Raw genomic sequence first — 72,089 nt, forward strand, 5'->3', positions numbered from 1 at the left:
GCGGTGTCTTCTGAGTTTGAAAAAGAAGATGAAGAAAAAAAAACCATTTCATTTTGTCAGAGAAATTATTAGAGCGCCTACGTGGTGATGAACGTCTTCAAAAGATCAAGTCAGATCAGCATTACATTTGTGCTACTATTCTGGATCCACGCTACAAAAAGGCGCTGGCAGGCGAAGCATTCTTTCCTTTTGCTGATGCAGATGTTCAAAAGTGCAAACATTGGTTATCCTGGTCAGCCAAGAGGTTTGAAAAAGAACGGCAGGTTATTGAAGGAGAAGCCAGTACATCAGCATCAGCATCAGCAGGCCATCCCCAGTCACAAGAATCCACTTCTGCACCTGTGGCTGGGGCACAAGTGACCTCTCAGCCGTTAAAGACACCGGCAACTGGATCATCTGCACCACACACAACAAAAACAGTGGCTGTTGTAGAGGATTGGCTAAGTTTGCTTGGGTATGGTTCTCGAAAAAATGTCACAGCCACAGCAAAAAGTAAGCAAAGTGGAGGAACCGTTGATGACCTTGAGTCGATGGTGCAGGACTATATGAATGACTCAACAGTGGTCTTTCTTAATGATGAGCCATTGCAGTATTGGCATGGCAAAAAACAATTGTGGCCACAGCTCTACAACCTGGCTATAAACTATTTGTCTTGCCCACTCGCAAGTGTGTCTTCTGAACGTGTTTTCAGTGCTGCTGGTGGCATTGTAACTCCCAAACGGAGCCGCCTCTCGCCCAAAAATGTGGAGCGGCTGACAATGATCAAGATGAATCAGCACCTCATACCACCAGATTACAAAGTACGAGAAAGCACGCCGCATGAAGACGAGGAGGACGGCAACGTAGATGAGGGGATTTTTTCTCTGTTCGGTGGCACTGACCTCATCCAGCCTGAATTCGCAGAGTATGATGACGAAATCTTGTTCTTATTCCCTGACACCGAGCCCTGAAAATTAGACAATCAATCAAGAACTTTCTTTTTCGTCCTTATTCACTTTTATTCCTGTGTGCTTTGTGTCTCTCTTTCTTTGTTTTGCACAGTTAATTTAATTCAAACTTTAATCACCTAATCCCAAAAACAAGACCATCATCAGAACTGTCTTCACTTGTTTGCTTATTGATTTGAAGGTGCCGCAGTCTACATTCCTCAGGTTCACAAGTTCTGAAGAACATGCTCCTCTATCCTCCTCCTCCAGACTGCGGTTTCCCTCCAAGCAGAGTGCTGGATTACGCCCAATGAAGAAAGACTCAGCACTTGTGGGGGTGTTGTACTTCTTTGCGGGTGAGTTGACGGATTTGGGCCCATTGCTGTGAAGCTCTAATAATGGACAAAAGTGTTTTGGACCAAATATGAGGTGGAAATTTCTTGCCGTTTTTGCTGACTTGCTTGCCTTTGAGGTGCTCTTTGGCGGGGTTCCGGGTGTTTGTGGGTAATTTTTGGTGTCTGTCGAAGCACTGCTGCGAGCCTGCGACAGTCTAATCTTGATTGCATTTGCTTTTCAGGAAATCCGTGGTGGAAAACAGGAGTTATGATGATTGATGATGATGATGACCTAGCTGCACAGCGCCGCGTTTGGACCGAAGGCCGAGAGACATTGTAAGTATGAGATTTAGCTTTTTCGCTGTTTGGGGGTGTTGTCGGGTGTTTTTTTGCGGGGGGGTTGGCGGGTCTTGCCTGGGGCATTCCTGGGAAGGTCTAATACCGGATAGAAGTGTTTTGGACAAAATCCATAAGGAACAGCCTTTTTTTTGCTATTTCTTCTGACATCTTGCTCAATGTAGCGTTTTGGGGGGCTTCCTGCTGTTCGTGGGTGGGTTGCGGCCGGGGTCTCTGTCGAAGCACTGCTGCGACAGTCTAATCTTGATTGCATTTGCTTTTCAGGAGATCCGTGGTGGAAAACAGGAGTTATGATGATTGATGATGATGATGATGATGATGACCTAGCTGCACAGCGCCGCGTTTGGACCGAAGGCCGAGAGACATTGTAAGTATGAGATTTAGCTTTTTCACTGTTTGGGGGTGTTGTCGGGTGTTTTTTTGCGGGGGGGTTGACTTGGCGGGTCTTGCCTGGGGCATTCCTGGGAAGGTCTAATACCGGATAGAAGTGTTTTGGACAAAATCCATAAGGAACAGCCTTTTTTTTTGCTATTTCTTCTGACATCTTGCTCAATGTAGCGTTTTGGGGGGCTTCCTGCTGTTCGTGGGTGGGTTGCGGCCGGGGTCTCTGTCGAAGCACTGCTGCGACAGTCTAATCTTGATTGCATTTGCTTTTCAGGAAATCCGTGGTGGAAAACAGGAGTTATGATGATTGATGATGATGATGATGATGATGACCTAGCTGCACAGCGCCGCGTTTGGACCGAAGGCCGAGAGACATTGTAAGTATGAGATTTAGCTTTTTCACTGTTTGGGGGTGTTGTCGGGTGTTTTTTTGCGGGTGGGTTGGTGGGTCTTGCCTGGGGCATTCCTGGGAAGGTCTAATACCGGCTAGAAGTTTGTTGGACAAAATCCATAAGGAAACACCAGTTTTGGCACTTTTTGTAAGTTAGGGTTCGTTAGGGTTAGCCCTAGCAGCAGGATTGCATGTGTTTCGGGGGGTTCTATTGCAACGCAGTTCTGTTGTTGTAGAGCACTGTTGGAGCGATGCTGGCTATGGATACTTTTGCTTGCTTGCAAGTGGTTTGAATACAATCCACGGTCTGTATTTGGGCCTACTGTTACTTTCAAAGTACGTTTTGTAACCATTTTTCCGCTAGGCATCGTTTTTGGAGATCTGATTGGGGTTCTTCTACATTTTTGCGACTGGCTTTAGTAAGGGTCTTGGTGGGAGCATTGCTGGGAAGGTCAAATTTTGTTCTAAAACACAGTAGTACACCTACCTTGAGGGGAAAGATCCGCTATAATATTTTGGCCATACTTATTGATCCTTAAAAAGGTGACTCAGACAGAGCACGCAATTTCAAAAATATTGTACTGTCTATTAGGGAAATCAAAGTGTCACTTTTTGAACCACACAACGTACATACCTTTTATTTATTTATCAGTGGTATTGTAATAGCACTTCCTGTTTTCCGTTCAATAATTACAGGCCGGGTTTCAGTCAACATCCGCCAGGCAGGCAGTGGACAGGGTGTCTTCTGTCAGTGGTCACCACATTGATGGACGAAGCGTCAGCTGGAATGGAGGAGTGCCGCCAATAAGAGGAATTGTTTGCTGCATGCAACTTACTTACCAAATTCAACAGGACAACTCCAACAACATACGCAATACAGATACAGTATCCATTGTTGTCTTTTATTCTATGAGTGTGACTGCATGTGCTTACCTTTAGTTTGTAACCAAAGATTGTCTGTATCTTCAATTATTGTTTGTCCATGCTCTGCTTTTTTTTTCTTCTCTCAACAAAACCTACCCAAAAAGAAACCCCCATTCCCATCCATTTTACAAACCCTAACCCTCTTCCCCCGGGCTGTGTTGTTTTGCTTGATGTCTGACTAAAATGACATCAATAATTCCACACACTTGCTGGGGAGGATAAGGTCATAGCAACAGGCTGGTGAAGGAATACGAGGATATCTTCTAGACTTACTCAGCTTCAGTACTATATCTTCTAGTAGTAGTAGCCAATGTCAAATAAATTCAACGCAAGTACTAGTTATACTTGCAAGCAAATACTTTACCATTTGTTAGGCTACATTATGGCACTGTTCTAGTGTACTGTCACCTGCTATTTTCTCGATCGTACCGTAACCGTTGTAATGCTACAGTAAGGAGGACAAACAAGGTTTTGTTTTCTTTTTTTCCATAGCAACTGCCACTGTGTCACACCACTAGTACCACCGCAATGAGGAAATGTCACCCGCCCAGGATTGACAACGTTAATCCCCATTTCACCTGGAGCCAGCCCTGGGCCTAGCCCTAATTTCTAACACAAATTACAGGTAAGATAAGCGTTTGGTGGGAGGTAGTATAATGGAGTATTATTTCGGAGTAGACAAGAGATTGACGGTTGTACTACTAAAGTCCTACGACTGTTCAGGAAAACAAAGTTACTGTTACACCCCCGCCCCCCACCCACCAGACTGAAAAGCAGTAAAAAACAGGTATGGTCAGATAAAGTTTAAAAATATATTTATTTAGCCCTAACAAAATAATCTCCCTCACCCACCCTAAACCCCAACGATTGTCTTTGAAACGTCCAAAAACGATCCCAACTCCCAAATCCCACCCCCCAAAAGTCTATAAAAAAAGGGCAAGGGACACTCCACTACTGGAGGGTGCTGGTGCTGGTGCATGATGCGGCATGGGCATCATACTCCTTGCGGAGGGTGGCAAGCTCGGAGCGGAGGCCCTTAACCAAGTTCTTATACTTCAGGACCTCCTGCTCCAGGTTGGACATGCGGACTCGTAGGCAGCGTTGGCGTTCCTTGCAGCTCCTGTGGGGGGCAGCTGGTATTTCGGTTGCTTGGCGGTGGCGGTCGTCTTTCTTAGCCCGGCTCGGTCCCGCTGGCTTAGTCACGGAGGAGGATGCAGTGGTCACAGTCGAGGATGTCGTTGTTGCCCCGCTCGACTGCGTGTCCTCCTCCTCCTCCAGGGCCACCAGCCGCCGATATTCGGCGACAGTGGCCTCCAGCCTCCGTTGCCGGGCCAATCTAGCCTGCTCCCTCCTTGTTGTTGATTTGGAAGGAGCAACTATATGAAGAAAGAAAGACATAGTCTGTAACCAATGCTCCTTATTAATAACACAAAGTGATTGAGCCGAAAGTTGGGTCACAGAGTACAAGTAGCAAATTGAAAGCACAGTACATAACTATTGAGGACAGTATCTATGTAACCTCCAGCTTCTGCATCCTTGCTCTAACATTAGTGGTAGTTTAATGAACAAATTCTACGACCACTATGGACTTCCATTACAGTCGACTATGACAGTACACCAGTCTTATTCTTCTTCTTCTCTCTTGTTTAGGGAAATTGGTACGTTATCTTATGCAAGCCGGCAGAATGACATGGACAGCACAGTGAACTTGCACCCGAGAAAAAAAGTTGCACACCATGATGAGTGAGACAGACTTGCGTTACTGTACCGGTCCAGTACATGCAGGTGGTGAAGCTATTACTTTTCTATTACGGGTGGCACTGAGAATACTCTGTTACAAGGGCTACTGCTTAATTAATTTACCTTTCACCCTACAGTGCAAATGAGTACTAGAAAAGGAAAATGAAGAAGCTAACTAATTTGATTATCTATCACTTCACATGAGACGTATTTAATGACAGATGAGATGACTTTAGGTGCTTTGCTTAATATTGAGTGAACAGTGATACACCCACACATGAATGACGTACTACAAGTAAACTAAAGTTATTAAGAGAGGTACGGAGTGTCCACCGTAATAACCAGATATATGCTGTGATTGCAAACGCAATACAAAGTACTGCTACTATTCATGGTAGTATTGGACACATTTACAATTTCTTTTCCTTGCCTTCCCTGCACTGGAATGGACGTGCGGGTGCGGTGGTACATGCTCTTCAAGGTAACACTTACTTCACCTGGCGACCATCTACTCTCTCTAGATACACATGTGCTATCTAAGAGTCAGAGAATACCATGCTCCAGGCATCCATTCAGTCAAAGTATACACACACATACAGTTTCTGTTTCACCCACCCAGGCTGCTGTCCTTCCACCCATCCTTGCTTCATCATTGACCCAGCCATGCACCATACCATATTCTTTCCTTCCCAGCCACCTCGGGGGCCAAGCAAACACATATCGTTCTTCTTTGCCAGCCATCATACAAGTTCACGTCCCACTTACTTACACCCTTCTTTCGCTTTTCGTTCATCCCATCCATCACGTTCGTCTAAGAACTTATTGGGATTCTTCTCACCAAAAACTTCACAGCTAAGTCGAAGTACATTTCAAGGAGGCTACTACCTGGTTGATTTGTAATTGTAATACACCCGTGCAGAAAGCACACTATGCAGTCTTCAATCTCAATAAGTAAGGAATATATAGCTTACCTGTTTCCGCCACCACCGTTTGATCCCCCACAGGACCGTCCGCCGGCTCTTGCACCGCCTCCTCCCCAGAGGCCTCCGAGTCCTCGCCCAACACAGCCACCTCCGCACTGGCCCCGTCACCAGATGTTACACCTACAAAGTACATTTAAGAATGTTATAATACACCACTCACTACTATATAATATTTGGTCTAGGAGAAATGTTAAAAAAACAGAATACAATGTAATAATTTGTGACTGTCTACTCCATAGTAAAAATGTCCCATTTTCCAGGGAAGGCTGTTGTCTTGCTGCACTTTTATGCACAACTGATGAATGCTTGCTTTTGATTTTTAACACGCACCACTTTTTCTCCTAACAGACAGAAGCTTGACTCCTAAGAACACGACCAGGATCAAGTTCAAACCAGGTGAGAGCTCGGCTCGACCACAAGAAATGTGTCCAATTAATCGTCAGCACTAACCACTTTTCCGTTTTCAGTTAAATAGTTTTATGACAAAGTAGATTTTAATAAATGTGTTTACTTTTAATAAAGCTTTTAAACTTAAATAGACTCTGTGGTTTTTGTTCCTCTAGACTAGAGTGGATAAGCTAAAGGTTTTGGAATTTTTGCAAGCATGAGTGCCTCTGACACTTCTTGACTGTGCTGTGACTCCGTACTACTCTCTTGTCCTGCGTACGATAATCTAGAGATCATTGGGGATCTATAATCGGTGACTTCGGGAGCTGAATGACTCTGCCACACTATCTAGTCAGTAAGGAGACAGTGCATAGAGGTATTGCTGAATATAATGGGAGTCCAATGGAATTGCCAAATGTCCAATCTTAGTTAGCTACACAGACAGACTAATAAGAATAGTCTAGTAATACCACAGGGAGTCATATTCGAGGCAGGATAAGAATTTATATCCAGTCTACAAGAAGATCAAAGACGATTTAGAAAAAATCGAATGAGGAACGCTAGGAAAAAATAGGTACTGTTTATTAAAATGTAAACTTACTGGGGCCAGCAAAGGAGCCCTCGCCTGCCCGATCCTGGCCTGCATCCTCAGCACCCTCCTCCTGTGTCCTCTTGCCCTTGGGGGGAGCTGATGTACAACATGAAAGAAAGAAAAACCAGAAAACATGGATGAGATTTTTCAACCAAATCAAACATTTCAAAAGAACAATAACAAAATATTTTGGAAAAATAGCAAATAGATAGACAACTATTCCACGGGATCTATCTCATGTGGTATACTACTACGTTATTCGTATTGCCTGATTTGCGGAACGTTGACTTAGAAAGTTCCTATGTAACTCAATAAACAGACTACTAAAGAGGTTTGCCTAGGCCTGGCACTGCAGGCAGCAGTGCGCAGCACGCGAAGTGACAGACAAAGTCCATCCTGCTTGCAGATCAGTGAATACTCAAACTATCAATCCACCCGCCACCACCGCCACTATTTCTTCTTATAGCCATGTGTCTAAAGGAAGGACTGGACTTCAGTCTGTTGGGGCTGATTTAGAAGTCCCTTGCGGAAGTTGCGGCTCATTTTCCTCCATTGTTGCGTGCCTTTTGTGACGCAGCGGCAGAACAAAAGACTCGCCATGGTGTTGGTGCGGCGTATATATTAAAAAAAAACACATATGGGCATATGGGCGATGCATCACGTTGTAAAGCCCTGCGCCATCAGGGGGCGTTCCGGCGCAAGGGAGGGCGTACCTGCGCAGGAACGAATCCTAAAAGTGGCCGAGGGAAATCTACAAGATGTCAATCAGTCACTTTCAGGACAATGATGCATGACTCAAACCCTGCGCGCTTGAAGCCGACGTACGGCTTGATGCAGCATTGGGGAGATAGGGTACCCCAGAGCATTGCTGGAGCTGCGCCATCGTTGGCACGCAACTCCAGCAATGCGCTGCCTTTACGGCACAGATGCGTAAGGCTTCTGTGACGTTTTGGGCCAATGGGTGGTGGTGGCATGGCACACAATTACTGCCGCATCCCTGCTACTTTGCCGGGATGCGCCGGTAATTGAAAATATGACCCTTACTGTCTAGCATTACGCAGTTCTTTTCTTTACACTACACTCATACATAATTTCTCAGGCCAATGAAATGCTTCTGAACACAACATACAAAACAAAGAAGCATAGTAGCAAGCAAGGCTACTGAGAAGGAGAGCAGTGCACCTGAAATGCATAGAAGATTTTGAAATATAATTTACCTCAATGTAATCGGCAGCATTATTGCTCTTGGTAAAGAACAAAGATTTGCAAATAACAGAGCAGGATAAAACAGAGTAGTAAATGTACTACTACTACTACTCACCAAGCCCGGGGACCTCTACGCCGAGCGCGTCCAGCAAGTCCCGCTCCCGGTCCATGACATCGGTCCAGCGGTGGGTGGCCTGGTTATATGTGCGCCGGACCCCAGAGATCTTGTACATGGCCCGGCACACCTTCTCCCACCGCTTGCGACGCTCCCGGATGCCATAGCCAGTCGCGATCTTGCCGCCTCCCAGGATCGTCTTGGGGAGGCGGCGCTGGACGTGGAAGATCAGTGCCGCCACTTCCTCCGCGCTGAAGATCTCCCTCGGGACCACTTGCTCCCCCCTTAAACGCCCGCACGGGAGCCGGGCACGGGGTGCGGGACCCTTCCCCTTCTCAGGGTGCTTCCCGGCTCCCTTTACCATGGTCTGGGCAGAAATAGAGTTAAATGATAAACAAGAAATAGAATAGTGAAGAAGAAAAGAAAAGAGTTTAAAAAAGTAGTTTAAAAGTAACTAAAAGCTGCAGAAAACACAAAAATATAGAGCTAGAAAAATAGAGGGATAGATAATAAGTAAAATTAGATCAAAAAAACTTCAAACAAGCAAAGGATGGCAGAGATTGAGAGAGGATAGAGAAAGCATGCCCAGAACCATAGCAATGAATGAGAAACAAGATGGCCGCGCCCGTTCACGACCGCGTGGGTAAGTTCGCGCGAGATTTTCCTTGCGAGTACGCGCGAAATTGTACTAGCGAGCAGCACACTTTGCGAGATTACACATAGCGGGCGGAAACGGAATTACGTCACGCCAACAAGATGGCCGCGCCCGTGTACGACCGAAAGGGTAACTTGGCAAACGTATAGCTAGAAGCGCCTCGCGAACACGCGCAAGATCACGCGAACATACACGTCGCAAAAAAAACAATTTTGTATTCGCACGTATTCGCGGCTTCCGAAATCGATCTCGCACGGATTCGCGCCCCAAAAAACGCGCGAAATTGCAGAAAAAAACGATTTTAGCTAAACTGAAAGCAATGAGCAGGTGCAAAAGTTCAAACTTAACATTAGTAACATTCAAGGTAGTGCTTCCTGATGGGCCCCTCCAGAGTTTGCAACTATTCTATGACCCTGCTATGACCCAAACAGCAGGCTCATAGAATAGCTACAAGTAGACCATAAAGGTCCTGTGAAAATTTTTTTTCACTGCAACAAAAAGCAAATTACAGTTAAGGAAGGAAGCAGGTGCCAGCCAGACTGGAACTTTCAAAATTACTGACACATTAATGAAACACAAATTAATTGATGGCAGTTGAAGAAGGGCAGGTGTGCTTGCTTTTTTCAACCACCATAATCTACAGTGATAAATAAACCTAATGGGTGGCAGTGAGGATGTACCAGAGGGTGGCATGGGTGTCCCAGAGGGTGGCAGTGGTGAAACAGAGGGTGCTGTGAACCTGTGATGATAAACCAGACGTAGAAACAACATAGTCGCGGCCGTTGCGAGCCGAAAAGTAAGTTCGCAATTGCGAACTTGTCCCAAAATCGGCGCGAACGCGCGCCAACACAAAAAACGGGAAAATCCGCAAATCCGCTAGAGTTCGCGGATCTTCGCGGATTGCGAATCCGTAAATCCGCAAGTTCGCGTACGCGAGATCCGCTAGATCCGCCCATGCTTACTCTCTACTTCTGCTGGCTTTCTTAGATTGTGCATGCTGTTATTCCACATAACCATTATGGTTGCTGGGAACTTAAGTTGTAAACTACAAAGAGTTCTGTCGAGTTAAACAATTCTTCACCAAGAATTGTAATCAATGATGACCATTTAATATTGATGAAAAAGGGTCACAAAATGATCCCTTTAACAGATAAGAATAAATTGTGTCTGAAATACGAAGATAAAAACCATAGTCACGACACAAGCAGCAGTTTGTAATTAAATATAATAATTATCTGAGGGACACAGGGAACCCCATTATATTTAATGTGAAAAGTGGCTCTGAGTTATCTTAGCTTTTGAATTAATTAACCCAACTCCCATTGCCATTCCTGATTGTTCCGTCAGACATCCAATCTTATCTGAAAGAATCAGTCGCCTACATGCAGTTTCCATCTCTTTAATGCTGCTGTCAAGATCTGTTTTTTAATGTAGTAGGTCTTAGTTTACTCTGATCTTTCTGGGGAATTTTTTATTTGGGTGTCAATGAAAAGGGTCCCAATGTGCTCTTTGGATATCGGAGTCCTAATCTTACAGTGAGTCCAGAGAGGGGATATACTTCCTAATATGATCTACCACAACTTTCCTCAGGTTGGCGCATCCTGCCCCCTCCAGAACATCTCCCAGCCTCAAATTATTTGTATAGTATTGTATTTTAGTGATTCCAGTTTTTTCTCAATTCTCCCTATCCCTCAAGCTCACTACCCAGATTTCTCCACTATTAGATTCAACCTTGCCCCTTAAATACACTAATGTATCTTCTGAGGCTTTTTTCTCTGCATACGCTTTTCTATCTTACCTTCCAGCATCATGCACGACCCTTGAATATTCTTTTGCTTATTCTCAGATATTTCAAATTTCCGTTTAACCTCCTTGCTAGAAAGTCATCCTTTTGCCCTGTTCAGTCCAATTTATTGCTGAATTATAATAGTGGTGACTGACTCTGACTGTACCCTGGGCTCTGCTAACCAGACCCGGGGCCAGTGCTATGTTAATAAAGGTACATGAAAAAGGGTACACTTACAATTTGCAATGACAAACCCACTAAGTCCCTAGTAGATAATAGTGACAGGGGATGCAATGTACCTATAAGTCCCCAGTATTTATTAGGGCATGGAGATTTAGAGTCCTTTCAGATTCCATGCACTTGTTTGTGTGTGCTGCTGTGTGCCTACTGTCCTTTGAAAGGCAGACCTGCCTTGCAGCCTGTCTTTAGAAATACATTCTCACAAGTGGTATTAACAGACCCTATAAGTCCCTAGTATATATTAGGGCTGGGGGGTTAAGCTACCTATAAGTCTCTAATATATAATAGGGCATGGAAGTTTAGAGGCCCAGCAGATTTCCTGCACTTGCAAGTGTGCACTGCTAAGTTCCTGCTGTCATTTTAAAACCAACCTGGCTTTGCAGGCTGTCTTTAAAAGTAAGTTGTTGATATGGGTACTTTAAAAGTGATAATCTACTTTCTTTTTTGCATCTTAGGCATCTCCGAGGTCTCCCCTAGTTGTCTCCCTATAAGCAGGGATCTCATAAATGATGAGTATTTAACTTTTAAGAAAGATTGATATTGATAAATTCAACAAATTGCCAATCTTGAATTTATCATAACAAGTTCGGAGGAGAAGTTATAGAACATTTCTTTCCGTAAGCCAAAATACACCCCTCTAGTGGTCTCTGCTGATTGGTCAGTCTTAACAGGCTTAGCCAGGCTGCTTTTATTAGTTGATAAGTGGCCTGGCCAGAGCAGAGGCTATCTGATAGAGCGAGCTCTGAAGCTGAGGAGGATGGGTCATGCAGGAATGCAAGGCCTGTCTACCCTCACATTCTGTTCCCCAGCCAGTTGGCAGGCTTAGGATAGGAATCTGCAGAGGTCAGGTGGAGGATAGTTAATGGAAATGAGCCACACTGTGGGATAGTTTAACCAACTTTGAATTCTCTGGAGAGAAATCATTCATGTTGGATTTGGAAGTGCAGTGCTTTGTGGAGCACGAAGATTAAAGGAGGTGTCATGCTTTTGGGCGGCACCTAGCATCTTATTGAACAGAGGTAACCTCTTCCTTGTCGCCCCAGGACTAGGGTTGGGCAAAATCTGTGAATTGATGCGGAGCAGAGTTTATTCTCTTGAGCGGCTCACCAATGTTAAGTTGGCGAGTGCTCGTAAGAGAAAATCATGCGCTAAACCTCCACCCAGCGAGATTTCTCAATTTGGGCAGTCGTGACCGTTCACATTGAGAAACCTGCCTCTCACATCGAGGAAGCTGCAACTCGAGTAGAAAGTATACTCGAGGGGCAGAAAGAAGCAGGGCCCTCTGGCGTGATGTACAGTGCCGTCCATGCTGATTTGACAGTGTGGGACAAACTACCGCTGCTAAAAATCAGTGGAGTATTGTGGAGTTTTTCTGGTCTTTCGCAGAGTTCCACAGAGTAAAACTCTGCAAACTCCACCCAGTCCTACCCGGAACACAATAAATATATGAGAGCTTCATAGTCTCCCAGATCTGATGTCTGCAACTACAAGGACTAAAATGACGCCCTGCTAGAATCTGGATCTCCATCCAAAGGCCTGCACTATGAATGACTGCAGCTGCTGTACCATTTGGTACCACAGCCCTGGGGACTGTGCCATGCTTCAAGAAAGGTAAAGGAGAGGACTCCCTCCAAACAAGTAACAGAGCCCACCTGCATCATCTTCACCAAAAGTCTACATCTTGGAGTGCGTACAGTGGACTTTTAGGGATTTGGCTAGGTGCATTGTGGGGATTGTAGTCCAGACATCCCAGAGACCATCTAGGAGATTCCAGACTTTGGATTGGTGTTTTGGACACTGTGAACCAACACGGAGACCTTCAGAAAGCACCTCCTGAAGTCTGGAGAACTTTTAAGAACAAACTCCATGAGGTGACCGACCCGATCTTAAGAATCATGCTCACTACCTTTAACTGTGACTCAGAAAAGATTTCAGGATCATCCCACCAAAAACTCTGGAGCTCCGGACTTCCAGGATTTGACAGGGGCCTTGCAGAAAATCTAGCTGGCAAAGCCTCACCAAATCTGGCCTGCTGTGGAGGGTCGAACGATGTTGGAAGAAAAAACTCCAGAAAACATTCTAAGTGTAAGGTAAAAGTTTGACCGAGGCCTTCAGCTTAGTGTATCCAACCAAGGCTTCATCGCAGTCGGTTTCAAACTTTGACTTATCCCAAAGTGGTGCTATATGATTTTAAGCACTATAAATTATTTAATATTTAGAAATTCTTATCTCTGGCTTCCTACATTGGATTTTTGTTGTTTTGGTGTCTATTTGTTCATACAAATATGACCTATTTTCATAAATTGGTGTGGGATTGTCATTGTGCGTTGTGACTTAGGTATTTGATGTATTGATGTTTTTAAATGGCTTACACTCCTGTTTCTGAAGTTAGGCCTGACTGCTCATTGTCAGCTACCATGGATTGAGCAACAAGTTAATTTAATAAGTTCCAGGTGCACACCAAAAAGGTAGCGGGCACCTGCTTCGGACTCTTACGGGGGCTGAGGCCTATCCTGGGGTTCTTCGATCCTGCCAACTAATCATCCAGGCGACTATTCTGTCGCGAATAGACTACGCCATCTCTTGGCAGCGAGTCCAAAATGCTGCCGCACGAGTCCTGCTCAAGCTCCCTAGAACTTGTTCTATGTCAGGCGCCATTAGACGCCTTCACTGGCTACCTGTTCCTAAAAGGATCGAATTTAAAGCACTTTGTCTTGCTTTTAAAATCCTCAAACTCTTGCCCCCCGAGATTCTATCCACTCTGTTCACCCATTATGTCCCCAAGCGTCAGTTACGTTCTGCTGATCATCTGTTGGCGGTGGACCCCCTTGTAAAACGGACTAGAGCTGGGGGCCGGTCTTTCCGCTATCTAGCTGCTAAGCTGTGGAATTCCCTCCCCGCTCAGACCCGCCGCTTGGATGGCCTATTTTCTTTCCGTAAGGCAATTAAAACCCATTTGTTCCCTGTGGGCTAGTCCTGCTGCCTTTTTGAGCCCGCTTTAAGTGCCGGGACGCCCCTTTGCTGGGACAGCTGCACGCTCTATAAAATTATATAACATAACATAAGACCTCTACTGGATCCTATACCGTGTTGATGATCTTATTACTAGTAGTAGGTGCATACTTACCCCTACCAATAAGCCACTTTCCAACACTCCTGCATCAGATTTGACACTAGACTTTTCACCTTGTTCTACATGACTCTGGGAGAGGGATCTTGGGTGCGGATGTTCCCACCATGTTTAGACATTAGATTTACTTTGCTCCCCTTCCCAGCCTCAAAATATCCTGACTAGGTCTCCTCCTGGATTTCCCCCGCTGAGGTCTCAGACAGCACTTTAAAATTGTTTATCTCATATATACTTTCAGCATCCTCCTCTCTCTCTCCTGGCCTTCAGAACCTCTCTCCTTGCTTCCATAACGTTCTCTACTGCCTGCCAATCTGCAGCTGCTCCAGAGATATGCTAGCTGCTAGAGGTAGCCCCTTTATGGATTGAATCCTCAAATACGATCTCTATGAGGGGGTAATTTTGCCTCTACCAGGGTTTATACCTGGGTTACCCGAGCCCAATGCAGGAGTGTAACTTATGCCCAACAAGTCGATTGCAGTGGGTGACACTAATGGCTTCTCAGGACAGGTGACGGTGTTTCTGGCATACTGTGATCCATTACACTGCCTACCAGAGAAGCTGTACCAATGCTTACTTTCTTCCTCCCCAAGTGCTTATAATGTTCCCCCTAGTCTGATACTGTTCTGCCACCTTTATTCAATACAGCTGTTCAATCTGCTTGCATCAGTCCATGTGCTCTCTGCTGAAGTCATTGACCTTTTCCCTGTGTTGCCTTCAAATAAAGCCACAGATCCTGCCAGCACCTTCCTACCTTTTCCACTTGACCTGCCTCTGGACTGCATGAGCCAGCTCTGCTACCACCTGCATACAATTAAGGGCAACACAGTTCTTAATCACGTTACCTTCCTGATTCCTTCACTCCTGAGATGCTGGAGACGGGATGGTTTGCTTGGTGCATTGTCACTTCAACTTGTTGAGTATTTTACTAACTTTGGCAGTGTTTTCGATAATACGTGTTCCACTGGCACCTCCTCATTGTTCAAATTAATGGTCTTTCAGCACACTATATCAGCATGGTCTGAGCTGTATCTTGAGGAGGCACAGTAGCTACCCAACTTGTATAATTGATCCAGCCTCAATTTAATACAGTGTATGAAATCTCTCTTCATCCTGTCGTGTTTTTTGTCTGTTCTATTTATCACTCATCATAACACTTTCAAGGTTGCCAGCATGTAAAATGTATGCATGCTATATGATTGGTATACAATGTTTGAGCTGACAATAGGATACAACACTGTTGTTCTTATGTTCCCCTGTTTTGTTTTGCTTTCATGTCGGCCCTTTAGGCAACTTTCAGAAGGTACAGCTGCATAGGGTATGTGGTGCTTGTATTACCGTATATTCCTTCTCAGGTTCCGAAAAGTATATCGATTAGAATCCTCCAGTCCTGATGAATTGCCCCTTGATCTTTATTGACTTATTTAGGGCAAGAAACATGTTGACCGTTTAAACTTTTCTGGCATCCAGAGATAGTTGTCTCTACTGGGAGCTTTCGCCTTTTTAATTGGACAAGCATTGTCTTATTAACATCCAATACAGAGAATTGCTTAGTCTATTTTAAATCACATTGTTTTTCATGCACACACACACTAAAATTCACCAGTATACACTCTGGGTCTTTCACTTCAGATACAGCATTAGTTTAAAAGATCTTATGGGTGCCTTGCAGGCATTGCAGTGCCAGCATGACAGCCATATAGGTGTGTGAGGGTCCTAGTTCCTAAAGGGACTGTCCCCCCACCCCTAGGTCTTCCTTCTCCAGCCTGACTATTTCACTCATTCTTTCCTTAAGGAACTGCATCTCCTGTATTGTTTGGTCTCTAATGATCCATCATAATATTCATACATTTTAAATGTGCCAAAATGTTCTTAACACATTCTCGTTCTGCGAATATGGAACTTCTTATGCTAACATCAAATAAGATAATGCTGATTGTATGTAACATTGACCTAACAAGTCTCTGCACATGGTTGCTTAATGGATATTTGTTATATTACTCTGATTATTTTCCTTTCTTCCCCCATTTTCTAAACAGCGACTCCTTTTGCCACCTTTTCTATACACTTCATGACTCTCCTACCTACACTAAGTTCACCGCCCCAGGCCTGTGCTTTGGGAAGGGTGAAACATGTGTTCTTGAAATCTGATTCAACGCTTGAAACAGTAAACCTTGTTCACTAATTAAGCAGTACAATTGAAATACTACAATGTTATTTGGATAAATAACTTTCTATTTAGAGTATAACCAAGGTTATTACAGAATCTGACTGGACCTCTAACTCCCTAAGTTTTACCTATTGTCCAGTGGGAAAGGAGATTCTCTCACTTACCAGTGACACCTGGAACAGTACCCATCGTCTCTCAATACATCCATCCTAGATTAGTAAATGTGCACTTCTCAAATTCTTCTACTGTCTTCAGTGTTGCTTATATTCGAGTGGAAACCATAAACATATGCCCTCAAAAGTCCAACACATTCCATACAGTGGTTTAGATTGCTGTGGGAATAGTAAATCAATTCAAATGTTTATTAAAGATTTGAAACTCATATGAGGTCCACTTAAAAGAGCATACAAATTGTTACAAAAAGGAATTAAACATAACACAACTCATTCCACATTTGGAGTTAACAGCAAACAGAATAAAGTGGCAAGGCATATCCTAAGAAATACAAAAATGTACGAGAAGCAATAGGTAGTAGCTAGTTCAGGTACTTGATAAAATCGAGAATTCATCCTCAGCAAAATGTTCAACTTTAGCAGCAAGAAAAGGGATCATAAAACATCGCCTAATATGTGCAAACAACAATTCAATAGCAGCAGTACATGTGCAAAACGCAATCCAGAAACACACTTTGGCTGAGTTTTTAACTTGACAGCAAAACAAAAGTGGGAAATTAATGCAGCATCTCCCTCTTGTGCAAATTGCAGCACAAAACAGCAATTAAAGTATATACAAATACTCCTTAAAGTAATTAAAAAGTTTTATACACACAGCTTCATATTTTGGACAAAGTAAAAAATCGCGGGCTGAAGCTACATTTTTAAGGCTATTGAGTAAGAACATTGGCCGAAGCTAACGACGGCGGCTCGAGGCCAATGCTGGACATGCAAATAAGACATGGTCCAAGGTCTGAGAACTAAGAGGCCTATTAGGATGGCAGACGGACCTGCGTCCGTCCGCCACCCCCGAGGTGGAGGGACCGTCCGCAGGGGCAGCGGCGGTCCCTCCATACCAATTAGGATGTGACTGCCACCCTGGCGGTCACATCCCGTATCTTTAACCGCAAGGTTAAAAATGCATGCTTTGCATTTACATGCACAAAGCGGCAGGCACTGCGCGGTTCCTGCCGCTTTGTGTATGTAAATGCAGGGGGGTACCATAGGTACCCCCCATGTGCCCCCCCTCACCCCCTCACCCCCTGACACCCGGGGGGCCCGCAACGGGCCCCCAAACGCAAAAGGCCACATGCTTTTCCACGGCGGAAAAGCCGCCGTGGAAAAGCATGTTTCAGCCTGCATCCTAATATGGCTGGCGGTGTCTTGCAGACACCGCCACCATCCACCGTGAATATCCACCTATCAAAGTTTAAAACTTTCCCCAATTTAGTCTTCATTGGAGTGGAAATAGTAAATGTACATCAATCAAAGTTCAACAAGTTCCTCAATATGGCTTCATTTGGAGGGGCAACAGTTAATATTCACTCTTCAAAGTAGAACACTGTCATGAATGCAGGTTAAATTGGGGTGGAAATACATAGTGAATATACTTTAGAATTCTTTTGTCTTTCTCTTGAATTTTATAGTTGTCTTTGTATAAAAAAGTATGCTAATAGTAGTTCAGTTTTAAATAATGACACATAGGTCTGCTACAATAATGTGTTTTTGCTCATTTTTTCAATCTTTTATTTTTTAGCTGTTATTTTAAATTTTGTAATACTTTTTTTTAATCATTCATTGACACCAATATTTGTGAACTATCACCTTACATTTGTTATACATATTTTCTATTTTGTAGATGTATCTTATTTTTTTCAACATATATTTTTATATTTTAAATATTGTAATATATTTTAAATCATTTGTTTATTATAAAATGTTGCTAAAGCAGAGCACATATTTTTAATGCATACATATTTTTGTTATGCGTTTTACAGTAATATACTCAAGTTATAAGTACCATATGTTTTAAGGTTTAATTGTCTTATGAACTTTTTAATATATTTTTCCAATTTTGAATAGGTACATTTTTAGAAAGGTAAAACTAAATTCTACAAATGTTTTCAAATTTTTGTAGGACAAAAGTATATTTAAACAATAAGTTGTTATTCTCTATTGTTGTCAATTAAGTTAAGGCCTTTTCTTTGTTCAATTAGCGCCCCCTTCATATACTGTTTTCTTAATTTATTAGTCTTTGTACCTCCTTTTAGGTACTTTGAGCTTGCATGTGGTTGCAGTTCCCCGTTCCTTCTCTTCAGGTCAGGTAAGAGTAATTACAAGTGCTTATTTGGAGCTTTTGTAATCAGGGGAATATATTTAGGGCTACTTTAGTTAGCATAGGGTAGTGTTTTATGATTGTTTATTAGTTAAATGGTAGGTTTCCATTTGTGGTAGTAAAGTGCAGTAGACTTTGTTTTATTATGTATGTTTTCATATAATATTTGCTCTAAAGTTATGATATATTTCATGCACAGTCCACCACAGTTTGTGGTTTTTGGATTGGTGTCGGTGAGCAAAAAAGTACAGTTTGTCAAGTATAATGAGAGTAGTCCATTAAGGACTTAATATGTGTTCATGTGTTTGATAGTAGGGGGATTCTATTAATCGATTATTTATACACTATAGGAAGGTGCTCCAGGAAAAAAAAAAAAATTCAATGTAGATTTTCAGAATTCTTCTTTATTAACCCCTTCAGCGCGGCGCAAATTTTTGCGCTGTGCTGAAGGTTCTAATGAGCCTATGGGCTCATGACGGAACGGTTCCATCATGAGCACAGCTCAACCGACGCTCATGACGGAACCGATCCGTCATGAGCATGGAAGGGGTTAATATACTTCAATATAAACATTAAAATCCAGCCAATGCATTTTGTTCCATGCACTCCTGGAACGTATTCAGCGCTAAACATTTTATATAGTGAAGTCCTTCTGGAAATTGTTAACCAAATCATGTATCCATAGTAACTTAGATGAAAAGTCCTCCGCATTAGTTATCCCAATTGTTTGATGTCATAGTTTACAGCGGGCATCTTCTGGCCCCATACCTGATACCATACTCAGTACCCTTGTCCAAACGTCATGCGGTCTGTTTACAGGAGTATTTTGAAAATTTACACTGGATGTGGAGTTTTTTCCTGGTGCACCTTCCCATAGTGTATAAGTATCTCGATCTGGACAACAGTGTCACCACTACACAGCAGCAAGCGAAGGAAGAACTGTGCACAGGACATTTAATTTACTAAAATCTGAGTTTGAGGTGCAGCCTTAAACAGTTTATTATAGTGTTTGGCAACTCCAATCATGGGAACTTATGCCAGGGCAATCAATTTTATTTTTTAATTTCATGTGTGAATTCAGTGTTTTTTGAATATTCAATACACTTTTGTTAAAATGGAATTAAACCACTCAATAGTTGTATGTGGGCATATTTTTAAGATGATAGAAACTAATGCTTGAACAAAGTGAATGATTATTCTTGGCAGATACTAATCATTAGTTTTGAATGTTGTTTTCTTGCTACACGAGTAGACTAATAGTATACTGGCATTGTGGTACTCTCCGTGAATAGTGATGATTTGAATGAGTAATAGAGGGCATGATATTACCATGCCATTGATCATCCAAATCTTGCTCTAACTTAATATTGGTTGTTGTTAGTTGCATGCATGATTATTCTCCTTGCATTTTTGGTGTTGTCATATAAAAGGAAATGTTCATTGGTGTTTGCTGCAATTATGATTTTTGAGAATATTCCTATTCTGGAACCTTTGAGGAGCAGCAGGGGTTTCTGTGGTTGCTTTTCTAGCTTTACCTAGTCCTTTTAATATATATATTGTCATGAGTAGGTCTGAAGTGTAATCAAGAAAATTTGGTAGTGGTTTTTTTAATTGCTGCTGTACGCTCTTTTGCGACTGTACTAGCTTCTCTGAGGTCTTGAAGCCCATTTTTCACTTTCATTTCTGTAATGTTTGTGGGATAAATGTTCTCTCTTCAATCATTTAATTGTTTGTTGTAGCCCCTACATAACTTAGAATATTACTTTGTGCATTTTTAGTGCTTTTTCTCACAGTTTGTACTTTTTGAGAATTGATTTATGTGGCTATTTCTAGGATTTTACCTGCAAATTTTAGAATGATAAAATATTTGATAAGTGGCCTGCTCCACTCCACTCCTTCACTGAAAGTTTCTGGGTGATTCCTGAAGTGGGGGCCGAGAAAAAAGGGGGTTCCCAAAACGTGTTATCCCCATGCAATTTTCGACAGGGTTCTTTAAGTGAGGCCACAGCCCGAACTGCTGAACGGAATTACACCAAATTTGGCAAAAAGGTAGAGTTCGGTTCGCAGATTACGCTTTGTGTTAAATGGTGTAAATCTGTTCAGTAGTTCCTGAGAAAATCAAAAGTAAAATCATAGATATATCTATAGACGAAGTACCGTACGCGTACGGTAAGCGAACCGTAAAACGCACGATTATGAGCACGAGCTGCATGCTGATTGGCTGTCAACTGTCTGTCAACACTCGAAACCAGGAAATGTTGGCAGCCATCTTGTTCCTCGGTAGAACCAAGGCATAAGAAAGCAGTGAAAGAACCGCAAAAAACATGCCAGGGGGCCGGGTAGAAACATCCTGACCCCCTACGGCTGCTCAGGGTGTCCCACATGGACAACATTGTTTTTTAAAAATCGTGAGAGCAGCATGTAAGCTGCTCTCTCTGACGAAAAGCAATGCCGGCTCCCGAAGGACACGGGGAGCCGGCTGGGACCGTGGGGGCATTGGGGCTCCCCCCACGGTCCCCAATGTTATATTTCAGCACCGGGGATGGGGTCCCCTGGGATTATAAAAAATTAGTAATAGAGGCTATTTTTTTCGCTGTAGATTTAGCGTACGTGTACCATGCACGTACGTACGACGTACGGTGCAAAGTCTGTAAGTCATCACGTAAGTGCACTTAAGCAAGAAAAAAAAAAATATTTTTCAGATATTTATGGAGTGTATGTGTTTACATGTTGGGTGGCTCTTAAAAGAGCCCTTGTGTTTATTGGGAGATTTTAATACCTACACAAGTAAGGACCGATGCAGAGTCTGAAAGTCATGAGGAAGACTCTGTTCCCTACTTCTGTAAAATGTACACCATCTCTTCTATAGATGTCTTGCATATTGAAACGCAGATTGTTGTTGTAAATGGACCCCATTCTGTAGTCTCAGAGAAAAGCAGAAACAGATGTATTCACATGTTTCGTAGCTTTTTCAATTTGTGAACAAAACTGATTGGACCAGTTGCAATACTGCCTTTGGCATATATTAGAATAGACAAAGGTAGTTTGGGGGAAAAGTGACATCAGTTCAGTAAAGGTGTCCTTCATAAACATTTCCAGACCTACCCCAGTCAAAGTGCGTAGGTCATTGCCACCACAGTGCACAAATATGAGGTCAGGGTGTTGGAGATGCAAAAAGGATTTCACCAATGGCATCAATTTGTGCCACTTTAACCCTCTTTGTCCAAACCATTTAATGTCTACATTTCGTAAACCTAGGTCTTTGTGAATTCCTTTCTGTTCTGTGTACCTTTGACTCCTGAAAATATAGCTGTGTACCACAATCCACACTCTAAGCATCTTGGAGAGAGGTCTTGATGCACTCAGATGGTCTCTGTAAATGAAAGGGCAGTTTGAAGTTTTTTTTTCTAAAATGGTGGATAAGTGGAGTTTTGGTTGTTTAAAAACTTTGTATATAGAAAACTAGGGTGCAATTTTCAGTTTTTTAAAAGGCTGTTATTTATTGGTTAAGAAAAAGTGATAGAAAAGAACATTACTTAAGATAAGCTGTTTTGATTTGCAAAAATGTATGATGAATTTTCCACCTGTGTGCTCAGTTAGGTGTTCTCTGAAGTGTTTCTATGGTAACTGGCAGAATGTGGAATGGGGTAGGGTTGAAAGATTTGTTAGTTGGAAAGGGTTCAAAAGTTGAAGTAATAGAAATGTGTGTTTCGTTTTGATTTAATTTGGGAATAAATGTGATTTGTTTTTTATTTGTATATGTGTGTAGATTGAGTGCGTAGATTGTCAGGAAAAGTTTTCTATTTTCTGTTTGACTTACTGACCCCCTAGGGTTGTTTAGGGGGTTTCAGAATGATCCCCAAGGTCAAATTTCTTTATTTTTTTTTAAATCACAGAATACGCGTATGGTACGCGTACGCTGTGGAAAACAAAAAAAAACAATGAAGCCTACTTTATTTTTAATTATCCCCCGGAGGGGCCGGATCCCGGGGGCTATTTTTTTTTTTAAAACTGCCCCGGGGACCGCCACCCCCGGGACCTTAACTATATGTATGCGTGGGGGCTCATGGCCCCCCCGCAGCCCCAGGGACCACCACCACCCGGGGCTTCTTTTTATTAAAACACCTGTGTGGGGGGGATCAGGCCCCCCCACACACCCCAGGGACCGTCACCTCCCCGGGGTCTAATATAGGAAATAGGGGGGTCTGTGACGGACACCCCAGCCCCGGGGACCACCACTCCCTGGCGCTTTTGAATTGCGCAGCCCCCCTCTTGGAGCCTTTGATGGCCCTGGGGACCGCCACCCCCCAGCGCCGGCTCCTACAGTGTCCCGTGGCTCCCACCCTACCATAGCAAACTGCTTCCCTATTTGAAAGAGAGAGCAGGTTAAGCTGCTCTCTCTTTCAAGTAGGAAAGCAAATTGCTTTTCGCCAGGGGGAGCAGCATGTAAGCTGCTCTCTCTGACAAAAAGTAAGGCCGGCTCCCGAAGGACGCGGGGAGCTGGGTGGGACCGTGGGGGCATTGGGGCTCCCCCCACGGCCCCCAACACTATTTTATTTCAGCCCCGGGGATGGGGTCCCCGGGGATTATGAAAAATTAGTGATAGAGGCTATTTTTTTTACGGTAGATTTAGCGTACACGTACCATGCAAGGAATTATACTTGCCTCTTTTTCCATATTTTCCCCCTTTCTACTCACAGTCTCCCTCTCTCTCCTTATACTGTCCCCTCTCTTGTGATATTCTCCCTCTTTCCTTATTCTCACTTCTCTCTCCTCATAGTGCTCCTTGTCTTCATACACCCCCATGTCCTCACATTCCCCTCTCTGTCCTGTTAGTCCTCCATTTCTACTCATATTCCCCACTGTCCTCATAGTCCCCCTGTCTGTGCTCAAACTCACCTCTTTTTCCATATTTTCCCCTCTCTCTCTTCACACTCGCTCTCTCTCTCCTCATACTCTTTCTTCTCTCCTCATACTCCCCCTTTTTCCTGTTACTCGACCCTCTCTCCTCATTTGTCCCCTTTTCCTCATACTCCATCCTCTCATTATACTCCCTCATATTTTCTTATATTTCTCCCTCTTTCCTCATAGACATCCCTGTCTACATATACACATCTGTGTGTTTTTATACTCCTCTCTATTTCTTCATTCTCACTCCTCTCTCTTCATATTTCTTCTCTGTTTATTTACTGTTCGTGTGACCTCATATGCTGAAGCACTTATAAATTCAGTCAGGCACTCTCCTTACAGAAGTGTAATCTTTTAGTCAGTACTCAAGTATTGATGCAGTGAAGTAGGGCTTAGCAGATTAACTGTTGATTTTTTTTATAATGTTATATATATGTTTTATAACAGATTCTATTTATCGACAGTAAAAGAAATTCATCATGCCTTTAAAAAGTGAAAAGAGGAAACAACGTAATAAAGCTTATTATTTAAAGAGAAATCATCCACAAGATTTACCTGAACAACAATGTGTGAACAAAAAGAAAAAAAGTTCTGGTAAGAGAACGAAGATTTTTATGAAGAACTTATCAAGTACTAGGAGTAGTGTGCACAATATCAAAAATACAAATTGTGTATCTGCAACTAAAAAGAAAAGCAAGAGAAAAGAGAACAACCATGGGAATTTATCTTGTAAAAAAACAGTGTATAGTAAAAGGAGGAAGAATCAATTTCAGGAAATTAGAACAGAATGTTTTATAATAGAGTTTTGTTGAATTTGATCAAGGAAGTGAAGAAATGTAAAAAAAACAGCATTTTATAAGAAGAAGAAACATATAGAAAATGTAGTTGAGAAAGCTTTCGAATTGAAAAAAAAATGTTGATTTTAGTAATCAATAAAATTCGATCACTAGATAAGCCAATCCATTTAATGAAGGCCAAAAGTAAGTGGAGAAGAGTAATTAACAGAAGTAATTTTTCAGAGTTTTTTTTGGGTGAATGGAAACATAGTTCAAGTTCTGAGCCTTTTTTTAATGAAGAGAGTTATTTTCAGAGTAATGATTTGTTGCATGCAGTTGACACTAGTGGTCGTTCTTATGAGGTTAGAAATGGTTGTCCTGTTGAGAAAGAGAAAATTGTTCCTAGAAATGCAGAAGAGGTGTTAGCTGATGAAGTTTTAGGGAGATGTCCTAAAGCTCCTGTGTACACTTGGAATTGTAGTAGTAATTGTAGTGTACGGCAGGAATCTATTGATTTTTTACGCAATTTCTTACGTAACTATACTAAGAAAAGTGTTAAACAAAAGATTAAGATGTTGCAAGGACTAGACCCTTGCAGAGTGAGAGAAAATACTGGTTTGCAAGGTCATTCTCTGGCTTGTCTTTCTAAAAAAGTATGTCGAAGCGTTTTTCACAATTTCATGATTTAAGCAGTACATCATACTCAAATGAGGAAATTAGTCAGAAGATTGTATTATGCAAAAAGTCCAGCAGTAATGTTAAAAAAGTTGATCTTTTGCGTGGATCTGTATCAGATGTAATGAACGTTTGTGATGAAATTCAGGATAGTTACTTTGGTCCAGAGGAAGACAGTGCAGAAATTGATACATTAATAGAAGGAAATGTGGAAGAGAATGTACAACATTGTAGTACAGAAAAGTTTGAGCAATAAATTATAAAGTTTAAGGTGATTTCAGGTGAAAGGCCAAATTATTCTTGTATTTTTTGTGGACGAACTCATTAAAAAAATCAGACCAGGACTGTTGATCTTTATTTAAAAAGTGAAAAGGAAAATAATAATGAGTGGATCGAATTTGCAACTTATTTGTTGGTAGAGAATTGTTTTGATTTGAGTACTGATCAGCGTATTTGTAAATATTGTTATAACAAATTAGGTGAGAAAAAAATGCCTGCTAGAGCTGTGCATAATAATCTCGAGTTGGCAAACTGATGGATTTAAATACCTATTAGACTATTCTTATTCAATGTGTGCATCCATTTCAGGCTATTGTTCGTATGGAGCCTAAGACAGGAAAATTGCCTCCTTCAGATTTACAGAGAGGATTAAAGGGAAGAGTTTTATATTTGCCTCTAGATTTAAAGAAAAATATTGAAACAATTGGTGTAGAAAATGTAGAAGATGAACCTTTAGTTATTCTTGTTAATGGCGTTCCTACTAAGAGTAAGAAAATCTGGCAAGAATTAGTGGATGTTAGGAAAGTGAGAAAGGCAACGTTGTATCTGGTAAAAAATAATCAATATTATAAAAATGTGTATGTGAGAGAAAAAGAAATAACTGTAGAAGAAGATAGTGACTCGCCATCTGGACAAATTGAAATAGTGGATGTGTCCAGAACTGAAGAAATCTACTAACATAACAGTGTTCATCACTTCATTCTAAAGAAGTGATGGGGTATACTATAGAGTTATTCCAAATGAAAAATTAAAAGGGAAGTCCATTAGTGTATGGGAAAAAAGCTTGGAAGCTCGTTGTTTCCCTCAGTTGTTTCCCACAGGAATAGGAGGACGATATGATGAACGACCTGAGCAGATTCCTGCATCTGAATACCGGACATCAAGATTGTATGCAGGAGATCCAAGATTTCGACAATATATTGAAAACAGGTGTACATCTGCAAAATGTTTCGGCAAAGGAATTTATGGATAAAGTACAGCAGAAAGTTAATGTTTTGGAGTCTCAGCTAATTAATCTCATGGCATGTCAGCGTGGTACTAATGGGTACTGGTACCATTGTCATGGAGAACTAAAATGTATGCTAAGGAACTTAGGAACTCCTACATGGTTCCTTACTCTGAGCTGTGCTGAATATGCTTGGGATGATTTACTTCAATTTCTTCAAGAGGCAAATCCAAATATACTACATATTGAATACAAGACACCTGGAGAATTGTGCTCTTTGGATCCAGGTAATGTATGCAGGTATTTCAATCATAGATTTGAAGCTATGATGTCTTTTATCACCAATAAAAAAAATCCTCCTCTTGGAGAGGTTCTGGATTTCTTTTGGAGAAATGAGTATCAAGCGGGAGGTGTTGTCTTTTATTGAAGAATATGCTACATGTGATATACCCAAAAGTACACAAGATAAGGACTTAAGACAACTAGTGATAAGATTCCACAGCCATCGTTGTGGGAAATACTGTCGTTGAAAGTACAAATCTAAGGAGAAACTTTACACCAAATGTCGTTTTGGATTTCCACGTCCTGTAATATCGAAAGAAAGAGTGAACAGTTTTGTCATCTTTGCGACATACTATCACAAGAAAGTCTCCAAAAAATACCTACAACTTAAGAAGAAATGAAGAGGCAAAATACATAAATGACTACAACCCAGTCATTTTGTCCATGTGGACTGCTAACATGGATATTCAATATGTTGTGGACAATTCTATTGCTGTTGCTTGATATGTATCATCCTACATCACAAAATCAGAAAAGACGGAATTGATGGAAATGTGGGAAGAGATTTCCCACGAGAAGAGTCTAAGTAAAAAATTATATAGTTACAGTTTGAAGATGTTATCTCATCGAGAAATTGGAGCATATGAATGCTCGGATAGCTTATCATCTGCAAGTCTATACTCCAAATCTAGAAGAATAATTTGGGTGAGTCTAGGTCTTGCTGCAACACGAAATCGAGTGCCTAAATCTGTACAAGAAATTGAATATTTAGCTGAAAATGAGCCAGAAAGTCCAGATATTGTGAAAACTAATATGTTGGATACATATTATCCAAATAGAAGTCATCATCTTGAGAACATTTGTCTCTATGAAGTGCTGCAAAACTATATTTTTGAACGGAATATTACAGAAAACATCAATAATGGTATATATTCCGTGATTGGTTCAGAAGGATGTTTAGTAAAACAAAGAAAAGGACATTTGATTAATCACCGTAAACTGAGTTGCAAAACACCTGACAAAAGGGCATTTTACTATTTAGCTATTTGGCAACTTTTCAAGCAATGGCGTTCAGAATTGGAATTACTTGGAGATTTTTAGAGCTATGAAGATTCCTTCAACGCAAGTAAAGATACTATAGAATGTCCTGTTTTTGCTAATTATGTGAAAATGTTGAATGATGAAATTGAGCAAGAGGCTACAATTGCAGCTGAGATTGCTACAGACAGTTCTCAAGACAGTCAAACTTCTGCTCCGTTGAGTCAGGATCCACTAGGAGAACCAATTGTTCAAAATGAAGCAGCAACTGCTATGGAAGAGGTGGAAACAGCAATGTATCAAGCTCAAGAAGATGTAACAAACTTAGGAAACTTGGAAGAACAACTAATGTTGAGCAGAAACAAATATATGAGCAAGTGAGAGCACAGATTAACCATGGATTACTTCATGAAAAGAAAGAGTGCTCTTGCTCATCATTTCAATCTATCTGAATGTACGTGAGTGGACAAGCTGGAACAGGAAAACGTTTTTTAATTAAAGTAATTACAACTTATCTACAGAAAAAAACTGAGTCGCATTTGTCTTGTGTTGTCACTGCTCCAGCTGGGTTGGCGGCGCACAATATTAAAGGAATTACTTTACATAGTTTTTTAATGCTATCAGTAGAGCATGAAAACAAATTGGAATACCACAAGCTATCTGGAGAAGCTTGTTGTGAAGTTTCAAGAATGTTGAAGAAAATGAAACTTCTCTTTATTGATGAGGTAAGCATGGTATCAAACCTAATGCTTGCCTTTGTGCATTTAAGAATGCAGCAAATTCTTAAAACCGAATGACGTATTATTTGGAGGAAAACATGTCATAGTTTTTGTAGATCTACTACAACTTACTCCTGTAAAAAGTCAAACAGTGTTTAAAACACTGGCGCATGAAGATACCAGAAAGTCTTAGGGGAGCATTGGAAATGTTAACATTTGGTCATTTTTTGAATATAAGGAACTTATTACAAATATGCGACAGGCAAATGATGCAGATTATGGAAGTATTCTTCAAGATATAAGAATTGGAAAAGTGACAGAACATGGCAAACAAGCTTTACAGAGACAATTACTTTCCAATTTGTTTCTAAATGAAAATATTGTTCCTGAGAAAATATTTTTGAGAATTGCAGAAAACAAATCTGTGATCTGCTTAATGCCAACACTGCGTGAACGGTCTATATTCAATGAAGAAATTTTAAAGTTGGAAAAAGAAGAAATTATTCAATTGGAAGCTATTGATAAAATAGAACATGAAGGAATCACTATTATTTTGACCGAAAAGTTGAAGAGGAAATTGGATTCTTTAGAGAAATAAATAAGTAAAAATGCTTGTTTAGAAAAGAATTTATATGCATATGTAAACTGTAGGGTAATTTTACGACATCATTTGAATGTTGAAAAAGGTTTAGCAAATGGAACAATGGGTAAAATTGTTGATTTCGTTAATTAAGTAAATAGAGATGGTATTGAATTTTAGAAAATCAAATTTTATGAAATTGAATTTAGTCATTGTTCAGCTCGGTTTTTGCTTGTAAAAGATTTGTATGTTTGCAGAAAACAGTTTGCTATTTCTTTGGCGTATGCGGTGACCATTTATAAATCTCAAGGTTTAAGTGTAGATAGTGCTTTAGTGAATATTGGAAGTACCATGTTTAAAGAAGGTATGGCATATGTTGCTTTGTCTCGAGTGAGAACTTTATCTGGATTGTACTTGATTGATTTTCATGAGACAAAAATTAGTGCAGATACGAATTGTGTGAAAGGGTATAATAGATTAAGAAGAGAATATGCACCCAATTTTGGTCAATATTCAGTATTTGAAAAGCGTGTGGTAGGTAGAAAAACAAGATTTGAGAATATCTGTAGTGAAGCTGTAGAGAAAGAAATAAAACAAGATGAAATTGTGATTGCAAGCAAAAATAAAAAGGACAGTGTTGAAGACAATGTTTGTTATCAGTATGAAAATAGTTCTGATGTCAACTGCTATGCTAATGTAGTTGTTCATGTTGTTTTTTTCTTGAAAGTTTGCAACAGCAAATTGTTGAAAATCGGGAAGAAAGATTCTGTTTGTTGTTGTATTCTGTTTATGAGAAATGTAGTAGTGACAAAAATAAAATACAAAGTGTTTCTGATATTCAAAATATTTTGGACATATGTTCTGGTTGTATTCAATTTATGCGGAATATTCAGCAAGATTGTCAGGAATTTCTAATGTATATGCTTGTTGTATTAGAAGATGAAGGTATAGATATTGAAAACCTTTTTGGCCTTTCTTATAAATGGCAACATGACTGTGAAAATTGTTTGTTTACATGTAGCACTAACATAGACAGTGAAAGATTTCTATATTTGAGTTTACCAGACTGTGAATCAGTGTCTTTTAACAATCTAGTTAGAGGAGCAAGTCAAAATCTTGTCTCAGTTACAAAGTTGTCTAATATGCCATGGATAATGATCACATTAGTGTCACAAGAAACTTACATGAAAATACATATACAAATAAATAACTAATTGCGTGTTTGTAAGTGCAGAGGCATGTGACTTACATTTTATTTATTTGTTTATGTATTGTTATATACTTTTCTCATTCCGCCACGTTTTTATGCTTCCACAGTGCACACCTCCACCCCTTTACAATGCGAATGTAAAGAGGCAGGCCATGTAGTTCCCATTTTCCTGGTAATCAACAAAGTTAAAACCATGGTCTGTGTCCTTTCCTTTTTTAGTAGGGTAACTGCATTCTACAGGCTTACGCTGTAGTATTGAATGTACTGAAATTCATGAAGTCCAAGGAAGAAACTACGGTGTGTGTTGGACTTATGTATTTACCGGAGCAATAAAAACCAGGCATGTTAGATTAATGTCACGTAAATGCTGATTGCTTATGCTTTCTATTTTAAGTCTTCCTTTGTTGTATGGTTGCCACTAGAAAATGTAGGACTACGTATTAGGACAACTGGACTTCAGAATGCAAGAACTAAGCCCATCTGCACCATCAAAAACTGATGGCCCATTTCATAGCTAGATCACAGTGCCTCACTCAAACTCCTAATCCTTCTGGGGTAACAAATGAATAGGGCAACCTAGAACATGATACTCTGATACCCAAGGGAATCGTGGAAACAGATCTTATACTTTTTATTAGTTACTCATGCAAGCCCTTGATAAAACACTGGAAGAATATGAATAGAGTTTTCAATGCATTTATTGAAACAATCATAGTCTTTCATAGAAACAATGTGCTGTAATTATTAGGCGGATAAAACAAAGAGAAGCAACCAGCATTGTGAACATGGAGAAAAGTATAAACAGACCCACCTAGCAGTTTGATTTCTATAATTCTATATATTTCCACCTAGCTCTGCCCTTATTCTGAGACCATAGTGGGTGTACCCTCTGCTCAATCTCTTAGAATAGCTTGAGACCCCATACCCACAGTGACTTGAGCCTGATTTAGATGGGTTACTCTGTCACAAGGGTGGTGGATATACTGTCCGCTGAAATATAAACACCATAGGTTATAATGGGATAAACATTTCGGTGGACGGGATCTCCATCACCGCTGTGATGGAGTAACCCATCTGCTTAGCTCTAAATCAGGCTCAAAGTCTGGAATTGGATTAGCAATACATTTATGCAGGATCAGCATGGGAAGATCAGCATTGGCCAAGATGCATGTCAAATGCAACAGGTGTCCTAGGACCATTATGTCTGCAGTGCACCCTCTGAACCACTGAGAGACAGTGCACAGTTTATATGATAAAACCACTGTGTTAGTGATACAGCTCTGATGCAAAGATACGTCTAGATTTTAGTAGCTGTCTCTGAGCGGACAGTCCCACTTTATGCCTGCATGTTGATTATATGATGCAGGTTTTCAGACTCTGATTGTGCTCTGGGCTCTGCTAACCAGTCCCAGGGCCTGTGCTAAATAGGTATAATTACAATTGATCCTGACAACCTACCTGTAAGTCCTCGTATATGGTACAGAATGTAGTTAAGAGGCCCAGCAGATTTAATGCTCTTGAGTGTGCACTGCTGTGTTGCCTGATGTTATTTTAAAAGTCAGCTTTTCTTTACAGGCTGCTTTTAAATCAAAATGATATGCAAATTTGACTTTGGAATTAAAGGCACTTCCAAATTCTCAAACTACCTTTTTGTTACATATACATCACACCTACAGTCTGCCCCAGGTGCCTCAAAGGTAGGCTGCAATGTTACAGGGAGCAGGGACATTATAAACAATGTGTTAACTGCCCTGGTGAAGGACATATTGCCAATTGAATTTTTCCCCATTGTAGTATGTTGTCTTTAATTAACCCCGGGCAGGAATCTCCGCTCTGCTTGCAGAGTTTGTCGAATTTGGGCACTCCATGTTCTGTGGAGGAACACGGAATTCCTGAATTCCATCATTGAGGTACAAAGCGGAGTTTCTTCCGTTTGCATGCTCGAGTTTTCTTTTGGAGCTCAATCACGAGCACCAACACTCTCAGGCCCCTTGTGAGCATGCACAAGACTTCTCACACCGCTAGAGAGCTCCTGCGAGATATAACGTTCACTCGCACGACTTCTGGCCACAACGGCACCAATCTAGCATGTTAAGAGCCGATCATGATCGCAAGCTATTTTTTGCTTGACAATGCAGCTGAGAGGCATTTCAAGTGGATTTTCTTTTCAAACTGCCAATTTTTATTTTGTGTAAGGATCCATTTTTTGAAAACTTTCTATTTCAAATCAGAAGAAAGTGCCCCAGAGACTCCAAATTCCTGTTCCTGTCTAGCAGGGTCCTCCCCGTTCTTTGTTCCACTCCTGGTCACTTTTCTTTGGGATTTGGAGCTGGAAGGAGCCACTTTGTTGTTTATCTAGCCAGTTCAAAGTTTTTGTTTTTTGGCTGAAATGGCTCTGAATTATTTTATCCTTTATTGATGGCGCTTTTCTAAACGTGATTTGAGGATTCGGACCTATCAGGTTTACCATATCCCCATCTTGTTTGAGAATGGGCCAGTATTTTTGCACTGTTTGAACGTATTTTGTGGGACTCCTTGCTGTATGACAAGATTAATCTTGGAGTTTGTTGAGTTGTTCTTCTTCTTTTTGCTTCCTAGTTTTGTTAATTAGAATTTCTGTTCGTGAGATATTTTCAATTTTGTTTGTACATCTTTTTGGATCTCGCTCCCGGTATCCTCTTCCTCCTAATCTTTTGGTACTTTCTGCAATTTCTTTTTTAGCATTCTTTGCTTAAGAACAGTTACGTTTCATCCTCGCAAATTCCCCATATGGAATGCTCCGAATTACTGATTGGGGATGAAAACTTTCGGCATGTAGAATGCTGTTTGTCGCTGTTTTTTTCCTGTATAAAGTCGTTTGAATTTGATCTTGGTCTATGTAGACACAAATATCCAGGAAATCAATTTTTTGGCGGCTCATGTTGTACGTGAAGGACAGCCCGATGTTATTCTTATTTAATTGATCAAAATATTTGACAAAGTCCTCATTGGTACCATTCCAGATCAGAAACAGATCGTCTATGTTCTGGTCCATAGTACGATCTTGTCCAAAGCGTCGCCATATTCTGCGTTCCATGCTATCTCCTTCTCCCACCACCCCATGGTTAAATTAGCATAGTTGGGGGAGAAGGCCATGCCCATGGCACATCCACATAATTGATGGTAAATTTCATGATTGAAGAAAAAAATGTTGTTATTTAAGCACATTTGTATCAGGGTTAAGAACATGGCAGAATGTTCCAGTTCATTGATGTTTCTTTGTTTTAGGAAATATGGACATGCATTCAGGCCAAATGAGTGTTCTATGGACGTATATAACGACACTACGTCGATTGTAACCATTAAGTACGATGGATTCCATGATGCATTTGAAAGGGTTCGTAGGAAGTCTCCCGTGTCTTGGATGTATGAACTTAAGGTTGCCACCATTGGAGCCAAATAGTGATCAATATAGGATGCAATATTTTCATACACTGAATCTCATGAGGACAAAATAGGTCTTCCCGGAGGATTTATCATAGTCTTGTGCACTTTTGGCAAGAAATATATTTTCGGAATGGTGGGATTCTCCTTGAGCAAAAATTTGTATTCCTCTGTGTTTAGTAATTTGTGATTGTGCCATTCATCCAAATTTTTACGAATATCAAAAAGCATCTTATGTACTGGGTTGGACGCCATTTTTTTGTATTTGCTTGCATCCTGAAGTTGACGATAGGCCTCTTTTTTGTAGTCCTCTATATTTTGTATCACAATATTACCGACCTTGTCTGCGGGCTTTATTATGATTATGATGTTATTCGCAAGATCTTGAAGTGCTTTATTTTCACAAGTCAATAGATTTTCTCTGATTTTATTGGAGTTCCTCACTTTTTCCATTTTGCCTATCTCATCCATGACTGCGTCGGAAAAGGAATCACAAAAAATATAGGAACAATGGAAGTTCGCAAAGTAAAACGGGCACAGAAGGCTGCATCGATATTCTTGGCAAGAAGCGAGAGCCAAGCAGTGAAAAATACAGAAAGTGTGGAACAATTAACCCCAGATCCAAGCCTCAAACAGCTATATTTCCAGGTGGAAAAACAATACAAACGGGAAATAAACAAAAGCTGGGAAGTTCTGACCTTACAAAAATATTTGGAAGTGGATAGGGTTCCACGAGGACTGCGAATATTTATAATGCCAACACATCCAGATACAAGAATGGACTTACTGGAGGAGTGGGGAACAAATAATATGGAGTGCAGCAACAACATGATGCGTATCTTAATAAAACATTTGGAGAAGGACTTGGAAGAAATACATACTCTAATAAAAGAGATAGAAGAAAAAATAACATCCAAAAAAGAAAAAATGCAAGGAAATGGAAGACCGTTTAGAAAAGTATGAAGATGAAATTCAACAGCGGAAACAACGAAAAATTTTAAGGGATGAAGCAGATTATAAAGACGGCCAAATACTAACCTTTGCAAGGAGATTTGACGCCCTCAAAAGAAACTATGCAAAGGGACAGTCTCAAATTGAATCTGGAAGTGAATCGGATGTAAGTGTAATGGATGGCGACACTGCCAAAAGCCAAAAGGGAGGAACATAGATTCCAACTTCTACTTTTTCTTTTATAGAGGAGATGCATCTGGTCAATCTAGACCAGAATATATCACGAAACCGGGGACAAAACAGAGGCAGGGGCAGAGGCAGAGGATTTGGAACAAACGCTACAAAATCTTCAGAAGCCACCGGAAAAACCGAAGATCAATGCGCAAAAAGATTCTACCCTCTGAGAAATCGTACCAAGAGGACTTAATAACTGAGGATCTGGTAATAAACCTATCATATTATGTATTAACAGCAACAGAACATCGAGTACTGAACAAAGGCCTCTCTTTCTGCCCACAAAAACATTTCAATTATGCGGATACCAAAATTGACATCTATAAATATGTTCGCAAATTAAAACTTGCAAAAATTTATGCCAATAACAAATAAACATTAAGTACACAATTGGAAACAGCCTCAAAGGAACCAACAAAGGAAAATGTGGCTCTCACAATAGAAATGATACCACATCTAAAGAATCTGTATGATTTAGCAAATGAGCTATCGGATGATGAGAGCACAGAAATCACTGTATTGGAAGATCAAGGCATAAATACCAAAAAACATACAAGCTGCGGATGCAAAAAGAAATCGAAATATTGTCCACAACTTGCCCCAGGAAATAAAATTGATTCCTTTTCCGACGCAGTCATGGTTGAGATAGGCAAAATGGAAAAAGTGAGGAACTCCAATAAAATCAGAGAAAATCTATCGACTTGTGAAAATAAAGCACTTCAAGATCTTGCGAATAACATCAAAATCATAATAAAGCCACCGGACAAGGTCGGTAATATTGTGATACAAAATATAGAGGACTACAAAAAAGAGGCCTATCATCAACTTCAGGATGCAAGCAAATACAAAAAAATGGCGTCCAACCCAATACATACGATGCTTTTTGATATTCGTAAAAATTTGGATGAATGGCACAATCACAAATTACTAAACACAGAGGAATACAAATTTTTGCTCAAGGAGAATCCCACCATTCCGACAATATATTTCTTGCTAAAAGTGCACAAGACTATGATAAATCCTCCGGGAAGACCTATTTTGTCCTCATGAGATTCAGTGTATGAAAATATCGCATCCTATATTGATCACTATTTGGCTCCAATGGTGGCAACCTTAAGTTCATATATCCAAGACACGGGAGACTTCCTACAAACCCTTTCAAATGCATCATGGAATCCATCGTACTTAATGGTTACAATCGACGTAGTGTCGTTATATACGTCCATAGAACACTCAATTGGCCTGAATGCATGTGCATATTTCCTAAAACAAAGAAACATCAATGAACTGGAACATTCTGCCATGCTCTTAACCATGATACAAATGTGCTTAAATAACAACATTTTTTGTCTTCAATCATGAAATTTACCATCAATTATGTGGATGTGCCATGGGCATGGCCTTCTCCCCCAACTATGCTAATTTAACCATGGGGTGGTGGGAGAAGGAGATAGCATGGAACGCAGAATATGGCGACGCTTTGGACAAGATCGTACTATGGACCAGATACATAGACGATCTGTTTCTGATCTGGAATGGTACCAAGGAGGACTTTGTCAAATATTTTGACCAATTAAATAAGAATAACATCGGGCTGTCCTTCACGTACAACATGAGCCGCCAAAAAATCGATTTCCTTGATATTTGTGTCTACATAGACCAAGATCAAATTCAAACGACTTTATACAGGAAAACAACAGCAACAAACAGCATTCTACATGCCGAAAGTTTTCATCCCCAATCAGTAATTCGGAGCATTCCATATGGGGAATTTGTGAGGATGAAACGTAACTGTTCTGAAGAAAAGAATGCTAAAAAAGAAATTGCAGAAAGTACCAAAAGATTAAGAGGAAGAGGATACCGGGAGCGAGATCTAAAAAGATGTACAAACAAAATTGAAAACATTTCACAAACAGAAATTCTAATTAACAAAACTAGGAAGCAAAAAGAAGAAGAACAAACTCAACAAACTCCAAGATTAATCTTGTCATACAGCAAGGAGTCCCACAAAATACGTCAAACAGTGCAAAAATACTGGCCCATTCTCAAACAAGATGCGGATATGGTAAACCTGATAGGTCCGAATCCTCAAATCACGTTTAGAAAAGCGCCATCAATAAAGGATAAAATAATTCAGAGCCATTTCAGCCAAAAAAACAAAACTGTGAACTGGCTAGATAAACAACAAAGTGGCTTTACAAAATGCCATGTATGTAAGGCATGTAAGATTGGCGTAAACAAGAGGAATATTAAAGACCCAGAGGGAAGATTAATTGAAATTCACAAGAAGTTCACATGTTCAACGCAATTTGTGGTATATGCCATTCAATGCAACTGTGGAATGCTCTATATAGGCAGCACGGTCTGCAATCTGAAAAAGCAAATCTTGGAGCATATAAGGGCAGTCAAAAATAGAGACATGGCATACGCCACAGCAAAACACGTTTTATCATGTCAAAATGGAGACTGGCGCAAAATGACCTATTTTGCAATTGACACTGTGGAAGATCATGAGAGAATGGGAGATCGGAAAAAGAAACTCCGACAGCTGGAATCGAGATATATTGTAAGACTACGGACCAAAATTCCAAGAGGCATGAACTTCGATGAAGAACTTTATGTGCACTTAGAATAATTAAAACATTTGAGTCTTGGGGCCCCAATGACAAGCACTCTAGATGAGGACAAGAAAACGCGGCATGAAACTAAAGTATATATATACATATAAAAAATTGTATAAAAATATGGGTACCATACCATTCAAAAGGACATATACATATAAACCTTAAATAAGGACTAAAAACATTTCCAGTACTATACTTTGAAAATGTGCCAATTGAAAGTATAATTGATACAATTGTGATATGATCCCAGAATGAAATTTAATGACAATATTAAGATATATATTTTTAGAACATGTAGCGTATTCTATAAATGTACAGAATTTAACACATTGTTATGAAATGTATCCCACACGCTAACAAGAACACTGTCTAACAAAAGTGAATTCCTGTATGTTATCTAGAACTACATGTCCCAGAAGTCTATGGGAGTAGTAGAAACTAAAAAGAGTATAAACAGTTGCAGGAGAGTAATTGCACTCACCGTGAGCAAGGCCGTCAGGCTGAAACGCGTTGGTGTTAGACTGGGCACTGAAATAAATCTGTGAACTGAAGTTGCTGTGTGCGGCGTCCTTTGTACAAAAAATTGTTTTTGGCAATTGGTCTGGCCCAACGCCGGCACCCGCTGGAGAGCGATCCTGTTACAAGACCACATTGCACCAAAAAAAAATATATATATATATATATATATTTATATACATATATCACATCTTGCTAAGACATGCAGAGGAGACCAGGACTTCCCTGCTGACACACTGACCAGAGATGTTGAGGTTCCTGCATGCAGACACTCAAGCTCACAGAGGTCTAAACACATCCCTCACGGGGTGTTCAACTGAAGAACAGGACAGGGTCCCACAGTCTTTCACTTCAGGTAATGAGGTTGACTTTATCCTAGAGGGATTCTTGGCTTAACACCTACACACATGCTAGGTACACTTAGGTACATCTAGTTAGGGAGGCATCGTAGGAGTATGTATCTTTTATATCTTTTACTGTCTAACGATAGTTACAGCTCATCTGTTTTACACTAGAATAACAACTGTTCAATAAATACTTATTGAAAACGCCCAACCCTTTATATTCTGAGTATTTCTCTAAGACAGACTAAATAAGCACGAGTGACTGAGCAAAAAGTGGTATATTGTTCCCACGGTCCTGAGGGATCAGGGTTGTCATGTCCGATGGCTGCGAATAACTATTCTCTTCTTGGTAAGAGGAGATTATAGTGGCACTATGAGCTAGCTGATACAAGATGACAACATACCCGGAGGGGGTGTTCAGAATCAGTCTGACACCAATCCTACAGCATATGCTGTCCAAACATGCAGATCCTATATAATTTTGTAAAAACTACATGACAACCCAGAGTACTGCCAGACAGAAGGCCTCTGCACGACGTGATGCGTGACTGACTTAGCAACACGGTCATCTCTTCACTTTGTTGTGGAGCTAATTGCCACTGCCAACTGACAGCTTCAAGATGGACCCAAAGAAAGGTGCTGCCAAGAGAGTGGCAAGCAGAAGAAGCAGATTTCCACCACTGTCATGCCAACAGCAACCTTTTTCAGGAAAGTTGTGCCTGCTGCTCTCCTTCATCAAAAGCACCACCACCCCATCCAAAGCCCTGGACCATGTCTGTCAGTGAGGCAGCCAGTTCAATCATGTTAACACCAACGAGTTGCGATGTTGAATTGGATGTGTCCATTTTGCAAAGTAGTAAACAATCTTTTCACGAAACCCAAAGTGGACAGCAGCTGCAGCAAGCACTGGATTTATCTGATGTCGGAGCAGAACAGAAGGTTGAGCTTCCTTCAGAGCAAGAAGTTGAACCGTCTATTTTAGAACCATCTACAGCAAGAAAAAGGAAGGGTACTACAGCACCATCCTCTCAAAGCAGCACTTCTGATGATGATGATAGGGACATGGAGTGGATTCCGACAGACCCCAGGAGACAATAGGAGAGGCAAGGGAAAAGAAAAGTTCCAGAAAGACTTAGACTTACGGAAGGGGATGAAGAGGAGGATGACGAGGTATTAATGGTGAAGGTGACACAGAGGAATCTGACATTGCTATTCAACCATCTCTGTGGGATGTGGCACAGGTAGCACAACCACCAGCTCCCATATTTGCAAAGCCCCAGCTGAGACCTGCACCAACCCTGTCCTCAGAAGAAGCAGAGATGCAATTGACGACATGCCCACCTACCAGTACTCATGTAAGATCCCAGTAGCAGCTGAAAGAGTCACACTGAGGCAGATATGATGAAGAAAACTCAGGTTTATTCTTCAGCAAGAAGTAACCCATCTAGGTCCCAGCCAGCTCAGCAGAAACTGCAGTACTTTTCAAAGACAAACCATTCTATCACCAGGGAGTTCTCTGAGATTCTCTGGTAACCAAGACAGTGTGACATCAGAGGCAAGCATGCCTCAGATGCCACAACTCTTCCCTAGTTTGGGACTTTTTTACAGTTGGCAACAAGGGGGAGCAACAAATGTTTGTCGAGGTAAGCCTGGTACACATTTTTGTACTGGCTTCCAGATGACTCATATGAAAAAATACCATTCAATCAAGTGGGAGGATCACCCTAAAAAAAATTGCTGGCCATGGTTTTGGTGGTGGGGAGAGCCGGGGAACATCAGCTACAAGTCCAATCATGATGGTAGGTGATGATGAGGAAGACGAGGGTGACATCTTCACACAAAACAGCCCTGTCCCCAGGAGTGCACCAGCAGAATCACCCTCCTCAGCGACTTCAAAATGGCTCAAGAAGATTCAGAGATGATGAAGACACTGCGGCATACAGTGACTGTCCAACCACCACCACGCACATTGAGTTTCGCACTAGTTTCTACTTCTCAAAAGACGCCTGTGTCAGTGCCCCAAGAAAAGAAGAAAATTCAGGCTACAATTACAGGCATGTTTAGGCAGGAGGGGCCCTACGAGCAAAACCACTCAAACGCACATTTATACAATCGGAAACTGGCAAAAATGTTAGCGCTGGACCTCCTCCCTTTTTCATTTCTTGAAGGAGTGGGAGTTTTAGAATTTTACCCAAAATGGAAGGTACCTAGCAGGACCTAGTTTGCCAGACTTGCTGTTACAATGCTGCATAATGATGTGATGCAGTTGGTAGGACAAGCTTTGCAGGAAAGTGTTGTGCACACCGTCCACTTGACGACAGACAAGTGGACCAGTTGTCAGGCAACTTATTACATGTGCGTTTTACTGCACACTGGATCTCTCTCTTTTGCTGGGGTAAAGTAAAAGATATATTCTCTTCTTGGCCCTGAAGAATGTTTTAAGAGCATTTTGCAGCATGCAACAGTGAACATGTTTGCCATGGAGGAATCACATACAGCTGTAAACATCTTGGAGGAATTTAACAGAAAGGTGTATGAATGGCTGTGATCCAGAGGTTTTAGAATAGGACTTGTTGCCACAAATAATGGCAGTAATATAGTCAAGGCCATTTCAGATGGAGGCTATTTCAGGGTCCTGTGCTTGGTCCATTGCATCAACCTGGTGGTGCAAAACTTCCTCAAAAAAGAAGACCTACTCAGCAAAATACTGGCCACCAACAGAAGAATCTGCTCCCATTTCGGCCATTCTTTTAAAGCCCAGAAGCAGCTGTGGATTATTCATCATAATAACAGAGCACCAGTTGAAGGCCTGATACAGGGAGAGCCGACTCATTGGAACTCCACCTTTTATATGTTGCAAAGTCTGTTTAGGCAGTACAAACAGATGAAAGACTATGTCATTCAAAGTGGAGGAGATGCAGTTCGGAAAGCTATAACCATGGATGTGGACAAATGGGGCCTAGTCAAATGCCTGACACAGATGTTACTCCCTTTTGAGGCTTGCATGTGGGAAGTTAGCAAGGAGGACAGAACGATGGGCCAATCTATCCAGTTTCTGCATCTCCTACAATTCCAGGTAAAGAAGGTGTCTTAAAGTTTCGCCCCTGTAGCTGTGAAATAAAACAAGGAAGCACATGTCTTGGTTGAGTGCTTAGTCCTGCCCTTGGCTTCTAACATAAGGCTACAACATAACATCATCGAATCCAAAGAGTGCATATGTGCCACACTACTTGATCCACAGAACAAAACAATTCTGACCACTGTCATCCCTTTTTCTGGAGGTGATGTTTTAAAATACAAGAGGTGGATTGCAGAGCAAGCTGGAGACTTGAAAGAAGAACCCCTGGCACTTTGAGTCACACCCCGCTGTTCTGGGGTGACTCCTTCCACTTCCAGAGAGGGTATTCCTGTCTTACAGCAGCCAACATCATCAATCAGAACACTGGCAACAACAGTAAAAGAAGGACTGGACCCAACATCTGCATTGTATTGGTTTCAACAGACAGGGCTCAAGTCCAGTGCAGAGGCGATGGCAATACAGGTAGAGCAAGTAGCAGCACCAATGACCATCCACAAGATGTTCCAGGAGTATCTGGATGATACAAAAGATATCTATGTGGATGAAAATCCATTGATGTATTGGTATGGGAAGAGGCGCTAATGGCCAGAGCTCAACAGGCTAGCAATAAAGTACCTGGCTCATCCTGTCACAAGTGTGTCTGCTGAACATGTGTTTAGTACAGCTGGTGCAGTCGTCACAGTGAGAAGGACCAGTCTCCTGCCTTGAAATGTGGAGAGATTAACCAAGATCAAAATGAACCAATATTTTATGCCAACCAATTACTCTGTTCCTGAAAGAGCAGCACAGGCGGAATAAGAGGGTGATTGGTTCGAAATTGAATGAAATGTGCTAGCTGACCAACTTCTGGGTGGACCACCTGAGTTGGAGGACAATCTCTACTTCCCGGACTAAGTATGCCGGTGCCCCATAGAACTTTTAACATTTTCTTATTGAATTTAATTTATTCTTCGTAGAAAAATATATTTTTTTTTTAGATGGGAACATTAGTATTTTTGTGTCAGATTCATGCTGAGTCACATATATATTGCTGGATTGCAGTTGGACCAGTGTTTATTGAAGAATCCTCCACAATTCCTTCATGACATTGGGGAGAATGCCTACCCCCCTCGCATGCATATTGCCTAATGCTTATCCATTTTTGCATCACTTAGTACTAGAAAGGCTGCCCCCAAAAAATCATTTATTATGTACAGGCCTGCCTGCCAATACCAAATTCCACTGTGTTGCCTGCATCAAAGATAATTTCATACCGAATACCTGAACTACCCGTGCTTGCCTTGGAATGGATGAGATAACTGATTATTTAAGTTGATTGATGATTTAAAGTGGTGGCAGACACTCAAGGAGGGTGTGTGTTGAACTGTAGTATAGGACATTTCTTGAGAGGATTTTTGATTTGCATTGTTTGGGGCTTGAGCGATGGGAGCCTATTTTTTTCCCCTGTAGATGATGATCAGCCATTTCACACTTAGCCAGAATTCTGGTTCTTCAGACACCAGAACAGTGACTTTTATTTATTATTATTAATATTACTTTAGCTATAATAAATGAATGCAAAATACTGCAATTTTGTTGAATTCTCTACTTGTTCTTCAACAGCAGTGCAGTGCACTCCACATCTATCTTGCTGAGGCCCTCACGATTCATGATGATGACTAGTTTGGTTCTTGTATGGAGTTACTCAGAGTCACTAAGGACTGGAGGAGTACCATGGAAGAAGAACTTAAGGCAGGACTGGGAACTGCAGGACTACGTTATCAACACAGAAGAAGAAGCACGAAGTTATCGAGTATTGCCTTCAGTTCAGTTCTGCTCTGTGTGTGTGTGGGTTGGACTTGTGGTAAAAGTGAAACTCTGAGTGCCTCCTCTTGTTTTTTTTTTCTGCTTCTCAGTCTTTTTATCGTGATACATGGTCATGAAGCTTACCTTCCTTCTGTTCTTCTCATCAAATGTAAAATACAGTTTCTCTTTTACAGTCCAAAGGCCTTCTTCTAGTCTCCTTCATGCATGAAAGTTGAAATCTAGATGAGCTCAACAACAAATCTCCTGGTTACCTACCAGACCTGTGCAGAGAGGCCACAAAGAGTGGACATTCCCAAGGAGAATGCAGACGCACCACCCAATTTTGAAATACAGTCTAATTTTTCTTTTAACAATCATATTAACTAAGAGAAATTGGTGGGTTGGTGTGGGTTCCCTCCCTAACATAGGAGATAAAACATTTGGATGTATGGTAAATTGGGTCTCAGCCCGGGGTCGAAGGACAATTTACAATGCATGCATCTGTACTCTGTCATGCTCATTCCTTTGTTTCTTTCTAACAGGTATTCAGGTAAGACAACTAGTATGGATGTAATTTAACTTATTAAGAAATAAATTAACTGCTACTATTTTTTATCTAGATAGTTCAGAACCTAGGTCATCTACTCATGGCAGCATTCCACATAATGGTCAAGATAGTTAGAGTATAAGCCTAGAGTCTATAACTAAGCGATACAATATCTCTAGTCTTAAGTTACAAGCGCAAAATAGGCTGCGCAAAACTAATTGAAGGCAGCAGTGCAAAGTAAAAGTGAAATAAACTACTTCAAGGATAAATGTAAATTCTGAAAAATATTTACCCCTTTATGTATTTACAAGCATTCACCCTCACAACCCAAAAACATGACCACCCCTCTCCCAAACAAATCTGACCAAAGCCCCAAAACTCAAAATGTTCATCAAAGTCTCAAGAGTCCCAAGCCCAACTCCCTTCCCACCCTCTCCACCCAGACCCAACAAACAACAAATCCCTCCCACAAACAAAATATTTAAAAAAGGGTTAGAAGAGAGCATTATGGACGTGGATCCAGAGCTGGTCCATACCCAGCTCCATCGCGGTGAGGGGGCCCTCGATAGTGTCTAGCTGCTGCAGGATGCGGCGCAGCAAGGGCCTGTTGCCACTCTGGTGGGGGGGTGGCAGCAGTTAGCTGGTAGCAGCTCCGGCGATGGAATAGGTTGGGTCCTGGAGGCTGAGGGGGAACAGCTGCACTGGGGGGCCGGAGCTGAGAATTGACCTGCTCCTCTTCCAGGACCACCAGCCACCCCTTTCAAACTGGATATGCTCCAGCCTATGACGCTGAAAATGGGCCACTCTCTAATACCTGTCAGGTGGTCCGGCTGGACCAGAGGGAGCAGCTATATTGAGAAAAACAAAAAAGACAAATAGCAAATTATGCTTTTAGCAAATAAAATGTTTTTAATAACAGTGTGGCACAGTAGTAGTACATTGCTCGTGCCACTAGGGCCTTTGAAATTTATTTTATATGATGATTAGGATTAGGAAAATCATTCACAAGGCCAACTTAATGTTTTCGTTTACCCACATATGTTTCCAACATAAAAAAGCAGTGACTGTGTGGCAGAAAACTAACAGGCAGAAGGCAGAGAATAACATCACACAATTAAAAAACAATGATTAGATTATTTTTTGCTTCTAAAGGCTTTTCAAGTAACTATAATAAACAGAGTGATACACTTTGAGTTTCAAAATAAATGACTTCTCCTTGATGAGTACGGCATTATGCACTATCTTTAAGTTGTGTGTGGTGCTAAAATAATGATCCCCTGCTCATTGCTAGCCAGATACTTTGCTGGTTTGCTACTGGCTGCAGCTGTAGTTGACAAATATCTAGTTCCAATTGCCCTGCTCTTCGCTAAATGCATTTCTCTTTCGACCCTGTCTCCAAAGGGGACGATGAACAAGATAAGATAATAAATAAGATACTACATCAGTCAAATACCTCATGTATGAAATGTGGATATTAATATGTTATCCTGTCTGCCGCAAGTAGATGTTGAGGAAAATGAAAATACTGGACTGCACTACAGATAAAAGAACAGATTATCTAGATTTTCATTGCCACATTCGTCGCTGCATATCCCATATGCCGAATTTGATATAAAATCATGCACTTACTCCCACTTTACTCTCTGGCCTCACCCACCACCACGTTTTTCAATAAATGTATGTGCTGGGCAAGAACCAAGGAAAGGATACTTGATTTTCTCTACTACAGGGTGTAGGGTAGAGGGATTAGACAGGTGGGGTAGAACTTTTTTAATATATAATAGAGGGACCACTGCACTTATCATTGATTCATCATCGTTTGCTTATTCACTTATGGTTCAATTCAAAAGAGAAAGATCTGAACAAGTGTAAATTAATCTCTAATGGGAAACCATGATATATGTTCTAGAATCACTTCACATGGGTATTGCATGATTAAATGGGACACATGCCAAGAATGGCTCACCCCCTTTACTCATACACCATTTCCTTCCTTTTAAGTTGCCTTCTGTACTTTCATGTCTCCCTTTAGCCATCAAAGTGCATTATGTGAGCTTTTGCTGCATTTGCAGATAGAAGTGTCCTTAATAACTCAACCACCGCTGTGGCTGGTAAAGCTCGGGGATTTCACCTCACAGTCATTTTTGATGACTGTGATGAGCAACGCCATGGCAATAGCTAGTGAGCATAGTAATTGCAAGAAATATGTGACTTACCAATGACCGTCACTGCTGCCGTTTCTCCCTCTGCAAGAACCGAGACATTGCCATCTCCTACTGCAGCGGTACTGGAGCCAGCATGACTGATGTTCTGTGTGACTAGAATATAAAATATTACACATAATTTAGATCCCAGATACGCAACCCCAAATACAACAGCAATGCAGCACTACAGCTCAGTTTGAACTTATCTTCCAAATATCGCTCTGGGCATTTGATTGGCTTGTTCACAAAGTTAGACAAGCCAGGCATGGAATAATGCTCAATGAAAAACCTAAGGTGTTGGTTAAAAAATGCACTGTGAGTGGGACCTCATACTTTTTTTCAGCCTTGCTACACTGTCATTAGAAACTGGTGATGTACTGTAACAATAAAAGAACGGGACTGCAGGACACAACACTGAGGGGGGAGTGTGGTCCATGATGACCATGGCCACAGTCTTGTGAGCTGAACTGTTCTAGAGCTAGGCATAAGAACGAATAAGCAAGCCTTCTGAACAAACATACATGGTAATTTTTTTAATTTAAAATACTAGCTTACATGGGCCTGCTATCTGAATCTTCACAAATCATGATAGATAGCACCAACAAGCCAATAGACAAAATATACCCCAAGATTCTACAGTCAGTTCTACCCTAAGAAGTCCACAACTTTCATAAAAGGACTTACTGGAATCTGCAGAGCTCTCTGCAGCAGCACTGCAGGTTGGCACTGGCGGACCAGCTTGCCCCCGACTCTCCGAATCATCCCTCTTCTTCTCATTGGGTGCTGATGAAAGAAATAAAGAAGATAAATAAAAATAGGTTAGTGATTCTGATGATAATCTCCACAAAATGTTTTATGAAAAGCAAACGCAGTCGCTAAAAGAGATCACTTATAGTACTACTAGTTTCTTTCGAATCGAGTCTATCCATTGTCGTTAAATCCATATTAAAAATTTCATTAACAAAAACGGTTCACAGACAAAATATTTGTTAAAAATATAGAAGTAAAAAATATCTATGCAAAAATATAGAATGAAAAAATATCCACTCCCTATACTTAAACAGGTAAACAGGTAGGTACAAAAATATCTAGAAAAAAATATTGATGTCAAAATGTTGAATGTTTTATATATATATATATTCACTGAAAAAACCATAGGTTATAGACCATATATAGTTAGGAATTAGCATTTAAAAAACCTTATTTTACTCACACAAAACCATTGAAATTCCATATATAGTTAGTTGCACTAACTATATATCGCGCACCCGCAATCCACTGCTGATGATGTCACATATTACATCATTCATGACATGGTCAGTGACATCACTGATGACATCACTGATGACATCTCAAATGACATCACTGATGACATCACTGATGACATCTCAAATGACATCACTGATGACAACATCCAGTGATTATGTGTTTCTGTAAAGTTTAAATATGTTTTACATATTGAAGAATGAGTGGATGTATAAGTGTCTGAATGAAGGTTTTAGTAGGTGCGTGATTGACTGTATGAGTGAGTGATTAAATGCGTCTTACTAAATGCACGGGTTAGTGACTAAACTGTCTGAAAGTGTGCATCAGCATGTCTGTTGTTGTGCAAGCTGCTGCATGTGTTGATCAGTAGCTATATAAGTAGCTATATGGGTTATTGATTGGTTGCACAAGTATTTGTATGGGAGACTGAGTGTGTGTATGGCTGGCTGGGAGGTGTGTGACTCTGTGCAGATCAATGTGTACTTGTATCAGTGATTCTATAAGAGAGTAAGTATGTGTTAGTATATGTTTTAAAATGTAAGGTACTCTATGTTTAACTGTGTAGATTAGAAAATGGAACTGTGATTGATTCTTTACAGGACTGACTAGGTGTGTGAGTAACTCCATGGATGAGTGGCAGAGTGTGAGTGTCTGTATAGGTGTATGAGTGCATATGATAGTGTTGTAAAGATGAGTGATTGTATGTATGAATGATTGTATGGGTGAATGAGTGAATGTGTGTGTAGACGTAGGAATCAGTGAGTGCGTATGTAGTAACTAGTATTGGTGTGTCAATGGTTTCAAAAATTATACTCTGTATTTAACACTGGGTGTAACAGAGGTTATATTAAAGTGTGAGGAGATGCATTGTATTGTCACATTAATGATATCATCATTGATGTGACCATTGATGTCAAATGAGATATCATCAGTGATGTCATTTGAGATGTCATCAGTGATGTCATCAGTGATGTCACTGACCATGTCATGAATGATGTAATATGTGACATCATCAGCAGTGGATTGCGGGTGCGCGATATATAGTTAGTGCAACTAACTATATATGGAATTTCAATGGTTTTGTGTGAGTAAAATAAGGTTTTTTAAATGCTAATTCCTAACTATATATGGTCTATAACCTATGGTTTTTTCAGTGAATTTTCAAGGTTTTGTAAATGCTAATTCCTAACTATATATGGTCTATAACCTATGGTTTTTTCAGTGAATTTCAATGGTTTTTTAATAGCAAATATCATAAGCTGTCGAATGTCAAGTACGTGGTAAGTAAAAACATTTTCGTGTTTATGCACACTGATCTGCTTTGAATGCTACCCCCCACCCCTCATTTCTATTAGGAGTACTCTCTCTTTGCAGATAGTGAAGGGTAGTTAACGCAGCCCTTTGCCCCCTTTGTAATCCGTCGTGCCTGCTTCTCTCTCCATTTGATTGATTGTTCTCTTTGGTTCATTCTCTATTTACAAACAAGCACAGAGTCAAAATACTCTGTTTAGTCTTTGCAGATAGCAAAAAACCGTGTAAAAAAACAAAAGGAATCGAGCAAAATCAGTAGGCCACTAATGGGATCTCTTTTTGACCTCGCTAAAATAGAAACATTAGGAACAACCTGTTGAAAATAGCAATGCGTATGTACATAAGCGGCGTTCATTTGTGTTCACAGTACCCCTTGTTGATTGTTTGAATCGAGCATTGAATTGTTCGAAGTTGGTTCTCTTAAGGATCTTCTCTGCCTGCAAACGAGGAAGAATAGGAATATTCTCTCTCCCTTTGCAGATAGTGAAGGGTAGGTAACGCAAGCCTTTAACACGTCGTACCTATTTCATTCCTCATTGATTGATTGATTGTCCGAACATTGACTGTTTCGGAATTAGTTCTTTTTGGAGGTATTCCCTGTTTGCAAATAAACGTAGGAAAATCTTTGCAAGTAGTGAAAGGGTACGTAATGCGGACCTTTCTCCCCCGTTGTAATCTGTCATGCCTATCTACTCCCCACTGATTGATGCACCTGTTTCACCCGGACCATTTACTAGACATACGTCATCTGGCCCGACCAGAGAGCACCCCTAGTGAAAAAGACATATGCAATAATAACGAAGTGATCACTGTATCCTGTTAACAGAAACTTTAGCATGAAACAACCTGGAAAGAAAAGAATAGGAAATCGAAAATCAGTAGGCCACTGATGAACATGAACTTTTATTAAACAACGAACAAAGAAACGATAACATAACGTAATGATAAAACCTATTAATGTCCTAGAAACAAGAAAACGTTAGAAATATGCCAGTGGTGAGAGACCAGAAAAACAGTAAGAGAAACCAAATCACCCCTCGCTGTCCCACCGCCTGCCACGCCCAAAAAATCGATAGACTAGGGAAAATGCAAGTCAGTAGAACATCCGCCCCCACTCTGGAAACTTCCAAGGTGGGGCAGGGTTCCGGCTACGCCCAGCCGGGAGCAGCCCATATAAAGCAGGTCCTGCTGCCACGCCTCGGCCAGGAGATCCTAACGTAGGGTGTAGCCGGAGGAGAGGCCGAGACCAGCGGGACCCGGCCAGGGGATTGCCTTTACAACGCTGAACAGTTGCAGGGGGGGGGGAATGTCTCCTCGACCCTCCCCTCTCTCTCCCAGTCCGGCCGCGGTGGCCCTTGAGAGTTGCAGGTAGTCCCGCCACATGCTCTTCCGGTCCGGCCACCAACGGTCGGGGGGCCGAGGCCGACGGGATCCGGCTGCAGCCAATAAACCAAGAAACCCGTTAATGGGGCCAGAGCCAGGGGCGTCCGGCCGACATCTACCGGAAGCCCGGCCCGAAGACGGACGGGACACTTCTTCTTTCTTGAAAAATGGCTGCGACAACACTGGGGGGGGGATGTCTTGCACATGCCTCCGACCCCCCCCCCCTCGTCCTCATCGCCTGGTCCGGCCATAACAAATCTCAAGCGAGACGCCGTGGGGTGCACTGGGAGGGAGAGACGGTGCGAACAGGCCTCTCCCGCCTCCCCAGGTGGAGGCTTCCCAGCTGCACCCTCAGCGCTCCAGGCGCCCGGAAAAGGGTTCTTCCACTGTGGCTATGCTGCAACGTCTCGCCCGGCAGGGTGGAGCCCGTCCGCTCATTTGACCCCGCGATCGCCAGTAGCTACCGAACTCTCAAAATGGCGGTCGACCTGGCAAGAGCGGGCCCAGCATAAAGAAATGGCCCGGTCACTGGTTGACTCCACCACCGTAGTCCTCCACGACCTTGAAGATTCTAGAGGAGCCGCGGGAGTCTCCGACCCCCGATGGGGAATGACTGCCATGATCACCCGTGGAGTGACGAAACTGTATCCGCGGGACGTCGGCGCCAGCCTCACTTTGAATTACTAGAATCCTGCAGACCTCACTTCCGGTGAAAGCACAGTGTGACCCGGTAGGAAAAATTGTTGCACCCCCTCCCCTTTTTGACTGATAGTTCAAACCACCGATCCTTTCCTTTGCCCTTTTAACGGAACTTTGGACTGCCTCCCCCTCTTTTACATTTTCTAGAGAAAACAAAACATTAACCACTACAATAGCATAGCAGTTGACACCAGAACTGTTTTCAAATTGAAAACCAACAACATCTTCAACAGAATCCTTTTTGTTTCTGCTGTGACCCTGCTACAGCACAGGCATTGTCCCCAGCAGTAATTCTGCAATGCCGCTAAGAATAGCTGTGGTGCCTACTGGACTCACTCACCCCCGCGGCGCCCCACGCCGTTATTTGCTGGGCGGCAACTTGCTAGACATCACTTTCGTGCCATCTAGATTTCAGCGCGTTCTGCTGCCTTGGAACTATTCGCACAACAGACCGCTACTGACAACAATATTTCATTATTGGTGCTGTCAATTTCAATAAATCTATTGGATAATTCAAAAGAAATTGCCACGGTCTCTTCGTTGTTTAAATGTTTTTACTGTTTTTGTTTTGTTGTATATATTTATATGTTATTAAAGTTTTATATTCCTACTACTTTGTTGGAGTGCTATATATTTTTAATGTGACACATAATTGTAAAAACTTTGATGTACAAAGAGTCATTCCTGGAATCTTCCGCTTCAGGCTCTGTCCCCTCCCCAATCACAATACAGGATAGTTTTCAGATAGTAGGAACACGTGTGGTGTGACGGATCTCATCGGGTGTGGGCCTTGATCTACTATAACTCCTTTGAAGAGGGGTGATTCTTTACAGCTGGGGCCATAAACTACATCTGCAGGGCTAGCTGATAGCCTGGACAATCGGACACAGAGGAAGAGGAGTGTCAGAGGGTGCGGTAGTGAATAGGGCGAAAGGGAGGTGTCGGGCGGGCACAGTGTGATTCTCAGGGAAGAGCAGCGCAGATGGGGGGAGGTTTATTGCCCATGCATAAGACAGAGAGCGGGGGTGACCAGTGCCTGGGGAAGATGCTTGCGAGGGTGAGGAGCCATGCTACGAATCGACAGCGTGCAGAGAGTGGGTCTGGTCAAGACATCTAAAATGGCTGCCGTGCACGACAAAAGTGTGGCATTTCAAAAAAGGCAAGATGGCGCAGACAATGTTTTTCAACACTTCCTCATTTCCTTTGAATCGAACGTTAACAGACGTTGGGGCATATTACCAAAGTTAAGCGATATTTATCCCTAACGATGCTTACCAACGAATTTTTTACCGCTAAGCATCATCAGAAATTATCGAAGATAAACCTTGCTATTATCAAGGTTTATCACAAATGCGATAATAAACGGCCGCAATGCATGAATATCGCTAAAAACTCAGCGATATTCATACATTACCGAGCTAATGCTCTTAGCCATGTTATCCACCTCCCATTGGATAACATGGCTAAGAACTGCTCAGGGCAGGTGTTACTTTTTGGAGATATTCGCGCTTAGCGCGAATATCTCCAAAAGTTGGTAATAGGAGATAGATATCTTGCATGTTGTAATGCAAGTTATTGTGGTATATGGAACTCATACCATAATATCTCAGGAAAGCAGAAACTGATCCTTTTGGGACCGCCTAAAAAGGCCTAGGGGGTGAGGAGTACTCTACTTTGCCCCCTTTTCACGTTCCGAACTATTTTATTTTACTCTCTTCTGTAATTACACAAAATAGCAGCGATAAGATGCATCGGAGACACACAGTGAGAGAAAGGAGGCCGGAGATGAAGAAGAGATGTCAAATACACATTGGAGATAATATAGTGGCAGAAGGGAAGTAAATATGAGTAAACTTACCATGTAACATAAAAATGTTGCACTCTATACTATAAGTCTCATTTTATACTACAATCACTTCGCTACAACCTCATAAATTAAAAATAAAAATGAATAATGTCTCAAACAATTTTTGATTTCTAAATATACATTTATTCTTCAGAATTTTCTAAATTTGAAAGAACTAGTAACATGTCCTCATCAGCAATGTCCTCATGAAAAGTCTCCAATAATGATTCTTGTAACTCTATGGTCTCCAAACACTCGATAAATTCGCCATCAAGAGATTGATCAAAAAAATCATTCAAGTCATCTCCTCCTTCTGACAATATTTCATTATTGGTGCTGTCAATTTCAATCAATGTAGTGGAATCATTCAAGTCATCTCCTCGTGACAATATTTCATTATTGGTGCTCTCAATTTCAATCAATGTAGTGGAATCATTCAAGTCATCTCCTCCTTGTGACAATATTTCATTATTGGTGCTGTCCATTTCAATCAATCTAATGGAATCATACAAGTCATCTCCTCCTTGTGACAATATTTCATTATTGCTGCTCTCAATTTCAATCAACGTAGTGGAATCATTCAAGTCATCTCCTTGTGACAATATTTCATTCTTGGTGCTGTCCATTTCAATCAATCTAATGGAATCATACAAGTCATGTCCTCCTTGTGACAATATTTCATTATTGGTGCTCTCAATTTCAATCAATGTAGTGGACAATTCAAAAGAAATTGCCACGGTCTCTTCATTGTGAGCCATTTTATTTTGAAATTGCTTGCTGTAAATTGCAGAAAAAAATAATCACTTTCATTTATCGTTTTTAGTAATACATAATATAAAACTAACGTTATCAAGTATTTAGTATAACAGAAGGACTGCAAATAAATAACAGAAAACATTTTTCAAATTATCTTCAAGTGTACAACATAGTTCCCCTTACAAATTAACAACTCACCTTTTTAAAAGTAGGAAAAGTGTTAGTACTGTGTAAATCAAACACCAGAAATTCACCACCAAAAATTCCTCACAAATGTACCTCAGACAGTAGTATCACAAAATGGCTGTGGTTTCCTCTCATTTGACATATATACATAACCAATTAACTTTCATCACACACAAATACAAACCAAAGTAACATTTTAATTGGTTCTAAATTTCAACACTTTCAAATGTGTTTTCCCCATGCAATTTTCCATAGGACATTTACATACGTCTACAGCCTGAATGGCTGAACGGAATTACACCAAACTTGGCAAAATGGTACATCAAACCTAAGCGGTCAGGAAGGATCTACTATGCCCCCTTATGGTCATTTCCCCCTTCGCTTTGACCTCCTCTTGTCTCTCAATCCTACCGAGAGACAAGATGGCGGCCGCTACGGACTGTTTGGAATGTTGACAGACGCCGGAGAACCAATCAGCTTCGCAAAGCTCCGTAACGCGAAAAGTACGCGAAGCGGAGCGCTGTTACAGATATATATCTTTTTTTGAACGTTAATTTCTCAAAATCCACTGGAGCACATATATTGAGACCTAGCAAAGGCACATCGGGCTACCAGTCCCTAATATTTTACCAAGTTTCGTGCAAATCCATTCAGCCGTTCGATTATTATTATTATTTTTTTTTTTTGCCCCGCGGGGCCCTTTTAAAACCTCCACATCAAACCTAGGGGGTCAGCGAGGATCTACTATGCCCCCTTATGGTCATTTGCCCCTTCGCTTTGGCCTCCTCTTGTCTCTCGATCCTACCGAGAGACAAGATGGCGGCCGCTACGGACTGTTTGGAATGTTGACAGACGCCAGAGAACCAATCAGCTTCGCTTCACAAAGCTCCGTTGCGCGAAAAGTACGCGTCCTGGGCCGCTGCCCGGTCCGCTGTTACAGATATATATCTTTTTTTAAACGTTAATTTCTCAAAATCCACTGGAGCACATATATTGAAACCTACAAAAGGCACATCGGGCTACCAGTCCCTACAATTTTGCCAAGTTTCGTGCAAATCCATTCAGCCGTTCGGGCTAAAAGTGAGGCCAACCGCCCTATGGAAAACTCAATGTTAAAAACACGTTTTGGGACCCCCCTTTTTTCTCGGCCCCCCCTTGACGAACCCCCCCCAAATTTTCAAGGGCTGCTCAGAAACAAAATGTGCCATTTTCCTGAAAATTTCAGCCAATTCCGTCCACAAACGCCAAAGTTATTAGACATAGAATTTTCAAAAATCCCATAGAGAAAAAATCCTAACTATATATACCTACTGGCGACCGCCAGTAGGTAATATATATATATATATATATATATATATATATATATATATTTATATATATATTACCTACTGGCAGTCGCCAGTAGGTATATATAGTTAGGATTTTTTTGAATAGGAATTTCTGAAAATTCTATGTTGAATAACTTTGGCGTTGATGGACGCAATTGGCTGAAATTTTCAGGAAAATGGCACATTTTGTTTCTGAGCGTCCCCTAAAAGTTTGGGGGGCTTTCATCAAGCGGAGGCCGAGAAAAAATGAGGGTCCCAAAACGTGTTTTTAACATTGAGTTTTCCATAGGGCGGTTGGACTCACTTTTAGCTCGAACGGCTGAATGGATTTCTATGAAACTTGGCAAAATTGTAGAGACTGTTTGCCCGATGTGCCTTTGCTAGGTCTCAAGATATGTGCTCCAGTGGATTTTGAGAAATTAACGTTCCAAAAAATATATATATCTCTGACAGCGTCCCGGTTAGCGCCCCGGTTCGCGTACCAGACGCGTAACGGAACTTCGCGAGGAGAAGCAGATTGGCTCTCCGGTGACTGTCAACATTCTAAACAGTCCGCAGCGGCCGCCATCTTGTCTCTCGGTAGGATCGAGACAAGAGGTGGAAATAAACGAAGGGGGAAATGAATGAAAGGGGGCAAGGTAGACCCCTCCGGACCCCCTAGGATTGATGTGGGGGCTATTAAAGGGCCCCGCGGGGCAAAAAAATAAAATGAATTTTTTTTCGATTTTTCACGGTGGAAGCACTACTTGGTACGCGAACCGGGTAGCTCACCGGTAGCGTAACGGGAGTCCGCCATCTTGTGTTTCGGACGAATTTAGTCACAAGATGGAGGATAAACAATGTTGGGAATGGGTATAAGGGGGCACGGGAGACATCCTGACCCCCCTAGGTTTTCTGAGGGTGGCTGAGGAGGCCCATATATGTAAAAACAAAATTCGCACGGTTAGCGCCAAGTCCGCGCACCAGGTAGCGTTCCGGAAAGCGTAACAAGGGGAAAACCAAGGGAAATATTAAAATAATATTTTAGAGTGCTTTGAGGTAGGGTAGCTCTGAATAGAGCTGTTGTGTTGTGTGGGTGATGTAAGTACCAACATGTAGGTACCAATGAAGAGTCTAAAATTCAATGTACACCGTCTCCTCTGTAGATATTTTGTATGTTCTAATATGGGTTATTTAAATGTAAATGTGTGGAAAAGTACTTCATGCTTTAAAGCAATTGTATTTTTGAACTGATTGTTCTTTCCTCTTAGTCCTCTTTGTTATTTTTTTCCCCACACTCTTCTTCAGCATGATAGTTGATAAATTTGTTCCCTCCAAAAATCTATATACATAAAAAAATTATATTAAATACATATAAAATATATTTTTCCTTTAAAAGAAGAATACATTTTACAGCTTTTGATATTTGCTATTAAAAAACCATTGAAATTCACTGAAAAAACCACAGGTTATAGACCATATATAGTTAGGAATTAGCATTTACAAAACCTTATTTTACTCACACAAAACCATTGAAATTCGCATATATAGTTAGTTGCACTAACTATATATCGCGCACCCGCAATCCACTGCTGATCATGTCACATATTACATCATTCATGACATGGTCAGTGACATCACTGATGACATCACTGATGACATCTCAAATGACATCACTGATGACATCACTGATGACAACATCCAGTGACTGTATGTTTCTGTAAAGTTAAAATATATCTTACATATTGAAGAAGGAGTGGATGTATAAGTGTCTGGATGAAGGATTTAGTAGGTGCATGACTGACTGTATGAGTGAGTGATTAAATGTGTCCCACTGAGTGCATGGGTTAGTGACTAAACTGTCTTAATTTGTGCATCATTATGTCTGTTGTTCTGTAAACTGCTGCATGTGTTGATCAGTAGCTATATGAGTAACTATATGGGTTATTGATTGGTTGCCCAAGTATTTTTATGGGAGACTGAGTGAGTGTGTGGGTGGCTGGGAGGTGTATGACTCTGTGCATAGATGTGTGAGCAGTGTATTCACTAGATGTATGGGTTCAAAAGTGCATGTGGACACAGCTGTATGGGCGGTTGACTGTGTGCATGAGTGTATTGGTGAGTGAATGCATATCTCAGTGCTACATGTCAAAGTAAGTACATATGTAAAACACAGTACATGTGAGAGTTGACATATATAAATAACTGTGCATAAGAGCCAGTGAATGTGTGAGTGGCTGTATGGATCATTGTGAACTTGTATCAGGGATTGTATAAGAGAGTAAATATGTGTTAGTATATGTTTGAATAAGTAAGGTGTGTATAACTGTATAGTTGAGGAAATGGAGGTGTGATTGATTCTTTGCATGACTGACTAGGTGTGTGAGTAACTCCATGGATGAGTGACAGTCTGTGAGTGTCTGTTTACACTGAGTGTATCTAAGGTTATATTAGAGTCTGAAGAGGTTCATCGTATTATCACATGAATGATGTCAACAGTGATGAGATCAGTAATGTCAAATGAGATGTCATCAGTGATGTGATCAGTAATGTCAAATGAGATGTCATCAGTGATGTCATCAGTGATGTCATTTGAGATGTCATCAGTGATGTCATCAGTGATGTCATTTGAGATGTCATCAGTGATGTCATTTGAGATGTCATCAGTGATGTCATCAGTGATGTCACTGACCATGTCATGAATGATGTAATATGTGACATGATCAGCAGTGGATTGCGGGTGCGCGATATATAGTTAGTGCAACTAACTATATATGCGAATTTCAATGGTTTTGTGTGAGTAAAATAAGGATTTGTAAATGCTAATTCCTAACTATATATGATCTATAACCTATGGTTTTTTCAGTTAATATATATATATATATATATATATATATATATATATATATATATATATATATATATATATATATATATATATGAAACAAAGTTCTCACCCAGTTTGGAGAGATGAGGAGACGCACTCGGTACACAGGGTGCAGGCAGCAATTTTATTAGGCAGTATGAGGCACCTGACGTGTTTCGTTTTACTTAAAACTTTTTCAAAGGTCTTGCCTCAGTCCGTGAGAAATCAGGAATGGGCTACAGGTGTGATTTTTAACAGAAATGCCAGCCCTCTAGTGGACACCCTCATTGTGGTGGTTTGCTCGGCATCATGTTACCTTAAGTCCCACATATGTTGTTTAACTCGTGACTCTCATTTGACGCTTTTCAAAAGAGTTTTTCCTCAGTTTAGCAGAGTGCTGTGTGGATTGCAGTCAGAGTTGATTCCAGCGTTGCCCGTCCCCTCCATGAGCGGTTTACTCGGCATGCTGATTCTTGCAATTCTTCACTTGCTGTTTGCTGACTGGCTCTCTGCGCGGTGGTCGGTGAGGTCATCACTGTCTTGCCTGGAACATCCTCGTTTCAAGTTTCCAGGTCTGTGTAACTCCCTTGTTGCTTCCCAGACTTTTGTGGGACTGCGAGGGAACCATACCCGACTCCGGTGTCAGGCGGCAGCCTGTTTCCCCTTGACTTCGGTTTTGCAGAGATTGCAGTGTTGGTTCAGATCGGGGAAACTTCTTGGCGCTCTCACTGGTGGCGCGTATTCTCTGCGACAGAACCAGTCGCTATATATGAAACAAAGTTCTCACCCAGTTTGGAGAGATGAGGAGACGCACTCGGTACACAGGGTGCAGTCTGCAATTTTATTAGGCACTATGAGGCACCTGACGCGTTTCGTTTTACTTAAAACATTTTCAAAGGTCTTGCCTCAGTCCGTGATAAATCAGGAATGGGCTACAGGTGTGATTTTTAACAGAAATGCCAGCCCTCTAGTGGACACCCTCATTGTGGCGGTTTGCTTGGCATCATGGTACCTGAAGTCCCACATATGTTGTTTAACTCGTGACTCTCATTTGACGCTTTTCAAAAGAGTTTTTCTTCAGTTTAGCAGAGTGCCGTGTGGATTGCAGTCAGAGTTGATTCCAGCGTTGCCCGTCCCCTCCATGAGCGGTTGACTCGGCATGCTGATTCTTGCAATTCTTCACTTGCTGTTTGCTGTCTGGCTCTCTGCGCGGTGGTCGGTGAGGTCATCACTGTCTTGCCTGGAACATCCTCGTTTCAAGTTTCCAGGTCTGTGTAACTCCCTTGTTGCTTCCCAGACTTTTGTGGGACTGCGAGGGAACCATACCCGACTCCGGTGTCAGGCGGCAGCCTGTTTCCCCTTGACTTCGGTTTTGCCGAGATTGCAGTGTTGGTTCAGATCGGGAAACTTCTTGGCGCTCTCACTGGTGGTGCGTATTCTCTGCGACAGAACCAGTCGCTATATATGAAACAAAGTTCTCACCCAGTTTGGAGAGATGAGGAGACGCACTCGGTACACAGGGTGCAGGCAGCAATTTTATTAGGCAGTATGAGGCACCTGACGCGTTTAGTTTTACTTAAAACTTTTTCAAAGGTCTTGCCTCAGTCCGTGAGAAATCAGGAATGGGCTACAGTTGTGATTTTTAACAGAAATGCCAGCCCTCTAGTGGACACCCTCATTGTGGCGGTTTGCTCGGCATCATGGTACCTGAAGTCCCACATATGTTGTTTAACTCGTGACTCTCATTTGACGCTTTTCAAAAGAGTTTTTCCTCAGTTTAGCAGAGTGCCGTGTGGATTGCAGTCAGAGTTGATTCCAGCGTTGCCCGTCCCCTCCATGAGCGGTTGACTCGGCATGCTGATTCTTGCAATTCTTCACTTGCTGTTTGCTGACTGTCTCTCTGCGCGGTGGTCGGTGAGGTCATCACTGTCTCGCCTGGAACATCCTCGTTTCAAGTTTCCAGGTCTGTGTAACTCCCTTGTTGCTTCCCAGATTTTTGCGAGGGATATATATATATATATATAATATATATATATATATATATATATATATATATATATATATATATATATATATATATATATTCACAGAAAAAACCATAGGTTATAGACCATATATAGTTAGGAATTAGCATTTACAAAACCTTGAAAATTCACTGAAAAAACCATAGGTTATAGACCATATATAGTTAGGAATTAGCATTTAGAAAACCTTATTTTACTCACACAAAACCATTGAAATTCCATATATAGTTAGTTGCACTAACTATATATCGCGCACCCGCAATCCACTGCTGATGATGTCACATATTACATCATTCATGACATGGTCAGTGACATCACTGATGACATCACTGATGACATCTCAAATGACATCACTGATGACAACATCCAGTGACTGTATGTTTCTGTAAAGTTAAAATATGTCTTAGATATTGAAGAATGAGTGGATGTATAAGTGTCTGGATGAAGGATTTAGTAGGTGCGTGACTGACTGTATGAGTGAGTGATTAAATGTGTCTCACTGAATGCATGGGTTAGTGACTAAACTGTCTTAATTTGTGCATCATTATGTCTGTTGTGATGTAAACTGCTGCATGTGTTGATCATTAGCTATACGAGAGGCTATATGTGTTATTAATTGGTTGCCCAAGTATTTCTATGGGAGATTGAGTTTGTGTGGGGGTGGCTGGAAGGTGTGTGACTCTGTGCATAGATGTGTGAGCAGTTTATTCACTAGGTGTATGAGTTCAAGAGTGCATGTGGAAACAGCTACATGGGCAGTTGACTGTGTGCATGAGTGTATTGATGAGTGAATGGATATCTCAATGCTACATGTCATAGTAAGTACATATGTAAAACACAGTACATGTGAGAGTTGGCATATATAAATAACTGTGCATGAGAGCCACTGAGTGAGTGGTTGTATCGATCATTGTGAACTTGTATCAGGGATTGTATAAGAGAGTAAATATGTGTTAGTATATGTTTCAATAAGTAAGGTGTGTATAACTGTATAGTTGAAGAAATGGAGGTGAGATTGTTTCTTTGCATGACTGACTGGGTGTGTGAGTAACTCCATGGATGAGTGGCAGTGTGTGAGTGTCTGTATACACTGAGTGTATCTAAGGTTATATTAGAGTCTGAAGAGGTTTATCGTATTAGCACAAGAATGATGCCAAATGAGACGTCATCAGTGATGTCATCAGTGATGTCATTTGAGATGTCATCAGTGATGTCATCAGTGATGTCACTGACCATGTCATGAATGATGTAATATGTGACATCATCAGCAGTGGATTGCGGGTGCGCGATATATAGTTAGTGCAACTAACTATATATGGAATTTCAATGGTTTTGTGTGAGTAAAATAAGGTTTTCTAAATGCTAATTCCTAACTATATATGGTCTATAACCTATGGTTTTTTCAGTGAATTTTCAAGGTTTTGTAAATGCTAATTCCTAACTATATATGGTCTATAACCTATGGTTTTTTCTGTGAATTTCATTGGTTTTTTAACAGCTAATATCTGTAGCTGTAAAATGTATTCTTCTTTAAATCCAAAAATATATTTTATATGTTTATGAATAATTTTTTTTTTAAATATTTTTTTTTCTTCGTTCCCACTTCGCGAATCGGGAAGCTTCCCGTTAGCTGACCTTGATGCCGCGAAATAGACCGCGAGCCGGTAAACGTTTCTTTACCGCAAGTGCCGCGTTAGAAAACAACATCGTGACGCCTCCCGTCCGCATGACGTTTCACGTTGTCGCGTGATACGTCATATGACGTGCTATGTTAGCGAACTGGTACGCGAAGCGAGTCGCAAAGCGCAGGTTTCTGGAAGCAAACCGGGAGGCCCTGCAAAGCGCTTAACGTAAACACAGCAAGTCATGTGACTTGGTAATAACACTTTTCATTGGTTCATTTCACTTTTGGTTTCCTAATGATGTAAGACTAGGTCATATAATCTAAAATGAACACTTTTGATTGGTTGAGAACTCTTGTTTTTCCCAAATGATGAAAATCCCTCCTTCTTTCCTCACTCTGACTTTCATCATTGTGAGAGAAAGACCCTTTGTGATCACTGAGCAATGGCTTCTTTAGTAGCTTCAGCTGGTGCTTCCCCACCACCTCCACCACATCCAAGGAAGAGTGGACCACCTGCTCAAGTTCTAATTCAACAAGAAGAAGAAGAAGAGGAACAGGAGGACGAGCACGAAGAGAGGCAGTTTTTGCCTGAGCAGCCCAGGACGTCTCACCGGAAAGAAAACTTCATTTGGCAATTTTTTAAAATTCCCAAAGGTCAGAAAAAAGTAAATGCAAGATACGTAACTTGCCTTATATGTCAAGATAGACTGTCCAGAGGGACCGACAAAAAATACAGTTTCGGAAACTACACAATGCATCGCCATATGACTAGGTGGCATCCTAACAACTACAGTGCTGCACAGTTTCGGAACGACCTAGATAATCTCCCTATTATGGCCAGAAGATCTGTTGTACCGGAAGTAACGGGACCAGAGGGCAGGGAGATGGTGCCAAATATACAAATGAGATTTGGTGATGTAAAACACATCTGCGCATTTTGCGATGGATTCATTTCCTACGGAGAAAAAAGCATCACTCTGATCAACAGAGCTATTGACTATCATATGCAAGTTTGTCCGAAACGCCCAAAATAATAAATACTTCTTTTTTTTGTTTTGTTGCTCCTGTTGAGCCCTTTACAATGAATCGTTTTCATTGCCCCCTCCAAGAAAAACCCCAAAAAATATAAAACTGTTCCGAAAAATTCAAAAACAGTAAAAAAATGTTCAGAAAAATAAAAAAAAAAGTTCTTTTCAGAACTACCTCCCCGTTATTAAAAAATTGGTACAATATTTGGAATTGTGCCAACCTCTATTTCTCTTAGTTCGCTTCCTAGTTCGCTCGCTGGTACGCGAACCGGAAGCGAACCAAAAACAGTAAGTATAAGGGAAGGAAACAGACACTTATGTTAAAAGAAACACAGCTATAAGGGAGTAAACTAGAGATACCATTACCCGTAATCCACTGCTGATGATGTCACATATTACATCATTCATGACATGCTCAGTGACATCATCAGCAGAGGATTGCGGGTTTTTTGGCAACATGCCTTATCCACGGTTTAATAACGCTGCCTTTTGCTTTATATAAGTTTTCAAATTGTATGAAATATATACCAATAGGTCGTTATGAACCTTTAGGTAGTGCTTTTCTTCATGAGGTCTGGTCGCTTCCATACACATACAGATGTTTCAAAGATGATCAAGAAGTTTATCTGAATGGAGAGGAATGCACTGAGACGCCAGATCATTCACTAATGTGTAGGCACATACAGTTACACGGTTCATGCAACAAACACCGACCAAATATGGCTTGCCTGTTGCAAGGCACGCCAGTTCCTGCTATCATCCCCACGTTCAAGTTGTTGGAAAATGGTAGTTATTTGATGCTCAATAATGAAGATTGTTCTGAGTTAATTAAAAGTATTCCTTTTATCGTAACAGTAAGTGAACGGGTTATTTGCTGCAGAAATGTTCTATTTCCTCCCACACATGAACATAGGGAGTTTTCAATCTGGCCACAAATACCAACCTTGGGACACGTTTCAACGGCATGGCAAGAATAAGAGCTCTTTTGTCTCAGAGAGAGGTGGCCTTGAGTTCGGCCCGTGAAACTTTCGTACTTCACATAGCGAACACCCATACAGAGGTGCACACCCTTTTCAATTAAGATTTGCCTTTCAATTTCAGCAACATGTTTCTGACTATCTTTAACGCATCCTCCACAAAGTCCCTGGCACACTTTTTTAAAGTTGTTACCAGTGGTCTCGTGACTTCATTTGAGAAAATCTTTGGAGTCATCCCTGCTTCCTTTCATTGTATTTTCTGCACTCTGGTTCGTAGATTGGCATTTTTACTTGCATTACCAGCGGACGCTCTTGTGCTTTTTTACATTTTTAAATATGGATGTCCCTCCTATGCAACCTCCGACCCTGCAGCTGCTGACACTGTTCCGCAATCGCATGCTAGAATATTATGGCACAATGCCGTTGGCGATATTAAGCACGGCATATGGATTATCTTTTCGGTTCTCCTACTTCACCTGTGTCCAGCCTGTATTTCACTGCCTGACCTGTGATTTCGATTGGGCCATTGATTTGTGTCTCTGCGGACCGGTTTCTCCTGACGTCGACTTTAATCAGCTGATGACTCCTATCATTACTCACGAGTTGGTTTGTCCTGGCGAAAGGATTATGGCTGTGGCATTGATGCATGGACTACTTGGTCCCTGGAATTTACTGGCGGCAGCACAGTCTTTCTTGGAACAGAGCTTTCTTGAAAACCCACCGAGCTGTCCTCTGATGGTGATAGAGGATCCGGTGCTGGGAGAGCACGTATGTTCTTTTCCGCTTTTAAATTGGATGGCTGAACTGTTTTCGGATGAAGACGGTGACTTCCTATTGGAGGCTGTTGCAGCTTATTTTGCATACACAGTTATGTCATAGACCTTTTTCATGTTTGATATGCTGAGTACTAGCATTTCATTGACAATTCATTGACTTATTTGTCAAGTTTTTATTATTTACCTTGCCTATTGGCTTAAGACTCGATAAAGTACTTGGCTGTTTTATTTTTCTTTAGCATTAAATTTTCCTAGTTTTTAATGCTTTACCTTGCGGACCGTCCACATATAAACTTGCAATCTGCTCTCATGAGATGGCACTTCTATTATCTTATTCAGTTCGTTTCCGGATCATGAGGAGGTGTCATCTAGGTCCTGGATATCTTTACACCGTGTTAAGTTAGCATGGGCTCATTACCGGTTTAAACGCCATTTTTCCTTTTTTGCAACTTCTGCACACGACACTTAGTTGTTGCTTTAGCTTTCCACCTAGTAGTTCATCGTGGTTTACATGAGAATAATATGTTATTGGTCTACTATCTGCTTTACTTGTTAAACTATATCTGTACAGCGAGTGCTAAAGTTTCAAGAACAACACGATACAGAATTGTTATGAGGTCTGATCTCCACGACTTCATACTCATAACATAAGTGCAACTTCTGCCAATTCTGGGCATGAGGCGGGTTTTATATTGCTTTGCCGAACACACATACACAACAGTTGATGCGGTTCAGATGAAGAGAGAGCTGGTGTATGCTGATGTGATTCCTTCAAATCTAAGACACTAAAGTATGGGCACGCCCTAAACCAACACAAAGAGACCTTCTTAGCAAATAATATAATATGTGTATTAGGGAGGGTGAGATATAAGCAGCCGCGGGCCGTGGAGGGAGTTACGATGGGGCAGGGAGGCGGGGAGGGGGAGAAGCAGGGTGGAGCCCTCTCTACCTTGCCCCTCCCCCTCCCCGCCTCCCTGCCCCACCGTAACTCCCTCCACGGCCCGCGGCTGCTTATAAGTGTTGCTAACTCTTATTCATTTACAGCATGTTAACATACTGTCACCATTCGCTTTTTATGTACTAGTAACTATGCTGGTAATTTTGCTACTGATAATATGTGTACTTGTATTCTCCACCCTGCTTCTCCCCCTCCCCGCCTCCCTGCCTCACCGTAACTCCCTCCACGGCCCGCGGCTGCTTATAAGTGTTGCTAACTCTTATTCATTTACAGCATGTTAACATACTATCACCATTCACTTTTTATGTACTAGTAACTATGCTGGTAATTTTGCTACTGATAATATGTGTACTTTTATTATCTAAGGTACTACGCCTGAGAAGACGGCATTAGTAAATAAACATTTCAAATACACATCTGTTCTTCTTAACTCCATGTTCTGGTTTCTAAGAAATCTATAACGACCGACTGTTCATGAGTTCCACGTATCCTGAGGTACTATAAGTTCATATTCTGGATTGTCTAAACATTGAGAGTTTGTTATATCCAATGTGACACTGTACCTAGCTTGCTAAGGAGTTTTTGATTACTAACGTGAGTTTTGGGACACCCTAATTCGCCGAGGTTCCAATCCTCTGTCCACAGTTCTGTGTGAGAACAGAAACCCTGCGACAGGGGCACCCCCGACCCTTGCTGGAGCTTCATCACACTTGCGATACAACTCCAGCAATGCGCCACCTTTACGGCACAGATACATCACGCATCTGTGCTGTTTTTGCCCCATGATGCGCCGCATTGTAAATGCAGCACACCATAGGTGACGGAACAGCGGCACAAAATGACTAACACATCCCTGGTGATGCGCCAGTCATCATAAATGTATCCCTATGCTTCTTATCTTGTTAGAGATGAACCGCCATATGTATCATCAAAGTTATTTGCATTTCCTAAATAGCGAACTTTAAGGAATAAATAGCGATTCTTTACCATTCCTAGTTTGCGATGAGCTATTTGCTAATTAGCCGAATGTAGCCCAATGAAGCCCAATGTAGCCCAATGTAGCCCAAAGATGGCCGCCAGACACACAAAAAAACAAATGTAGCCCAAATATCAGCCAGATGTAGCCCAACTATAGCCCAGTGACAGAATGACCAATCAGCTTCGCAAACCTCCGTTACGCGAAGCGGAGCGCTGTTACAGATATATATCTTTTTTTGAACGTTAATTTCTCAAAATCCACTGGAGTACATATATTGAGACCTAGCAAAGGCACATCGGGCTACCAGTCCCTAATATTTTGCCAAGTTTCGTGCAAATCCATTCAGCCGTTCAATTATTATTATTATTTTTTTTTTTTGCCCCGCGGGGCCCTTTTAAAACCTCCACATCAAACCTAGGGGGTCAGCGAGGATCTACTATGCCCCCTTATAGTTATTTCCCCCTTTGTTTTGACCTCCTCTTGTCTCTCGATCCTACCGAGAGACAAGATGGCGGCCGCTACGGACTGTTTGGAATGTTGACAGACGCCGGAGAACCAATCAGCTTCGCTTCACAAAGCTCCGTTGCGCGAAAAGTCCGCGAACCAGTGCGCTGCCCGGTCCGCTGTTACAGATATATATCTTTTTTTAAACGTTAATTTCTCAAAATCCACTGGAGCACATATATTGAGACCTACAAAAGGCACATCGGGCTACCAGTCCCTACAATTTTGCCAAGTTTCGTGCAAATCCATTCAGCCGTTCGGGCTAAAAGTGAGGCCAACCGCCCTATGGAAAACTCAATGTTAAAAACACGTTTTGGGACCCCCCTTTTTTCTCGGCCCCCACTGGACGAACCCCCCCCACATTTTCAAGGGCTGCTCAGAAACAAAATGTGCCATTTTCCTGAAAATTTCAGCCAATTCCGTCCACAAACGCCAAAGTTATTAGACATAGAATTTTCAAAAAACCCATAGAGAAAAAATCCTAACTATATATACCTACTGGCGACCGCCAGTAGGTAATATATATATATATATATATATATATATATATATATGTAGTGCTTTTTGTTAAATGGTGTAATTCCGTTTAGTAGTTTCTGAGAAAATTGCAAGTAAAATCATAGCGATATCTAGAGACGGAGTTCAGCACGCGTACGGAAATCTGTTCAATTACGAGCGCGAGCTGCATGCTGATTGGCTGTGAACTGTCTGTCAACACTCAAAACCAGGAAGTGTTGGTGGCCATCTTGTGCCTCGCTAGAACCGAGTCACAAGAAAACAGTAAAACAAAGTTGAGAAATATGGGAAGGGGGTGGCTAGAGACATTCTGACCCTCTAGGCTTGCTCAGGGGGTCGTATATCGATGTTTAGGCTCAATTTTTTTATTTTTGAAAGAAAAATCACGGTGTACACGTATGGAAATACGTACAATTACGAGCAGGAGCTGGATGCTGATTGGCTGTCAATACCCCAAACCAGGAACTGTTGGCAGCCATCTTGTTTGTCGGGAGAGCAGAGTCACAAGAAAACCGTAAAAGAAAGTTGAGAAATAAGGAAAGGGGGCAGGGCAGAAACATTTTGACCCTATAGTGTTGGTCAGGGGGTGGTACATGGATCTTTAGGCTCAATTCTTTTTTTTTTTAAATAAAAAATGGTGGGGTACTCGTGCAGTACTTGTACGCAGTGGAAAAGGTGAAAACAAAGTAGAAGTTTGTTTTATTCATTAGGTCCCGGGGGGGCAAATTACGGGGACAATTTTTCTGCATAATGGGGGCTTGTAAGGTGCTCCGAGCACTGGGGAACGGCACTCCTCTGGTTTTATTTTGAAGTATGCGGGGGGGGGTTACGGTCCTACTCCCCGCAGTCTCGGTGAGCGGCACCCCTCGGGTCTTTTTAAAAAAAAATACATGTTTTGAGCTCTCTCTCTCTCCCTGTTCATGTCGCGGGGAACGCCACATTTCTGGGGCAGTGATATGTAAAATGACCTTCCAGCTCCGGGTACCTGCATTGTGTGGAGTTTTTTATTACTGTTGGGAGGGTGGACTTGATAATACGTCCTTGTAAATTCCCATAGAAGCATATGTTCTGGTGTTAACATGGGCTTCTAAGGCAAATAACAAGGCCGTATTATCAAGATCATTATCGCCGTTTTATCGGCAGTTTCCTGCCAATAAAACGGTGATAATTTCAACACCGGTCCTTGATAATATGCACCTAGGTTTATTGGTCAAAAAAAGAGCAATGGGCCATATTATCATCAAAAGGCGATACATTATTGTCGCTTTTATCTTCATGAAACTGCCGATAAAGTGGCGATAATGGGCTTGATAATATGCCCTTGTGAATAACCATAGCAGCCCTGGTTAACATCACAACTTGGGCTGCTATGGAAATTTACAAGGGCCTATTATGAAGCCCATTATCGCTGCTTTATCAGCAGTTACTGGCGATAAAAGCGGCGGTAATGTATCGCCTTTTGTTGATAATATGCCCCTTCATTTCTATGGTAGTATGTAAAACTTTCCTTTTTTTTGTGTAGCAGTTGTACTCTCTACGCATGCGCAGCCTCGTTTCGAAGTCGACGTTTTTTCTTTTTCTTCAAGTTCAACAAACAAGGCTTTCTTTATTTCAGGTATTAAATTTGGCGCTTTGTTTTCCCAGGTCGTGTGTGTCATCCGCTTTTGTACTTTTGTAATGTATTAATAATCGTATTTTATCTACATTTATTTGGAACGTAGTGTCGAGGCGCCAAAAGTTGATGAGGTACTCAGTTCACGGCCATTATAGTCATTTTTCACCGTTGTTTTTATTATATCTGTTACTTTCATTTTATCGTCCTCCTATTTTCTTTCTGACCGATGAGATTTCGAGGCACAGACACCACGGTGTTTGTCCTTAAACTCTGATGTTATCAGACTTGGTCACACGTATACCTAAAAACTAATTTGAAGGACGTAAGTCACAGCCATTACAAAGCGTGTTCGTCAACACAAAGACATTATTAAGATTATCGCCTCTTTTATCGGCAGGAAAATTGCCGATAAAGCGGTGAAACAGGGCTTGATAATAGGCCCTTGTGAATTCCCATAACAGCCCAAGTTAACACCAGAACCTGGGATGCTATGGGAATTTCCAAGGCCCTATTATCAAGCCCATTATCGCCGTTTTATTGGAGTTTTTCCTGCCAATAAAAGCAGAGATAATGTATCGCCTTTTGTTGATAATATGCCACTTCGTTTCGTGTCCTGCATCGCATTTTGCGATGCAGGGCGCAGGATACGAAATTCATTTTATTAAATTAATTGTTTACTTACCTGCAATCATCCACATTCCGCTGTTTATAACCCCCCATCCTGCCCCTCCCCCGCCCCACTTGCCTACCTCACCACAACTCCCTCCACAGGCCACGGCTGAGTCAGTTACTTGTACTTACCTTAAGCATAATAAATAATAAAAAAAAGTATATATTATAAAATTTTCACCTGTGGAAGATAGAAAAAAACACAGTTACTAGATATATTTGACAACAGAAAATAATTTGTAAAACATTTCATTTGCCTTTTTTGCTGTTCCCAGAATATATTGAATTTCACTACAAGCAGTGAGTTCAATAGTACTCATCACATAACAGCGGGCAAAAAAAAGACAATCCATAAGAATATCTTAAAAAAAAACAGTCAACATTCTCAATTACAATATAAAAAATAGAAATAAAACATATCTTAAATGTTATTTTCTAAATGCAATTTCTTACATAAATATAACGTATCTCAAACAATCATAAAATAACAATACATTCTGATTCATTTTCTTACACTGTAAATAATGTTACTTACAAATAGATGCTGACAAAAAACACAGCAAAAGTCCATAATGGTTTCGCACACTTTTCCTTACGGCCAAATAGTATGCATCAAGTCTTTTGTTTGGAAGTTGTTCAATAGTAATCCTGAACGTCCGCCTCCCAGCCTTCTGATCCAAAACCACCGACGTCATCTACGGGTCCCCCAAGACTCATCCATCAGTCCGACGCTGTTCAACATCTACATGGCCACCCTAACACAAGTAGCCCACCATCACAACTTCAACAACATCTCCTACACAAAGAACACCCAGCTCATCCTCTTTCTCACCAAGAAGCCACATACCACCAAAAGCAACCTCCACGACACAATGAAGGACGTCTCTAACTACATAAAGAGCAGCACTGTAAACACAAACTGGCAGAAGATGAAGATACTCATCCTCAGACCCACTCAATCAGCCTCAGACAACTCCTGCTACCTGACTACAGTGTGAAGAGTACCAACACCTACCAACCATGTGCACAACATATGATTCAACCTCAACTGCTCCCTCTCCATGTGTAAGCAAGTCTACACCGTGTCTCCGCACTGCTACAACACTCTCTACATGCTCCGCCACATTTACAAGTGGATCCTAACCAAAAGAAGAAGAACAGTGACACAGGCCCTCATCAGCAGCAGACTACACTGTGGTAAAACACTCTACACATGAATTCTAGCGAAACACCTACAACAACTACAACAAATCCAAAAGACCTCTACGTGACTGATCATCAATGTCCCCGGCTGCACCCACATCACCCACCACCTGATTCACCTACACTGCCTCAATATCAACAAAAGGATCACCTTCAAGCTCCCCACCCTCACTTACAAAATACTCTACAACACCAGACTAATGTACCTTAACAGCAGTAATCCTAAAGGGCAAATTTTGATCTTAAAATGTTGTCTTTAAAAATATTAGGTAAGAATATGGTAACTCTTTGGGCAAACGTTGCTTAAAAACTAATTGAGTATCATTACACTGCATCCAACCTTTCAGACATTTTAAATAAACAATGTAATGTCCAGATGTGGTAGAAGGTCCATCATGAAAAATAATAGCAACAGCTATAAAAGTTCTTCCTGATATTGAACATTGACCAGCTACAAATTTTTACTTAAAGTGTTCGATTGTGTTCCATCAGTTCTACAACGTTGCAGCATTAAAATAAGATACTGTCCATATCTTTGAATAAATAATGTTGATGACATTTCTGATTTACATTGGCTACACTCCATGTTTTGACTTGCTCCTCTAATTAGATTGTTAAAAGACACTGATTCACAGTCAGGTAAAGTCAAATATATGAATGTCTCAGTGTCTATGTCAATGCTACATGTAAACAAACAATTTCGACAGTCATGATGCCATTTAAAAGAAAGGCCAAAAAGGTTTTCAACATCTATACCTTCATCTTCCAGTACACCAAGCATAAACATTAAAAATTCCTGACAATCTTGCTGAATATTCTGTGTAAATTGACTAGAACCAGAACATATGTCCAAAACATTTCGAATATCAGAAACACTTTGTATTTTACTTTTATCATTAGTACATTTCTCATAAACAGAATTCAACAATGAACATAATCTTTTGTCCCGATTTGCTACAATTTGCTGTTGGAAACTTTGAAGAAAAAAAACATCATTAACAACTACATTAGCATAGCCGTTGACACCAGAACTTTTTTCAAACCGATAACCAACATTATCTTCAACACTGTCCTTTGTCTTTTTGCTTGGAGGCGCAACTTCATCTTGTTTTTTTTCTTTCTCTACAGTTTCAGAACAGATATTCTCAAATCTTCTTTTTCTACCTACCACACGCCTTTCAATCACTGGATATTGACCTAAATTGGGTGCATATTCTCTTCTTAACCTATTATACTCTTTCACACAGTTTGCATCTGCAGAAGCCTTTGTCTCATCAAAATCAATCAAGTACATTCCAGAGGAGGAGCTTGGCGGGCATCCGAGATGGCCGCGTGAGCACAGCGCTCCCCGGACCCCCGCCGCTCCCGGCTTAATATCCTGCTTTAATCCTGATTTTTTGCGAGGATTCATATAGAGGACGTTGGGCTGATCTAACTGGACTTTTCAGAAACTGATTTGGACATCGGGTGCTTGAATTATGTTCAATTGAACTTTTGGGCTCCGCCCTCGAAGTGCGCCCGGGACTGGGTGAGGTTCGGTGGCCGTCTTGGAGTTGAACAACAACGGCAGGGGGATTGGTCTTGTGGGTCCCCTTCTTAAGTTTCGGTTTCGTTTCTGCCTCAGACTGGGACATTGGTGAGAGGGTCGGGCCAGAGCTGCGGCCGGGACACGCGTAGGTTGTCTGGCCCTTGGCTGCACTGTTCCTTGAGTGGGCTGCCTTTATCCTAGTGATACCCCTCTTGTAGTCCTTTGGTCCCGGGGCCTCCATTTCTGGTGCCCGGTCCGTCGACCCTGGTGACTTTACTCGTGACGCATCTTCAAAATGTCGG

This window comes from Lissotriton helveticus, chromosome 3_1 (assembly GCF_964261635.1).
Source record: "Lissotriton helveticus chromosome 3_1, aLisHel1.1, whole genome shotgun sequence".
Taxonomy (NCBI): Eukaryota; Metazoa; Chordata; class Amphibia; order Caudata; family Salamandridae; genus Lissotriton; species Lissotriton helveticus.